The sequence below is a fragment of the Coenobita brevimanus genome, chromosome 2, assembly GCF_032717465.1.
Source record: "Coenobita brevimanus isolate Jiangsu-jjx chromosome 2, ASM3271746v2, whole genome shotgun sequence".
NCBI classification, from domain to species: domain Eukaryota; kingdom Metazoa; phylum Arthropoda; class Malacostraca; order Decapoda; family Coenobitidae; genus Coenobita; species Coenobita brevimanus.
The window spans coordinates 19,927,913-20,000,001 of record NC_136955.1 but is presented as its reverse complement, the minus strand read 5'-3'; positions in this window follow the sequence as shown (position 1 = coordinate 20,000,001).

The window sequence follows — 72,089 nt, the reverse complement described above, 5'->3', positions numbered from 1 at the left end:
CCTTTCTGCTTAAAGCAAAGAAAGGAAGAAAAAGACAGACAGGCAGAAAAGAACACCCATTTACGTCACCAGTTTCGTGGGGTTAACTCCAGTCCAATGATGCATATTTTGTTTTATTGTGATTTGCCACGAAGTAATTGAAATCAACTTAGGAAATGCTTTTTGTATCGAAACAGTTTAATGATGGCCATATCTATCCCCTCTAGCTTTAAATAAATCTCGCTTAAGCTGAATACAAAATTGAGTGATAATGATAACAAGAATAAACCTAAAAATGTTTCATTCGAGTGAAACTGTTTACCGAATATTTGTTTATCATGTTAACGTACCGCTGGAGGTGAGTAAGGGCCTGGACGAGAATGTCTGGTGTGAGAGGCTTGGTTGTGTTGAAGGTCAGAGCCATTATGGCCCTTCTAGTGCCGCGGAGACTGTACAAATAATCTATGTGAGCCTCTCTGCTCACGGGGAAGAAACCACTCCCGTCTTCTTCCTTGGCCAGTCTGAGTGAAAAGAAAACGCAAAGGCTTAAAATTATGCCTGTAAAAAGTAAGAAATTCATCAGGGAAGATAATCAGTTTTGCTAAATTCGCCATTATTTTCCGCTGGAATACGACATGCAACAAGCGATTTTACATCTGACTCCATTGCCACTGCTGGATGAACTGGGACAAGGAGGATACAGTCTTTGTCCTACAGTCTAACCAGCCCGTGTATCGAACCGAACTTTTTCCAGTTGCCAGCGGGATACCCTACTGCTGCTACATGAATTCCCCACAACAAGAGAACGTGGAGAGAGAAGAGCATAACATCATCGTTCATTATCATCATCTTATAATCTAAGTTCCATAACACATAGGATGGATGAGGGTATATTAACGTAAGAAAAAGGAAGTAATATTATTCAGTCAGAGGATACTAGTTTACATTCATTCTTGGTATCCCCTTGCGACCCGACTGAGCCTGGGGTAAAATATTTGAACCGGAGAGATCACATATAGCCTTCACTTACCCCTTCACTGCTCCAGTGATTTCCTAATTAAATCCCCCGATTACAGCAAGACGTTACAGGAAGTGATGAAATTTAAAATAACCTGTATTTTGAAATATTATGACAAAGAATTGCCAAATATTTCTTTCCTTCTCAGAATATCATGTAGGAGTTTCATTAATTCAGACCCAAAGGTAATAATTTATTGAAAATTTATCATGGCAGATTCCATAATTATTGAGTCATTCATCATCTAACTCTTTTCTGCCTCATCAGGAGCGAACGGGCCCACGGCTAGACTATTCAGTCTTAAAACTTAAAGCGAGAGTGACGCGCCATACTCTCCTCCATATGACCAAGAAAACCCAAACCTTCCACGGGTGTAAACTCTCGGGTTACATTCGCTTGGAGTTCCTTACCCAACTAGACTACCAGGCGACCAATTACATATAACAGGGAAAATTCCTAATGATATTTTTCAAGTGAAAAACTGTGCCTACGTATGAGGTATTTAATATTATTATTATTATTATTATTATTATTATTATTTAATATATCCTTGAACAACTGAAAAGCATTTCATGGGCATCGAATTTGGGGGACAGAAGACAAAGAGATGAAATCTCTTCTTCTCATAACACTGAGTTTATCCAATGCTACGTGTGTACTGTGCCATACTTTATTCACACTAAAATTAATTTCGAATAATTGATTGCAGTTACATTTTACAAAGCATGTTAAAAAAAAAAATCCTCCATAAATTACATTATCCACTTAACATATACAACCCTTATTTTTTAAATGGAGCACAAAAATGGGCAGGAGCATATTAGTCTTTTAATGTACTATGAGGTTTGATAAGTTTCCGTTACCACTTCCGAGCTCTTCTCCTGAGAAATCTTTTTCTCCTGAGAAAACTTTTGCCATTATACTTCTGTGAGCTGAGTTTACCACAGGAAAAGGAAGGGCATTTTGTAATTAATTCGACACTTTTCTAAATAACCTGGAGATTCACGTGAATTCTTGAAATAGCATGTAAACAGATAGTCTGAGCCACGGTCCGGTAAAACAGGTCACCAAGTTGGACTGTTCAAATAAGTCTCGCATGAGGTCACACACTCCACTGACTCTGGGGTCCGCCAACCTGTACTGTATTTCCACGGCACTTTATCTTTATATTTATTTTGTTTATTAGTTGTTAGGTCCGTTTCCTATATATTATTCCAAGCTGGATATTTTATTCACACCCAGTGAAAGATTTTCTTCCTTAAGGTGATTGGTTTCCTCTTCTAAGCTCTTTACAGTCATTACTGTAATCACATGTTGTGATACAGTTCTCTTCATTTCTGTTTGTTTTACCAGTGCTGTCATCTGTTCGGTATCAAAGCTGTTTAACATCTCTGGTAATGTTCTGATCAGTCCACCTTTATCTCCTCTTGCAAATCTCCCATTCAACTCCTGTGGTACCCTGGTCACTGAAACATTGACTAATGAAACATTACTCGTACACAACTTACAAAGCATGTTTATCCCTTTCCGTACGGTAAATAGTGATTTCCTTAGTCAGTATCATTTTATATCAACCAGATCATACCGTATCGCACAAATAATGCTATACCAACACACAGATTGCTGTACCTTCACGAATAATTCTGTGCCCGCACAAATAACGCAATTTCTGCACACATAATTCTGTTACCTTCACACCTAATGTTGCAGCCTCATTCACACAACTCTACTTCACAACACATTTCTGTACGCTCACATTACAGTACACACCTCTATTGCTGTACCTTCACAAATACAGTAGTGCCATACCCTGATACATAATGCTGTACCTTTATAAATAATGTGACACCTTCTCACGCACACAGCTCTGCCGCATTACATATTGATCTAAACATACACACACGTTCATTTCTGTACCTTCAAAACAATGCTTCATCCCCACGCACATAGCTCTGCCTCACTACATATTGCTCTACCCTCACATACAGTATACACACCTCTGTTGTTGTATCTTCAAAAATAAAATTGCTCCCTCACACACAGTTCTGTCTCACTACATATTGCTCTACCCTCACATACACACGCACTTCTACTGCTGTACCTTCACAAATAATGCTGCACCCTCACACACACACACAGTTCTGCCTCACTACATATTGCTCTGCTCTCACATACACACACCTCTCTACCACTACACATAGACGAAATCATTAAATACTGTAGAATAGTTGTATGCCAGTGAAACTAACCATCTGGCAAAAATGGAGATGAGACAGCTTCCTTCTTCAGTGTTCCTTGACTTATCGGCCTTTCAGTACCAAGTAATTGATATTTCATGGCATATTCTTATAATATTCAGTGAAGTGTATACAGCATAAGAGTTACTTGTTTACATTCACTTTCTGCACGACGACAAACGTTTACCACTTCTCTCTGTATGTTTTTTTTCTCTTGGAAAACTAAAATATTGTACTGAATTTCTCTGCCTTTTGTCTTGGGCTTGGTATTAAATCAACCATATGGAGAACAATTACTTGGTACTTGTGTTTTTTTGAATTACATGAACGTAAGACAAACGAAAAATTACAGAGTAGCCACATAGTTCTATGCCTGGATAAAACTGAGAGCGGGATACACTCAGCCAAGCGAGTGGCAAGCGTGACGTCATGACTTCCTCTATCTCCCTAGGGACCTGTGTATCGGCTAACGTGATTTACTGGGCCGTGGTCTGAGCCCACCCGCACTTGGGCGCTCATGACGACGACAGTTTTCAGCGATGGGTGAGGGATTTTAGGCGGTGGTTGAGATGTCAGATACTGTTCTGTGTGGGGACCTCGGGAGTTCTGGAGGTTGTTTTCAAGTGACAGAAACGTTGTTTACTTGTGAATTAAATGTTTTCTTTTTTTTATTTTTTCAGACAATATTCGTCATAAGCACTGGTGTAATAATCGATAGACAAGAGTTATCAGTTCAGACTTTAACTGCGAATGGCACATTCGGCACATCCACGGTATATGCTCTAACGTACTACTGCTCATCCCCTCATTTCATATACTACTAAGCCCACCTCCTTACTTCGGTCGAGGGCGTGCTGATCACCTCGCTTTCTCTACTACTCCAACATGGCCCACCCCTCCCTTCGGTCGGGATAACAATTTTACGTGCTGCTGTGAGCGGGTGGGATGATCTGGTGATTCTGGGTGCTGCTCAGGCAAAGATGGGAGTGAGGGTGTTTTAGTGATCAGGCGATTTTTGAAGGAAGGTATTGTGTGACACCGTCATGGAGAGCGCTGTGGTAAGTTATTAGATGATATTCGGTAAAGGGTGTGAGCCTAAGCCCAGGTAGTTAGGTGAGGAGAGTTTGTGGCGTTATGCTGCTGATCGTCGATGGACGGTGGTGGATCGTGTGTAATTGGATGATGTTATTTTTTTCGCCATTCGGTTCTGATTTAACTACAGGGTGTGAGAGGATGACAGCATAAGTACTCGTTTGTGCTGCAATATTGTTTTTGAGTTTCCTTTCATCATAATGTAGGTGACGACATTGTTAAGCTACTCTAACTGCCTACTAATATGAAACACGAAAAGCAGATATAATTTCTTTTATTCAGCTAGCATGATGGGACAGCCCTCTTTGTGGATAACGTGGTTAAAGTAATCGATTAGCGTTTTGTATGCCCTAGTGGTGATATTCTGTTCGAAACTGAGGTTTAGATCCATTTCAGGGTACCCCTCACTATTCAGGTAATCACTGGCGTAGGTGATATTACAGTGATTGAATGTAGCATATTATTGCTTCTGATCATCCTTCTTATTCGTTTGAAATCCTAGAATGACATACCTCGATTTCTCGGCTCCAACTCTGATATTTAACCTCCAGTTAAACTTTTTGTCCAGCACTGACCTCAGTGCTTTCACATCATCTGCTGTGGAAACGAACACCTATTACATCTTTATTTACGATGTCTCAGCTGACTCACATTCTTATTTGTTGACTGCACTTCTGGAATTCGCTAACTCCTTTTCGATAGAGTGATTTTCCAGTAGGAACTTGATATTTGCTGCTGTCCAGAACACCAGCTTTGACTAAGGCATCGTGATGGCTGCACTCTCTTCGTAGCGTTAAATGGTGTTTGATCCCACAGAACATCTTATCATAGTTTTCACAGAACCAGAAAAGGTGAATATGGGGAATGACAACTGAAATTCCCCTTTTTGATAGACATGTTTTATCAGATAGTTGTATGGCTCTGTAAATCCTCTGTTTTTACCATCTGTCAAACCCTCTAATCGTGTCAGTATATTATTTAGAAATGATTCCCTTGGCATACTCCTGTGGACAGGTTATGAGTGACATCAACGTGGCTTATTATCCAGGACAGGAATAGCCTTGAATGGTTTCGTTTCCTAATTTGTACTCGGTCCGGCTAAAGATGTACATAAGACCGTTATTGGTGAGGGAGATTTCACCATCATTAATACCAGCTTGCGTTCCATCTTCTTTCGTTAACTTACCTTCAGTATAGAGGTAACTCTCTGATGGGAGAAGATAAAGGTCATCGTTTTGGATAAGAACGTGAATGCCATCTGACTTATTCAAATCAACGCCCGTGCAGGGTTCATATTCTTGTTTTTTGAATTTTTGACTGAGTCGTCCACTTCCAGACCTTGACGCCAGTTGAGATACTCCATTTATTTAAGGGGAAAATGTCGAAGAGTAATATTTTCACTTCGAAGACTGAGAAGTTTGCCATTCTGATCCACTAAGTATACATGAATGAAGTTAAACATAGGAAGTGGAATAGGCAGGTAAATCGTGGAGACTGGTTTTTCATTTATTTCATGGCCAGGAGGGATATCGGGCAAGAAGCTGTTAAGAACATGATATAGCGATCCATTCATATAAGATCCCTCAATATCACAGATGATTAGGACGGAGTTTACAGGTAAGATGTCCACCAAGTTCTCTCCCTCAAGCCCACCAACGTTGTTGTGAACATAACCCCCAAGTCCAAGAGGGTGTCATAGTGAGCGGGGATGGTGAAAGAATATTCTGACATTGGGCTTTCTAATGTGAATCACATTTCAGGGTATTAATATTCACGATGATGTCAAATTCATCATGACCGTTTAATGAGAGTTGTTTTTGTACTGTGTCATTATAACTTGAATTTCGTAAGTCCCACTTGGAAAGGTGATGATAAACTCTTCATCACAGTATTATTAGAGCCATTACTTGTTGGAATTATCGATGTTCGGAACTGAGTGGTACAATATCTAGGTTGCGAAGTGCACTCTCATGTCTTCCAAAACCATCTTGGGGCAGGGTGGCTCAGTGGTAATGCGCCTGACTCAAGACTGAAGTGTCGAGAGTTGGCGCCCCACCCGGGTAACCGCCTTGCTAGGAGAGATAACACTTTCCCATCACCTAGCGGGGCGACATGAACAAGCAAGGTGTAGCTCGGAGAATTCATGTCTCCATTTTTTTCCCCACAACCATCGGAGTGTACGTATTGAAACAGGTCGGACTTAAAGTAACGAGTATTTGGTGATTGGTACTATACACTCGGATTCGACTCTCAATTATTACAAAGATGAAAGCCATAACTTAATACTTTAACTGAAGTTTAGTGACCTTAACCTAATGCATGCACTTTTCATTGAGGAGTTAGTTATCTTAAAACAGAGTTACTTATTCAGATTTTAGATTATAGTGACTGAGTGTCTTGATATTGTCGTTCAGAATGTGTCGCTTATTATCTTTCCCGCATAGTGCCACTTCAGCCTATTAATCTGAGTTATATAGATTCCGTGACGTTTATTCTGGGTTTCGCTCATCAAGCGGTTGAGCATCCCATCCTCAAGGAGGGCATTCTTGCTGTCCAATATGGTCAAATGCTGCTTAATTAACTTGCCTTCTCACTCCTTTTGCCTTCTTCACTTCCTCCTCACCCCCAAATTCTGAAAGGCATACAGGTTCACTCTTAAAAATCAATGAATTCTAAATGGTTTCCCAGCCGTCTTACCTTCCATTTTTCCCCAACGCCTAATTCACGTTCGAGAAGTTGTGTTCTGTGGGGTTGTTGGAAGTGACAGAGAGGCTAATTGCTTTTCCATGGCCTTGTACAGGTCACCCGTTTGTACGTGGTAACATAGGAAACCCGTATCAGTGATTGAGAGCTGTGCCATTTCACCCTAGCCATTTTTTTATGTGCCCATGGTAGAAATCATACATTAAGGTCTTGCCCAGCTCCAAGACGGATGTGCCTACATTAATTGGTTTACTGAACATCAGCTTCATCTTGTTCATATGGGTCATATGGATGGCTGTCAAGATCTCTGTGAATATTTGCTAACGAGCTATTTTGCTCCTTCCGGGCTTATCACCAACTCTACATCTACCCAGCCCCTCGCATTCTCCATGTTCTTACCAAAGACCGAGTTCTTTAAGAGTTTGTAAAAAGTCATTTTCGGACCCATTCTTAGCCTCATTTCACTTTTGCGTATTTGACTCCCTCTTCTGTCATTCCTTCCTTCATTCTATCCCCTTCCTTCTGCCTGTGGGTGACTCTGCACTGAGTGACAAGCCAAATGGTTTCCTGTACACCAGGAAACCATTTACTACGCTGGGTGGTAACCATATAACCAAATTTTGGCACCTGGTGGTTTAGTGTGTAATTATTGCGCTCCAATCGGATTGAGCCGGTGAAGATTTATATCCAAGGGGTGGTTGGGGTTGATTGCTCATGTAATGCCACTCGGGGATGAGTAAGGCTGGTCGCTCTCATCTTAAATGTCGGGACCAACTCCTAGCCCCGGGCTCCTACGCTCGTCATGGGGCAATGTAGGATTGGACAATAGATAGATAGACTCAGTCTAGGACTTCATCCAGGGACTCTGATCGAACTCTAAATTTGCTATATTCCCTAAGTACAAGTCCTAACTTCAGGCATTGCCTCAAAGAGCAATAATGTAGAACATACTTCTTGTCACATAGATATGGAACGAGCTTAATAACTTCATCCACCCCGATCTTCACTGCTGCTAGGGGATAGTCATTATGGTGACCGTGTAGGTTCTGGGGATACTGTAGGTCAGCCTCTAGGATGTAATCATTTTTCGAGTCACGGGTATATGCTTTTATTGTCTATCTCTTCCACCCACTAGAAGTTGCCTGTGGTAAGGAAATTAAGATATTGCCAGCCATAGAGATTACTTTCATCATAGTAGGCAATGAAGCTATTAGGTTTTGTTGAATCGTATTCATCCATAGCTGGATGATTATCCTTAGCATATCTGTGGATAATGGTATTAATGCCTCCTTGAATCCCTTTCTCCAGCAACAGTAGCATGCCAATCTTGATCAAGTCTAGTTCAATTCGTGTGTGTATGGGCAGGGCATTCCACGAAAACCCAGGTAAAATAAAGTAGTGCACAGGATCCAGCTCGTACGTCTTCATGCAAGTATCTCTGCAGTTCTCAAACACATCAGCGAGTAATGGAGTATCTGTTATAGAGTACAACATATGATAGTCTTTGAACAACTTTCACTAGAATGTTTTCCACAACCGCTGAGCCTGCTTGTAGTCTCCCTCGGGGTTATTTTCACTGTTGAGACTGGTATTTATTTTGATTTTTCAGAGGTAGGTGCTCATGAGGAAACTTCCATCACCCATTCAGCCACATGGGTATACACCCTTTTGTTCCAAGAGATTGAACTCTTCTTTTTTAAAGAATTTTCTCAGTGTCTTAAGATCTTTACCTTTGAGGTTGGAGATCAGCTTTGCAAGGGATGACATGAACCTCTATCAATGAATCTTAAATCCTTACCCCCAGCAGTCTTTTGGTTGAAGCTAAAGTAGGCCTCATCCACCGTCGGTATGGCTTTTTACTGCCCTTCCAGCTGTCCAAATTCCTTCATGAATAAATAAGCATCATTCCTAGAGAGGTTGTGTATGACTATAAGAATGAACTACAAGTTTCTAGCATTTAGACTGAAGTTGCTATGAGCATCACCTTTCTATTGTCCAATAAGATAATGCTGGTCTCTCACCTATCGTCATTCTCAAAGAATTCATCAGTGTAGACATAGCACTTGATCATTTCCCTGTGGCAGATCACCTATTTTTCGCATAAAGCCATCGGTGTATTCCTTTTAATTAATTCACAGATCCTCATACTCTGTCTGGTGAGGGAGCCCACGAATGTTTTGGGAGTATCAGGTTCATGATAGTGTTAAGTCCCCGTCCCATACTGCCACAGGCTCCAACAACAGTAGTACAGTATAGGAAGGACGTTGCCCAGTAAGCTGGGCAACGTCAGCCTTTCGGTGTACAGCACACAAGATCAGCTGAGGCGAAAATAGACACTGGCTTCTTAAGTTCAGTCTTTATTTTCCAGATACTTACACTTAATGCTTACCAGCTTCACTTCACTGTTTTCACAAGTACTGGAGATAATCTTCACTAACTGCAGTTACACTTAATGCTTGTCAACAACACTGTTTTCACAAGTACCAATGATATACAAGCTTCACTGCTCTAACACTGCACTACACTCAAACTGAAATGAAAACTGACTGAGACTGCTCTAGCCTCTTCCACATCTTTATGTATGTTTCCTGTATTCTAGAGTGTTCTACACTTCACAGTTCTAGTGTATTCCCGAGAGAACAATGGCTACAACAGTTACCAGCTTGGAGTCATCCAAAACATACCAGAGTTTTCATACACTACATAACACTCTAAATTATTTAGCATAGAAATTAAAATTCCATAATTTAACAATCACATCAATAAAACATTTTTGAGAAAAAGGGCGGAAACCTTAACGTACAACTTACAAAATATCAACTGGTACGGTCACAATAGCAGGCTAATTGGCAACGCTGACTTGTACCAGAACTACAGGAAACATTGAGAAACTTTCGGACTACTTAACTACCAAATCCCACTTCTCAACACTACCCCCTCCATAGTCCTTTGTCGTCCAGAAAAAACTACACAGTGTATACAAAAATAATCCTTTATCCAAACTAAACATTTAATTATACACAAAATAATCCTTCAGCTTCTCTGGCCTTCTTCTGTGCTGCTTCCGACGACCTCCCCCCCTCTTCCACACAGTGCACTCCTCCTGGAATGTCTAGGTCTTCTTCCTGATGTACTTCTGCTCTTGGGAAACTATCATCATCCTCTTGCACTTTAGCCCCTTGGTCCTCCTCAACATCCTCGACTATGGGTGAGCACGATTCCATGGAGACGTTGCAGCTGTATTGTCCTGGTCCATGGTACTGCCACAGATGATTCACGTGTACCACCTTTGGTAGAGATTTCCTGCCTCCCCATATCCAGTACATTATGTCTGACAGGCTGTCGAACACAGTGTAAGGCCCGTCCCACGGACTCTGCAGCTTCGGTGACTGTCCCTTCTTTCGCTAAGGATTGTGTAACCAAACTTGGTCATCATCCTTGAAGCTCACCTCACTTGCTTTGGCATCATACTTGCACTTCATCACCTGAAAACTTAAGGGCTCCTTGTACTCGTGCTGTACCTCAGCCAGCCTTTCCTGAAGATGTTTCACATATCTGGAGGTGTCTCTAGGCAGCTCTTCACCAGGTGTTCTTCCCATTAACAAGTCAATGGGTAAGCGTGACTCGTGGCCCAACATCAGTTCTGCAGGAGTGTAGCCAGTAGACTCATGAGATGCAGACCATTATGCCACCATCAACACAGGTAATTTCTGGTCCCATTCCATTTGTTCCTCTATGCAGTACTTGGCCAATTTTTGTCCCAAGGTCCTGTTGAATTTCTCCACCATCCCATCTGACTGTGACCTTAGTGGGGTCATCCTGGTCTTCTTGATTGCCAGTAACTTGCAGCACTCACACAACACAGCAGACTTGAAGTTTCGACCCTTGCCTGAATGTAGCTCTTGTGGCATTCCAAAACAACGGAAAAACTGGTCAACCAACACCTGAGCAATAGCTGCAGCCTCTTGATCAGGGATGGCGAAGGTTTCTGGACACTTTGTGAAACAGTCCATGGCAACACATTTGTACCGGTGTCCTCTTTCAGTGAGTAGCAAAGGTCAAGCAATGTCCACCGTAACTCCTTCCATCAGTGCACGCACTTGGTACAGCTGAAGAGGGTCGCAACCACGTTTCTTGGGTCCCTTCTTAGCACAACACACATCACATGCCCAACACCACTCTTCAACATCCTGACGCATGCCAATCTAGTAGAACCTCTGTCACAGCCGGCTTAGAGTTTTCTTCACTCCCTGGGGCCCACTAGTGATCTGGTTATGAGACTCATCCAAGATCCCAGACCTCATTTTCTTTGGAACCACCACTTACCAATACTTACTGAGGCCATCCAGTGTCCTCTACTGACACTCCACGCATTCTTTGTTTAAACAAGGAAGGTCCCACTGACTACAGCAGTTCCTGGTCGCAGGGCTTAACCTGGAAACTTCTTCCCAATATGGTCGCACTGTATTCCAGTGAGGCGACTCTAGCACTGGTTGTAAATCAGCATCCTCCATCTTCATCCTCTTCAGGTTTTCTTCATCTGATCCTGGCCCTGTCACTGCGGTACAGCTGCATTTCTTACAATGATCATTTTTACTACACTGCCGGCACTCTGGGTCTCAGTGCTGACAACTCAGGCTGTCAGCATTACCATGTACCCACCCAGGATGGTACTGAACCTCATAGTTGTGGTGATCTAGCTTCCTGAGCCAGAGTGCCAGTTGTTTCTCTGTATTCTTTAGCGTCTTCAGCCACTTAAGTGCTGTATGGTCCGTCCTGATGATGAAGTAGGACCAATACAAATAGGGACGGAAGAAATCAAGGCTCTTCATCACTGCCAAGAGCTCCTTATGAGTCACTGAGCTGTTCTGCTCTGGTGGGTTGAGCTTCTTGCTGTAATAAAGCACCACATACTCCTTGTCATCCTTCTTCTGCGACAGGACTCCACCAATACCATGATCACTAGCATCACAGTCCAGAATGAATGGCTGACTCTGATCTGGGTACAGCAATACTGGAGGGCTTGCCAATGCATGCTTGAGATCATCGAAGGCCTTCTGAGTCATTGCAGTCCATATAAACTTCTGCCTCTTCCCCAACAACTTGTGCTGAGGTGCAGCTATCACTGCAAAGTCCTTGACAAAACGCTGATAGTAGGTGCACAAGCCCAGGAAACTCCGTAACTCTTTCACACAAGTGGGAACTGGCCAGTTTTCCACAGCTGCCACCTTCTCTGGGTCAGTACAGATGCCGCCCTCACTGCAATGTGTCCCAAGCAGTTCACTTCTTTCTGAAACAGGTAGCACTTCTTGAGGTTCAGCTTGAGGTGCACTGCTCAGATCCTGTTGAACACCTCTGTCAACCTCTTCAGTTCCTTGTCGAAAGTCTGTCCAAACACAATTCCATCGTCCAGACAGATGAGAGCTGTCTGCCAGTGCAGGCCTTCAGGTACACGATCCATTAGATGCTCAAAAGTAGCTGGGGCATTGCATGGGTCAAATGGCATCACTTTAAAAAGCCATAAATCCCGCCCATATGACAGGATTGTTTTCTCCTTGTCCTTCCCTGCAACCTAAACCTGATGATATCCTGCCTTCTTGTCTAGAGTGGAGAACCATTCGGTACCTGACAAAGCATCCAGGGAGCCATCAGTTCTTGGCAAGCAGCATGAATCCTTCTCTGTCACATCATTCAGGGCTCGATAATCTACACAGCAACTTACTGAGCCATCCTTCTTCCTTACCAGAACCAATGCTGATGCCCAAGGACTGCTGGACGTTTCTATCACTCCTTGACTTTGGAGAGCAGTGATCCCCAGTGTATGTACAATGCTTCACCAGATCAGAGCACCCCAGGTATTGATCTCCAGTGGAATAGACATTGGCATTCATTAGGAGCTGTCTCAACTTCAGCACTTGTGAGCCATCCAAGCATTGACAACTCCTTGAAAATAGGTCTTGTAAGTGGTCTAGCAGATATCCACCTCCTTTGACTACATTCCTTTTACAGGCCTTCCTCTGATGCCACTCAGGGTCCACCGCCTGGCACAGTCCCACAATTTCTCCCTCGTTGATCTTCTGTGGCTCATGGGAGAAACTGGCCACCACAACCAGAACTTTACCTGCATCTTGTTCCACCAATGTTCTCCGCACCATCACTCTGGCCTTTGCCTTGAACCGTACATCAGGCTCCACTACCCCTGGACAAGTGTCAAAAGAGTCACTGACCTTGCACTGGAGCAACAGTTCTGATTTGGGAGTATAGCTGTAGTGCAGAACACCTTCACTTCACCACCAGAATTGGTACATCTCACAGCTATGACAGGAACCGACTCTCCTCGAACCTTCAGCTTCACTGAGCAGAAGTCCAGCTCAAATCCCATGGACATCTGATAGTCCAGGCCAAGAAGGCAAGGATCCTCCCTCTCAGCTACATAGACTGGAGGCGTAGCCTCTTGCCCTGCCATATCAGCCCGGACATCCAGGGGTCCCCTCGGTTCTGTGCAGTGCCCAGTTATGCCAGACAATTGTTCTGATGACTCAGACAGATACAGATGATGTAACACATCAGGCCTCACAAAAGTCTGCTCTGAGACTGAATCAATTACCAGGGAATACTTCTTTCTGTCTATTCTTCCGTCTAATCATACACTGTTGATAGCAGTTCTCTTGCAGTTTCTCGATGGTGGGGCTACTTGGGAATGCTGACTGGTGGTTGACCCTTAAAACCAGCCTTCACTAGTTTTCTGCTTCTTTCTGGTCTTCTACAGCCTTCTTATCCTCCTTTTTCTTCTACGAACACTTAGAACTGAAGTGTCCCACCTCACTAGATGTCCAATACACTTTTGCTACAGTTGAAGATTACCTTGCACTGCACTGTTCTTGCTTTTTCTTCCATTTGTAACAATCATCCTTCTTGTGTCCCGGCTTCCTGCAGAACCAGCAACCTCTTCCGATCACCTCCTGTTCCCTCTTCTACTTGTCGCAGTCCTCTTTTCTCTATTCTGGCTTTTCACAGTACCAGCAACTTCCTTCAAATTTTTCCACGTCATGTACCTGCCCCTTTCTTGCCTTGAAACCTGCAATATGACCTGCCTGAAAAGTGGACGTTCTGGACCTGACGTAGGACTCAAATTCTTGAGCCCTGGCAAATGCTTCTTGCATGCTTCTGGGTTGTACCTACTTCACTATCACTTTCAGTTCTGCACTATCAAGAGCATCAATCCCACGGTATGCCTTGTATTCCATAGTCACCAGGTCATGAGCAAGCTGCCGTAGGGATTCGCCTTGAGCTCATACACGGCTCTGGAATCTTGTTCAGTAAACCTCAGTCTGGTACGTGGCCCCTCATCTGTGCTGGAGCACAGATGAGGGACCATTAACATTTGGCCAAGAATCCCCATTGCAGCATCCTTGAGGCTTGTAGCAAGCTGCACTGCCTTCTGCCTATCATCCCAATTCTTTTGATCTGCAAGCAACTCAAACTGCACACAATAAGCTTCCCAAGCCATCAAATTCCTAAGGTTTCTTTTTAATTGGACTCCCATTATAGCCATGCATTTCACTGGTTTGGGGCCTAAAAACTGGGGCATCATAATTAAATCCAGGACTTAAAACTCTACCTTCTGTTTGTTCAACCCTGTAATGCTACCTATAGATGTTTGGGAGCCATCATGATTCACCATACTCTGTCCATTCTTTTTGTATGCTTCCTGTACACTAACCTGAGGCTCAGCGGTGCAATATTTCTCTACAGCCTCATTTTTCTCACTAATTATCTTCGCATGGTCGACTACATGCTTCAACTGGTTATCTACATGCTTTCAGCACTCCATCACTATTCCCTCATTAATCTTACTGGATTTCAGATAATTAGATGTGTGTGAAACCTATATGGTGATAAAATCTATAACACTTATCAACTGAAAGTGAAAATTCAGTGTTGATTCAGTAAATGTCCGCCGATTCGGTATTTCGTCGCACCCCTCTGAAGGTACTTTACTATCAGTTTCAGAGTCACTCATTGAAACAGTTATTTTAGAAAACTAATAATGAAGAGGTCAAATATTAAACATTCATGAGCATAATACCAACATAAACTCAAACAACTGATACTGTACGCCATACATTAAACACTTTCCACCTCATGAGGTAGGAGCACCACTCAGGAATGGTGTAGCTGTTAGCTACTTCTAGTCGATTTCACTGCAATTTACGTACTTAACAGGTACCACCCATTTACACCAAGAAAAGTATTCCTTCACAACATACCCTAAAGGGTAGTTTGGATCGAAGGTGGCTATGTCGGTAAATATCTTGACAACTATAATCGCTGTTACTGGTAAAGTCTTGTGTGATGGATTGGAGCGTCATCTGCAGTATGAATACTGTCATTGCCAATGTGGCAAAAGTTCTCTCCAGCCACAAAGAATTAAAGTTATCAGGTCTTGATCAGTGGAACTGATAAATTGAATTATAAGATACATATGCCATAAGCTCTGAAGTACATGGCAGAGTGCACTTGTCATGTTTACCCAGAACAAGCAACACATCTATTGTGAGTGGAGAAAGTGACTCTTCCACTCAAGAAAGTGACTGCCATAATGAGTGTCGATACCTATGATTGTGTGAGAAGGGTGGAGGATGTGACTCCCCCACTGTGCACCCATCGTTTCCCCGTGTACGTTCATTTGCTATTTCTGATGATGGGAATGGTTCAAAGGGTACTGCCGATCCTGGAGAGGAGGATATTGGCACGGATGAGGAGACGGAAGAGAAGGTAGGGCATGGAAAAAGGAAGGAGGTGGAGGAGGGTGAGAGAGAGGAGGGAGGAGGAAACGAGGTGCATCGAGCCTCGTGCCACCCCTCTGTCTTTTTACATGAATAATGGAAGTAGAAAGTTTGTTTAATGATGAAATCAGTGCTGATTTTTTATTGAAAGTTTTCTTGTGTGTATTTCTGTTATGATAAAAAAGTACAAATCACAAGGAAATAATAGTTATAGTGGAAAATGTAGTGGACTCGAGTAAGGAGGAAATGCGGTGCCTCACGCCACCACTCTGTCTATTTACGTGAGTAATGGAAGCAGAAAGTTTGTTTCATGATGAAATCACTGCCTTTTTTTTTTTATTGAAAGTATTCGTATGTGTATATTTATTATAATGAACAAGTCCAAATCATAGGAAAAACTTTGTTATAGTGGAAAATACACTATTTTCGATTATGGACAGTATGTGAGGTGGGGACACTCACCATCCACTCACTCAATGTAGTGCTGCTCTCGGGTGTCTGACCTGTCCCCTCCTCCATCCTTCATTCCTTCCATCTTCTTCTATCTTTCTTTCCTTCATTCTTTCCTCGTCCTTCTGCCTGTGGGTGACGCTACACTGAGTGACAAGCCAAATGGTTTCCTGTACACCAGGAAACCATTTACTACGCTGGGTGGTAACCATATAACTAAATTTTGGCACCTGGTGGTTTAGTGGGTAATTATTGTGCCCCAATCGGATTGAGCCGGTGAAGGTTTATATCCAAGGGATGGTTGGGGTTTATTGCTCAAGTAATGCCACTCAGGGATGAGTGAGGTTGGTTACTCTCATCTTAAATGTCAGGACCAACTGCCTAGCCCCGGGCTCCTACGCTCCTCATGGGGCAACGTAGGTTTGGATGATGGATGGATGGACAGTATGTGAATAACTATTTTGTTCACAGCATTTATTTTTAGGTCTGATGTAGTAGTATTTGTAGTAGTAGTAATAGCAGTGGTAGAATTTATAGTTGTAGTAGTAGTAGCGGTAATAATAGTAGTTGTTGTAGTAATGGTCGCATAGACCAGCGACTCCAATAGTTTAATGTCTTTATTTACACTGTAATATCAATATATATAAAATAAAATGATAATAGTAATAGTAGATGGTTGGTAACCACAGCCGTTGGCATGCTTGGGGCCAACGGATTGTAATATGAGGGTTAGTGTTAACCTTCACATTACAACTCCAAATGGTGGACTGTATTAGGAAGGTCGGTTTTGATCTTCACAATATAATTCCCCAATGGATGGAGGTGATTTAAAAAAAAAAAAGTAGTAGTAGTTGTTGTTGTTGTAGCAGTAGTAGCAATAATAATAATAATAATAGTAGTATCTGTAGTAGTTGTAATACCCAGGCTTCAAGTTGCACAACAGTGCCAGAATCGAGCGACAGTGCAGGCCAAACATACATTCCATGTGTGTGTGTGTGTGTGTGTGTGTGTGTGTGAGAGAGAGAGAGAGAGAGAGAGAGAGAGAGAGAGAGAGAGTGTGTGTGTCTGTCTGTAAGGCAGTGTGGTGGTGAGGCGAGCAGGCAGTCTGCCTCAAGGTCATTGCTATGGTTACCTGCCTCCGAGCAGCAAGTGCAGCTGATTATAGATATTTTTTCATGTAAATAGTGTTTCTGGTGGATTTTGGTCGTCTGAAAGAGTTATTGAAGTGTTATTTTTGTGGAGGGCTAATCTAAGCCTTAGCTGTGTCACCGAACCTCTGCACTGCATATGGACACCAGCAAAAATCAACAAAAATTACCTCTTTCCCCACTCACTCACTCTCTCTACATACATTTCACAGAGCATCTGATGCAATCAGCTAGAAGTCGAAGGATTGTTGACTATAATAATACTTTTTTTTTTTTGGGGGGGGGGGTTAAGTATTAACTGAGATATGAAGTTTTAAAAACAGACAATTTTCACGATTTTCACAAGAATGCCTGGCTGTGGGATGGGTTCGGGGGAATATGTGCCAGACGGGATGGGCTAATTGTCTTCAACTGGTTATCTACATGGTGTTTGCACTCCATCACATTATTGCTTACCTCATACCTCTCCTGCCATAGCTTAGCATATACTTCCTCCTTTAACTGTTCCTGTTTTTCCTTCATTTCCCCCTTGAAAGCATCTAGCCATCCTTGCATTCTCAGTTGTAACTCCCTCTGTTGCTCCTGTAATGCCTCTTGAAGCTGTTCCCTCTGTGCTATTGTTCTTTGATTTCTTCATTTTGTACCTGTAATTGTCCCTTAAGTTCTTTCTCTTCTTCACTGTGTGCCTGTAATAAATATTGTTCTTTGAGTTCTGTCTCCTTCATTCTGTGCCTGTAGTTTCACATTTTGTGACTGTAATAGCTTAATAATTGCTGCCAAAGACACTTCCTCCTCCTCCTGCTCAGCTCAGGCCCTTGTCTACACACTCCATTGCTCCATGTTGAAGATTTGTCTCACTACAGCACTCACTCCACATTCCAGACACCAGTTTTACGTCCCCATCCCACACTGCCACAGGCTTCAACAGCAGTAGTACAATATAGGAAGGACGTTGCCCAGTGAGTTGTTCATCCTATGGTAAGCCTTTCAGTGTACAGCAGACGAGATCAGCTGAGGCAAAAATAAACACTGGCTTCTTAAGGTCAGTCTTTATTTTCCAGATAATTACACTTAAAGCTTACCAACGTCACTTCGCTGTTTTCACAAGTACTGGAGATAATCATCACTAACTACAATTACACTTAATGCTTGCCAACAACACTTCACTGTTTTCACAAGTACCGATGATATACAAACTTCACTGCACTAACACTGCACTACACTCAAACTGAACTGAAAACTGACTGAGACTGCTCTAGTCTCTTCCCCATTCTTATATAAGTTTCTTGTATTCTAGAGTGTTCTACACTTCACAGATCTAGTGTATTCCCAAGAAAACAACAGTTAGCAACTCGGAGATATCCAAAACATGCCAGAGCTTTCTTACTCTGCATAACTCTCTAAATTATTTACCTTACAAACTTAATTTACGTAACAATCAAATATATAAAATATTATTGGGTAAAAGAGCACAAAATTAATGTACAACATACATAGTAACTACCGGTTCACTCACAATAGCAGGCTAACTGGCAAATCTGACTCGTACTGGAACTAAGAGAAACATTGAAAAACTTCTAGACTGCCTAACTACGAAATCCCGCTTCTCAACAATAGATTTCAAGTTTGGAATGTGCATCACTTCCATTGCATGTTGTATAACAGCATCAGCCATTCAGATCATGCAATTGCACATTCATGGTATAGGTCTTCTTTGGATCAGGCTGGACTGAGTGAATTTTTTAGGGTATGTTCAAAGTCAGCATTGATAATGAACAGATGGTGTATTTCTTTATGATGGTTTTGGAATTTTAAAAACCTTCAGCTAACCCCCAGCTTTTCAGGTGTATGGACCATACACTTTGATTTCTGCATCTCTAACCACTCTTGTTGTATAAACTGTATGCAACAGAAGCAAGGGGAAGTTCTGTCCTGATGGCTTTTATCAATGAATGGACTCAAATATTGCATAGAGATATAGTGTTATGTTTCATGGTTTGATATGAAAAGTAGATTCACGTGTGTATCCTTTTCAAGCCTAATGACTGAATGGGTACAACACTTCATGATCTTCCAAGTCTCTATGCAGTACACATTGACTGATACGTTGTTCTGACTCTTGACTCTATTGCTGTGCTTCATTTCAACTATGAAGGATATATCGGACCAATTGTACAGTCGAAGAAAAAAAGGCTGGCCGGGTAGATGGCCGGCCAGCCTTTTTCTCCTGATTAGGCACCATGCAGTAATGGTTAAGAAAAAAATGCCCCAGGGAAAATTGGCTACATGGCAACTTTCTGCCATCTCTCACTCATCACTCAGTGACTATAGATGATAGACATCGTGTTTCAGTGTCAATTAATACGCTACTGCGAGTGGATGGCCGCCCTCCCACAACCCGAGAATTTGTTGGTGTTTGCCTTGCAAAATCACGTGTGACACCCATACCTCACGAGTGGGAAGCCTCTCGATCGTGACACAAGGGTCAGGGTGATTCAGTGTCATGAATTAGGCCTTCAAACAAAGGATTTAATGAATGAAACTGGTGTGAGTGAGCGGAGTGTTCGTCGCTTGGTTGCAAAATTTCATGCATCTGGCAGCGCTGTTGTTCCTAAGCCTGCTAAGAGTACTGGGAGACCAACGAAAATAAGCAAAACTTCGCTCAGAGTTCTGAAGCGGAGCGTGGATGTCACTCCCACCCTTACGGCAAGGAAACTTAAGGAAGAAAACCCCCAGCTACTTGGTGATGTGACAGTTAGAACAGTGTCTGGTGCTCTGCACAGGCGTCTCGGTTACAGAAAAGTGGCGGCACGTCGTAAACCCGCTTTAAATGAACAGCAAAGGCAAGCTCGAAAGGCATTTGCTAAGAAATACTTGAAGTTGCCATTAGAAAAATGGCGTAGTGTCCTCTGGACTGATGAGTCACAGTTCCTTGTGAGTGACACAAAGGGAAAGAAGGTGTGGGTGAGGAAGGGTGTTAATAAGGATGACCCCAAGTATTGCGCCCTTACAGTAAAACACCCTATATCACATATGGTATGGGCTGCTTTTGGATATGGGGGTAAGGGGCCACTAGTGGTGCTTCAAAAGAATCTTATGGTAAACCAGCAAGTGTATCTTAAGATCTTGGAGGAATATTTGGGGGAGTGTTTCGCGAACAGTGGCGCCGAGATTCACCAGCACGACGGGGCTCCAGCACACAGAGCAAATTCAGTAAAAAACTGGCTTCAAGTTAATGAGGTCGAGTATATTTCCGACTGGCCAAGCAACAGCCCAGACCTCAACCCCATAGAGAACTTGTGGGGTATCTTGAAGAGGGAGCTGAGGGAAAGAGACACCTCTACGGTGGAGAAATTAGAGGCAGAGTTGCGTGCCGCCTGGGATAGGATTCCCGCCTCTACGCTTCATCACCTGGCCGACTCTGTTCCAACTCGTCTTAGCAATATCAAGAAGACTGGTTTATTTTCAAATAAGTCGCCAGATGTTGGTGAGTGTTCCATGATTGTGTTTTGATGTTGTCTATACAACTTTGTGAATCATCTGGGGAGTTGGGCAGGGAGGGAAGGTTTATGCGGTCATTGTAAGTTTAGGAAATGGCGACCCGGCCAGCTTTTTTTTCTTCAACTGTACTTCTCTGTCTCTTCCCATACCCTGTTTGAAATCCTTTGAGGGTTCTGATTTACACCCAATATGAGCAATGCACCATATAGAGTGTTCTTGATCCTTATTATGCAAGTTAATGAGTTTGTAGTCTATTCTGATACTTTGAGGGTGTGGGATGTATGACGAGGCTTTGAGTGAATCATACTTAGCAACTGTAATCTACTCCCATGGAATTACCCTACAATCCATCCTAACCCTTCTTGGATTAATCTTGCTAATTTTTCATCAGTTTTCTGGGTCATGCTTGTAACCACCTGATGTTCAAACTGTTTTCTATAATTCGTTTCTCGGCTTCTGGTGTCTTCTTACAGAACTAGATGTGGAGGCAGATGAAGAGCTTCAAGTTCATCCAACGTTGCTCTTTCACTCGATGGATAATCTCTCCCATGCTATCCCCATTGATGTTGTCATAGCAGTATGTCTTAAATGCGTCATCAATACCATGCCTCTTTTTTTTAAAAAACTTCATAGGCGAAGTTTCTTAGTTTTCTGAAACGACTTAATATTGTAGACACACTCTGCATAGCTTATATTCCTATTTGGACTTGTCCTTGTTAAAGTAGTAAGAACCAAGGGGAACCTAGTTCGTGTTCTTCCGGTGCTTTGCTGTTGTCTCATGAAATTTCATTTTCATGGTACCGTCTGAAACAAGGTACAACCTGCCATGGTGGTGTTAATTAACCTGTCGCGTCTGGCATATATTTCTGCCAACCCTTCTCCCAGCAGGGCATTTCTGAGAAAATAGCCTTTTTTTAATTCTTCATATCTCAGCTAATACTTAACCAAAAATACAAAAAACTAAATGTCATAATACTCATCAATCCTTCGGCTACAAGCTAATGGCCCCAGATTGTCCATGAAACAAGTATAGTCAGAGTGAGTGGGGAAAGGGGGCAATTTTAGTTGTTTTTTTGCCCATGTCCATAAGTGTGGTAGAGGTGCAGTGACGCAACTAAGGCTTAGACTAGCTTTCCACAATAATAACACTTCCAGAAGACTGCAGTCCACCACAAACACCATTTCCATGTAAGTTTTACAAGAACGTGGCGTGATTGCTGTTATGAGTCCGGTAACCATAGCAATGATCTTGAGGCAGGCTCCCTCAGGTACACGCCCGTGCACCTGCCCACCTCACCACCACTCCACCATTCCAAAACCACCGCCTAATAAACAAACACACACACACATGGAGATGTATGTCTGGCTTGCATTGTCGTTCGATTCTAGCACCGCTGTGCCTCTAGAAGTCGGGGTATTACAACTACTACAAATACTACTACAACTACAACTGCCACTACTATAACTAGCTACTACTACTACAACTACCACTACTACAACTACTACCATTACTACTACAAGTACTAGCACTACTACTACATCCACTACTAATACTACTATTACTACTGTACATAAAACCTAAAATAAAAAAAATATTGTGAATAAATTTTTTTTATGCAAGAAAGAAGGAACCAAAGGCCAGGAGCCCACAAACCGTTCCTTCCAAGCAATAAAAACAAAAAACAAAAGAGAGCCAAATTCAAGATCCATTCATTTCCAGATGCCTGGACACTGCGTTTGAAAGACTGGAGATCATAGGAAGTAGGAAACACAGACAGAGGGAGTTGACCTGTTGCATAAATGAAGGACTGGGAGTAACGGTTAACTCTTGCATTAGAGAGTTGGACAGAAAAGGGATGAGAGTTTCTTGCTAGACGGGTGCAGCTGTCATAGAGGTGGGGGGATGCAAGCAGACAGTTCAGAGGAGCAGTGACACCACTGAAATTGCGACAGAGAAGCGATAAAGATGGAACAATGCGGCGAAGGGACAGAGGTTGAAGGGAGCCAGTAAGAGGAGGAGAATAATATTGTTGAGATGAAAAGCTTTTGACTCCACCCAGTTGAGAAGAACTGAATGTTGGGAGCCTCCCCACACATGAGAGTTGTGATCTACACAGGGGCGAATAAAACCTGTGCATAAAGTCAATAACTGTGCTGGGGTAAAGAAGATATGGAGTTGACTTAGCACACTTAATCTCTTGGAAGCAGATTTTACAAGAGATGCAATATGATCTTTCCAAGATAAGTCCCGTGTGAATGAAACCCCAAACATGTTCAAGGATGATGCAGGACTGAGCTGGATATTATTAAACATTAGTTGTCGAGCTGATAGGTGTAAGAACTGAATCTCTGATGCATTAAAAACAAGATTACTTTCACCCCAGAAGGTTGTGACAGGAAAGATGCTGTAAAATTTTTCTATTAAGAATTGACCTGAAAACTTTTGAGATACAGGATGTTAAAACAATTGGACGATAGTTAGAGGGTTGGGAATGGTCACCCTTCTTTGGGACTGGCTGAATGAGAGCAAACTTCCAGCAAGAAGGAAAGGTACAAGTTGACAGACAAAGGCGAAAGAGCTCGCCTAGGCAGGGTGTAAGCACAGCAGCACAGTTCTTGAGAACAGCAGGAGGGACTCCATCAGGCCCATATGCCTTATTAGTATTGAGGCCAGCAATGACAGAAAATACATCAGCTGAAGAAATTTTAATGTCAGTGATGAGGAAGTCAGAGGGGGGAAATGATGGAGGAACAGCACTGGAATCGTCTAAGGTGGAATTGGAAGAGAAACTCTGAGCGAAGAGATCTGCTTTATCAGTAGAAGAAATAGCTACAGAGCCATCAGAATAGAAATGAGGAGGGAAGGATGATGAAGTAAAGTTGTTAGAAAGGTTTTTGGCAAGGTGCCAGAAGGAGCGGGAAGAATTCGAGTGAGAGCTGAGAGAATTTAGTACGGATGTAATTACTTTTACCAGAGTGAAGAACAGACTTAGCACGATTCACGTAGTTTTTTCACATAGTGTCCGTAATCGAAAATATATTCTACTATAACAGAATTTTTTTCCTGTGATAATAAATATACACACACGAAAACTTTCAATAAAAAATAAGGCACTTATTCCATCATGAAACAAACTTTCTGCTTCCACTATTCACTAAATAGACTCAGCGGAGGTGCGAGGCTTGTCCCATCGTGCTTCCTCCTCCCTTCCTCCTCCACCTCCTCCCTTTCTTCACTCAACCATACTTTCCACTATAACAGATTTTTTTCCCTTGTGATTTGTACTTTTTCATCATGACCCCCAAATTAGGCACTGATTTCATCATGAAACAAACTGTCTGCTTTCATTATTCACATAAATAGACAGTGGTGGTGCGAGGATTGCCCCTTCCTCCTCCACCTCCTCCCTTTCTCCACTCCCTTCCTCCTCCATCTCCTCCTTTTCTCCACTCCCATCTCCTCATCTGTGCCAATATCCCCCTCTCCAGAATTGTCAATACCCTCTGAACCATTCCCATCATCAGAAATCGCACAAGAACGTACAGACGGAAACATTGGGTGCACAGTGGACTCATGTGATGCACCCTCCTCACATGATGCATAAATATCGACACTCATCCTGGTGGTTGCTTTCCTCAGAGGAAGAGTCACTTTCTCCACTCACAACTGGCAATAACGTCACCTCCAGTTCTTTCCCTATTGCACTATCATTAAGGCCTTCTCTTTTCTGGCCTCTGGACTTCATTGGTGTTGAAGTTAGCAGCTGTGAGTGCTCAGCCAAGGATCTGGACACAGGAAAAACCTTTTGCACAGATCTATCCATCAGGGGGGTATGCAAGCAACTGGAGCGTGACTCGGATGCATGCAAGAGGGTTTCCAAGGGCTGCGTGTGGTGAAAATAACCCACAGAATATTCAAACAATGCTGTGAAACACTAGATCAAGTATACAAGCCACCCGGACATCCCCAGGTCATCATGTATACATGTCACCTGGATGCGATGGGTTAAAGGAAAGAAAATTTTATATGGATCACCTAAGTTTTTCCCTGAACAACTTTAGGGTTCCATCTACCGGTTATTAGAGGAAAAAAGTTTTCACTTTTAATTACGAATTTTACTCTTCTGAAAACACACCTAAGTTTGTCCCTGAACAACTTTGGGGTTCCATCTACTGGTTATTAGAGGAAAAAAGTTTTCACTTTTAATTACAAATTTTACTCTTCTGAAAACACAATTTTTTTTAACAGCCTAGAAAGTCAAGGACACATGGCAATATCGGATTCAGTATATTTTCATCTGACCATCGTTAACCCTCAGTTTGGAAAGCACCAATCTGACTAAACCTACGTAGCGTATCACCTGAAAAATTGATTTCAAAACAGGGTGCACTATTCAGAGACTGTGATTACCATTTCCTTTTTTTGACAGATTTTTACCCACAAACATTCAACCTCTTTCACCTTCATGGCATTGTATGGCATCTTAAAGTCACATATACTACAGTCAACACTACATAGTTGTGGCAGTTTAATTAGTTAATAATTTATATTAAGGGATTTCTTTTGATTGCTACCTTTCACTCTTATGTAAGCCCCTCAAACTGATTACTGAGGATATCGAGTCCCTTCACGTTATCCTATACAAGTATATTATTTATATATCTTTCCAATAACCTTAAATGAGTATATTTAGAGCAATAATTGTCTCCATCATAGGAACTAGGAAATCTGATGTGTTAAGTAGTGATGGTCCACCATTTTTCACCATTTTACGGAAGTAACAGACTTAACCCTCTCACACACCATAAGTTTCCATGCACAGAACCAAAATCTCGTTCAGGCCGTCTCCGCTTGCACGGCAAGGAAAAGAGTTCAATGGCCCATTTTACCCTTACAAAGTTCTTATATTGTTATAAATCACTTCCCTTCATCTTCGTTGGTGTTTATACTATCAGATAAGAAAAAAAACACATAACAGATGAATAAATGTACATAAATGAAGTCTGAATAAACCTTATTTATGTGAAAAGTAGCTTCTGATAACTTCCCAACATCACCATGAAATATTTTTCCCGCGACGCACAGCTGCAAAGGACATGTCTATATGCAGAATATCACGATCTTTCATCTGTGAAAGTTTCAAGTTGATAGGTCCAATAGTTTTCAAGTAAATAAAAATAAAAAACTATGAAAATTGCCTAAAAACGTCTGATTTGTTTTTTCGTATGTTGTTAGTGACACTGTAACAAACATAAATGTAAATTCTTTCCAGTTTTGTAGTTCAAACGTCAAGGAAGCCCATGATATAATTCATAGTGTTATAACCATTATTGTTATGGAGAAAATGAATTTTGAAAAGTTACAATGGGTTGCACGCGGTTTGTGCGCTGTGACAGCTCGTACGCTCAGGCCCATAGGCTGAGTATGTTCGTCTTTCATAACTTTTCCCCTTTTATTTTCACACATATGTTACTTTGCTTTAAAAAGTATGCATGGGAAATCATCAGCTTGATCAAGCTTTTTTCAGATTTTTGACGCGAGCTATACTTTACGAGTAAAGTGACTGAGTGAATAGCAATGAAATGCACCACATTTTCCCTATGAGAAATATATAGTACACACACAACTTATTCCTTACAATACAATAGTATAAAAACTAGACAAATAAGCTGGTTACTCACATCCTCTAGCAGTGTTGTAGTGTTTCTTGAGAGGATATGGAGTTGCAGAGAGGAGGACACGTATGATCACAGCCTGAGTGTGAGTGTGAGTATTTGTGATGTGTGAGTGTCTGTGTGTGTGAGTGAGTGTCTGTGTGTGTGTGTGTGTGTGTGTGTGTGTGTGTGTGTGTGTGTGTGTGTGTGTTTGCAATACGATTTACTGCTGTATGCTTTCATCAGTATGATATTGATGAAAGCACAGTCCTGTGCAGAGCAGCACATCGCAAACAGGACATATATAGCTGGTGTCCTTCCTCCTCTCGTTGAAGTAGCACAACACACAACACAGCCTTTTCTTGTCAGGGATTCTCTCCAGGGTGTGGTGCAGAGTGGAGTCCAAGCGTGTTCTATCATCGATATATCGACGGCACTTGGATGGCGGTGCTCCTCCATCTCCTCACCTCCATACTCCTACTGGAGGTGCAGTGGCAGCTGCTGGCCAAGTAACTCCTGATGGGCCAGCTACTGCGGGAGGTGGAGCAGTCGTGGCAGTAACTGGCGGAGTTACTCCAGACGGGCCAGTTACCGAAGGTGATGGAGCGATTGTTGCAGGAGATGGAGTGATTGTTGCAGGAGGTGGAGCGAGTGTTGCAGGAGGTGGAGTGATTGTTCCAGGAGGTGGAACGATTGTTGCAGGAGGTGGAGCAAATGTTGCAGAGGTGGAGCGAATGTTGCAGGAGGTGGAGCAGAGGCTGCAGTTGATGCTGTGGCTGCTGCAAGTACAGGTGGTCGTCGGCACAAGGGAAGGTCTGGGGGATGGTAAAGGGCATGACCCGATGTCGGCCTCTCCTCCTCCTGGAATGTCAGGATTTTTTTTTTTTTTTTATATGTCCGAATCTGGGCATAGGCTTCATAGCCTGCTCTCAAGGCCCAGTAGTCCTCCTGCATACCATACACCTGTATATGTCACCACTTCGGCGCTAACACCCACCATCCATATTGAATACATGTTAGGGCTCTCTCATATAGGACTGTTGTATCGGTATTAGCAGGTGTGTTTTTACGACATGTCAGCAGGTCTTCTGGTAGATCAGTGAAGTCTGATTTCAGGAAATTCAAATCCTTAAACTGTTCCATGCCCCAGTGGAGATTTGAACCTGGGTCCAGTAGGACTGCACGCCACCTCTCTACCGACTGAGCTACCACATATGTGCTCCTGGAATTCCAGGAGAGTCATAGGTCTCCGAGTGTTCTTCTTGTAGAGGGTGTAGGCATTGAATAGGTCCATGTGGATGAAGTAAAAGGCCTTTTCTTTGTCCACTTGACCGTCCTGCTTTGGGCAGGGTAGTTTTGGATCATCTAATAGAAATGATCCACCCCGTCCATATGCCGATTGTAGTCCCCCACCATGACAAGCTCGATCACTGTTTACAGAATGTGGTGGAATCTCCCATCTGGACCCTTGACCTTCCCATGCACCTGCTTAGGGACGGTGGTGTCACTGTGGAAGGTGGGCACCATACTTGCGATATGTTTGTCCTTCCACAACAACACCATTACATTGCCCTTGTGTCTAGCTTCCACTCCATCATCAGGAAGGCATTTAGCATTGCTGATGTCCTGTGGCTCCCTCGATGCTCCCCTTGCCAGTCATACTATGCCACACACATACATTCCCTCTGCAAAGAGGCGTTCGCACAGTGATACAGAGGTGTAATAATTGTCCATATACAACTTGTATCCTTTGCCCTTCAAAGGTTCAATGAGGCCCCACACTGTGTTCTCTAGAGACTTCTTCTCCCCCGTGTATACTTCCAAATTCCAAATGTAACCACTTCTTGCCTCAGCCAAGATGTATAGTTTTATGGCATACTTCTGGGGCTTCATATGGTTGCATACACGGAAGGAGAGCTGCCCCTTCCAACCCAGAGATCCCTCATCCAGGCTAAGATGTTCACCTGGGATATAAACCTCCTTGAACCTCTGAAGGAGTTGCAGTCATTACTCGTTTTACGATGATTCAGTTTACGATAATTCGCTACAACGATAATAGAAAAGTTCCACCCCAAAATTCGATTTACAATAAATTTCCCACTCTAGCGATTTTGCCATCGGAAAGTGCCAGGCACACGCAAGGTGACAGTCGCTTGTCTCAGGCAAGATGGCGGCCCCGGCGTGCAGCACATTGTTATGGTTCAGGTCCCGCCACCCCTTCAAGCCCTGTCTTTTCAACTTGTTCGTGTGAGCCCCCCCTGTTATCGTCACCTCTCAGCCAAACATTGTACTACAGTACTGTGGATTCGTGTGCCCAGTGGTAAAGTCAGTGCGAGTGTAGGCCCCAGTGCTATGGTTGGTGCAGGTATGGGTCCCAGTGCCAGGGTTGGTGCAGGTATGGGCCGGATTCCCCTCCCCCTAACCTGTTCCTGTCTGACTCAGAGGCTGACCGTTAGTGCCTGTAAGCACAGGCTGTCTCCCACCCTCGGAGGGACGACTTGGAGATGACTTGGACCAACACAGGAAGGGATGAAGGTGGGTTGTCATTTATGGTTCAGTCTTGGTTAGGTGACTTTGGGAAGTTGAGATGATGTAACCCCACTTTTATAATGGGTTTCAATCTCTCGATTAATGATAAAATTGGTATACTATAAGGTATGACCTGACATAACCCCATCATAAAACGAGTAATGACAGTACTCCATCATGTGCGAATCCTTATCAGCCGGTCCTGATTGCCGTAGGGTATAGTGAGACTATTGAAAGCATGAAAGTGCTTCAGGATGGCCCTGAAGCGCTTTTCACTTATAGCTCGCCGAAATATGGGGTAATCGTGAACCTCTGATAAATGCCAATAGTGTCTTATGGTTGGCAGTTCACAAATCCTCATAAGAAACTACAATCCAAGGAACCGAGCCATTTCCTCTTTGTTGCAGAGGTACCAAACATATAGCACAGTCCCAAGAAATGTGGCATATTTGTTTGTCTCGACTGTCAGGTAGGTAACTCCCTGGAAAAAAAAAACCCTGGAAGTATTGGAGTAGTGTGGTTGGTGTTGCCATTCTTAAACCTGAGGTTTCAGTGAAGGGTCCAGCACTGGGTGTAAATGACCCAAAACCCCAAGCTTCCTCCTGACGGTCATCACCTAGGGAAATGCTTGGCTGTGTACGCATGTGGCGTACATGACCCGAGACAAATGACTACCTTTTGGCCACCCACCACAACTCGCCTAGGCCCACGCCGCCCTCGTCTTGGTGGTTGGGAAGGAGATGGTGACGGTGATTGTGTTGATGATAGCTGGATGGATGAAGGTTCAGGTGGTCCTGGTAATGGAGATGGTTGTGGTGAGGGTTGTGATGAAGGTGGTTGTGGTGGTGATGGTTGTGATGAAGATGGTTGTAGTGAAGATGGTTGTAGTGAAGATGGTTGTGGTGGTGGTGGTGCTGCTGCTGATGATGCATGCTTATATTCAGGGGAAATGAAGTCTGAAGAGGACAGTGACTTTTCAGATTTAGCTGGGGAAGATGATACGGAAATATCTCGGACGGGTGGTGAGATGCAGGCGGGTTGAAGTGTGGTGAGAGTGTAGGGTGACTGTGGGGGGAAAGGGGTCAGTGTTAACGGTGAGTGGGTGGATGATAAGTGGCGATAATGTAGCTCAGTCTCCAGGGTCGGGATACTTTCAGTGGTGGCAAGAGTGGTGGCAGTGAAGGCATGGGTGTTGGGGAGGATGGGAATGATGGCAGGGATGGAGGTGGTCTCTGGGAAGGTGACAGATGTTGTCTGAGTGATGGCAGTAGGAGTGGTAGTAGCACCAGTCATGGCAGTGGTGAAAGGACCAGTGGTGCCAGTGGTGAAAGGAATTGTGGTAGTGATGGTGCTACTACCACTCTCTACGGTGCTTATCACAGCAGCCTTGACCGTGGGTTTGCCCTTCCTTATCACCCGTAGGGTCATATTTCACCCTTGCTTTCCTGTTCCTCACTCTCTTCTCATCATATTCACTTTCACTGCTTTCTTCACACTCACTTCCACTGAATAAGTATTTCAAATATTCTTCCTCCAACAGGCCCTTGTGAGATATTTTTCTGGTTTTTAGTGTTAAAAATGTAAGAACAGCAAGGGAACGGTAAAGTTGGTTTGAAATTTTCAAATCTGGCTTTCTTTGAAAATATATAAGAAACACTTATGAACGTTCTTCACAAGCACACTGCACTATATATAACACAATATCACTATACACACGTAAGGTATGGACGGAGCGGTAGTAGCCAAATGGGGGTTTAAATGCCCAGCTGCGCGCTCACACACCCTCCCAGCCAGACTGACGGGACAATACTGAGCTAAATATGGGCTGCTTACCCTTCAAATAAGCTCCCAGCTGTTGCCATACATTTCTCCCAGACCTGGCAGCCCTCAGCTTTGACTCAACCAAGTTTGACACAAATCCATCCACAGGAAAAGTTTCTACGATGATTTATAGGGAAGTTGCGTTATGTTGTGACATCAGTTACTCTTCAGATTGCAAGGATTATGACTTACATTGCGTCATTGTGTGCAAAGAGGTTAATCGTAAACCACTGAATTCCAGAAAGTCATGTGAACTAAACATTTATTTCAGGAAAAAAAAATCTTATAAGACCTTTTGTATAGGTATTATGGGTCACAAAAGTATCGGTGCACAATATGCATGAAAAATCTGTACCACAGAATGGTCACTGAAATATTAGTGTTCGACTTACCACAAGGTAGCCCTGATGTAGAGAGGTGTCATATATCGCCAACCACCAACATCCTTCTGCAAATATATGTATATATATATTTGTTTATATAAACAGACATTGCTCATACACAGTAAGACGTTTGTAAAGTCAGCAGTTGTTCGAGCGTTTTCGGTAGGCATCGGGCCCCCTTTGCACTGATACTTTTGTGACTCATTGTACCTCATTAAAACAGTCATTTTCTCTGGGGTACAACTATCATCATAATAGAAACCTCACCAGTCCAGGATTTTACTGGTTTGGCTTTGATTTTGATGACATCCAAGTGAAAGGTATACATTTAATGTCACAGAATTTTTTATGCCTTTATGGTTGCAGATATATATATATATATATATATATATATATATATATATATATATATATATATATATATAAATATATGTGTGTGTGTGTGTGTGTGTGTGCATTTATTACTATGGTGATTTATGTGTTAACAGGGTTTGTCAGTTACCTAGCCAATGATGTCATCTGCAGCCTACTTACTTCCACCGAATTAACTACCTTGTCTTGAGGTAAGGAGATTTGAAAGCAGAGATCCAACAAGATAAGCTACTTTGGGGGAATTTTATTACTGGTACATTTCTTTTCCTATACGAATAATAATGGCAAACATGTCATTAAATGGAACGATTCCAACAGCAGCTGACAAATCCACAATTTTCTAATGCCCTTCTCAAACTGTCATGCACCTCTAGTTGGCGAATCTGGGTGCGAGAAGATGAAGTTAACTCTGGCAATATTAATTCAACCAGACTGCTTAGATTGCACTGATTTACAAAAAAAAAAAAAAAAAAAAAATCTGAGGCAAGCATGTGAATAGGTGTTTTTGACTAATTTTGATATGCTTAATTCAAATTTCTGAACAGTTTTGCTCTGTCACCTCTAGTTTTTTTGCTTTCACATATCCCTTTTTTTTTTATTATAATGCATATATTTATAATACAATGAGTTTATTTCACATATTAAAATGGCATATTACAGAACGAAACAAAACAGACACAGAACACTGGCAGAACTAAATATTACCATTACTTGGATATAAGCATATATACACACCATAGTACTACAGACAGTCAGAAGTGAGTTTTTTTTTGGACGATCTGGTATACTTTGCCTCTGGGATGTTGCGCAGGAGCATCCAGCAGAAGTCCCCCATCATGCTGGGATTCCACTTGCTTTGGTAATTGCTCTCCATCTTAGTAATATCTTGGTGGAACCTTTCCCCATGTTAGTCACTTACTGCTCCGAAGTTCTGGGGGAAGAAGTTGAGGTGGGAGTGGAGAAAGTGAATCTTGAGACATTCGGCACCCCATATCCTGATAAGCCTGCAACAACTTCTCGACATGCTCTTGGTAATCTAGTGACCCGTGAATTACCAAGGAAGCCATGGCAGACTACCTTAAATGCTTCCCATACTCTCAATTCCTTCAAGGTGAGCTTCCCCTCGAATACCTCATCCTTCAGCACCTCCCGGATCTGAGGTCCGATGAAGATGCCCTCCTTGACCTTAGCAGAACTGAGAACTAGGAACAGAGTGCACTGGTGTTGGAAGGCAGCGCCATCCTTGTCCATGGCCTTCACGAAATTCTTCATACGGCCAAGTTTGATAAGAAGAGGGGGAAGAAGCATCTTGTTCATATCCACCAGAGGATTTTCTTGGGCACTGTGTTTCCCAGGCACGAAAGTGCTCCTAGACCCCCAGTCCTTCTGCGTGTAGTGCTTGACATGTTTGAGCTTGTTGTGGAACGTGTTTTAAACCAAGGTCCAAGAAAATGGGACGGTAAATGGATTTTTGGCGAATATTTTGGGTCTAGGCCTATATGTATACATGTACATTCATGTATACACATATATCTCAAAAACTAGAGGTGATGAGTGAAAACGGATTTCGAATCTGAAATCAGCACCCCAAAATTTGGTTAGAACACCTAATTTCATGCTTGCCTCAAATTTTTTGTAAACTAGTGTCATGAGAGCTTTTACGTCTTCGGCAAGTCATTACTGAGTACAAGCTCTTGCAAGCTGCATTTTACAAGGAATACGATAAGTCAGAGTTTCAACCTTTTCAAAACTAGAACGATTAGCTTGGACGAGCTTATAAAGACATTTCCAAAGAAAAATTCTCCATCAAAATATACAGTAGAGTTGTGTACAGTGAGAATTCCTTATTCGTTCCTGATTCGGGGCATACTAAAGCACACAAAATGAACCTGTTAATATTCAGCGATATTATGACTGGTTGCAACCAGGGTCGGTTACAACTGACTTTTTTGTTCTTTTGTTCGAAACGGAGATATAATGTGAGTTACTTACGTCAGTCAAAATCATTACAAGCTCCATCGTCAAACGAGACGATCTGATGTGAATATCATATACTTCCTGCCAAAGAGAGATCTACGAAACACTTGCTATGATTTTGTGGCAAACGATATGGAATTGTAGGAATTTCGAGAGTACTGTAGGACTGCCTGGAATACACCTTGCTGGTTTATCGAGATTAATAAACTCTTGCATCATTTTGAAAGAAATTATCAAGTAAACTTCATCCAGATATACATTCCCCATAGATCTGCTTTTTCACTTTAATAAATATACATATACAATACGAGCTGGAAATGGGTAAACAAACTCCATGCAAATAAAGTCCCTCAGTGACGTTAACTCCAGGAAATGAATATCTACGAAATTTAAATGGTGGGAAAAGGGGGAAGGGAGTTGCCAAAACCACACTGATGTGGCTCCCAGAAATGCACATGAGTGTGGCCCCTGATGTCCTTTCAGAAAAATGATCCCAATGGTTCCTTCATTAATACAGGCAAACATGAACTTTGCAGTCCGGGTACAAAGCTACAACGATTAATGGAAGGGTATCTGGGAGTGAACAGTTGAGATAAAGTTTGAAATCAGAACGATATTTTTTATTCTCAACATCTAAGAAATAAAGAGAGAAATAATGTCAAAGATATTCTAGCAAGATAGGCTAGTGAAATCATTTTCAATCCCAGCTAGCTTCACTTTGATAAAAATTACGCTTGACTTGTCATAGGTGTTACAGGGAGGATATCAGTTTTTGGATTTGGTATATAAAGAAAAAATGAACATAGACGGTCAGTTAAAGAAGATATATTGTAACCTTCGCAGGAGATACTGTGGAATTAATGATCTAACTCGAAAAAGTAAGCTTCCCTCAGGCACTGTGAAGGCGCGATTCCACCGGGGCAACACGGGCAACAAGTGGCATGCGACTCGCCTGGCTTTCAACATGTATGTTGAATGCGGCATTCAACCAGGAGACATGTTGACTGCGACATGTCAACACTGTTGTTTCATGTAGCATGCAACATGCCAATGTTTATGCTGAATGCCACAAAACCATTTCCACCGATTCGACAAAAACTGAGCAAGTTGTAAACACGATGTAACAGACAGACAGACAGATATGTAGATAGACAGAGCTTGACAAAAAAATCATACAAGTAGATACCGTGTAAAACACACACACACACACACACACACACACACACACACACACACACACACACACACACACACACACACACCGTTCGCTGGTGCAGTGGTAACGTTCTCGCTTGCCAACTGGTGGACGGGAGTTCAAGCCTCGCTCAGGTTGTGAAAAGTTTCACTGACGAAGTGGGTGGTTACTGTCCCCCTTAAGCAAGGGGACGGGTGTGTGCGTGTGTGAAGGTCACAGCCTTGCCCTTAGATCGGACTATATGAGCTCTCAGCTCCCTTCCGGGAGGGTAAAAGCTGACGATCACGACCATCAAGTGATCCTGACCGACCCGGTGAATTACACACACACACACACACACACACACACACACACACACACACACACACACACTGCCGAATAATTTATAAAAAGATTTGAATGTATAGAAAGACGAGTGCTGAGTGCCTGCCGTCAAGAAGAAGACACGAATGCAAAAATTTTCTGAAGTACCGTACCTTAGCTTAATAAGAGACAGGATAGAGAAAATAATTTAACAGATGAAAGATTTGCTAGTGTTGGCACAGTATTAGGACTGGCGGAGGGAGAGAAAGAGGGGAGGGGGGACGGAGAGAAGAAAAGTAGGGAAGAGTGAGAAGCTACGTACAAGACAAAAGTCGAGAGAGAGAGAGAGAGAGAGAGAGAGAGTGTGTGTGTGTGTGTGTGTGTGTGTGTGTGTGTGTGTGTGTGTGTGTGTGTGTGTGTGTGTGTGTGTGCGTGTGTGTGTGTGTGTGTGTGTGTGTGTGTGTGTGTGTGTGTGTGTGTGTGTGTGTGTGTGTGTGTGTGTGTGTGTGTGTGTGTGTTTGGCTAATCCCCGCAATGCATCTAGTTTAGCCTGGTTATTCTTGTATTGTTCCAAGTGTATATCCCACAGAACAAGTTCTCTATATTCTTCTATAAATTCTTCGTTTTTTTCTTGAGACCAATTCATATTGTTGCTTTCAACATCGAATCCTTCCCGCGACTGGTGGGAAGGCCGGCAACACTAGGCAACAGACTAAATCTTGTCGCATGCGTCACGTTCTACGGGCAACTTGTTGCCACCTGTTGCATGGCACACAGTCGCATGCTACATGTTGCCTTGTGTTGAACTAGTTGGAACACACCTGGCCTATGCGACAATGCAGCATGCCACATGTTGCCGAAATGTTGCCTCGGTGGAATCGCGCCTTGAAGGATTGTTTGAGTCGACAAAATGTTTACATGCGACGTAAGCCCATTAGACATAGATTCAAAATGAGAAGGATCTTAGTGTCCGACACTTGTAGTCAATGGCAAGCAAACTTGATAGATATGCGAAAATATAAAACCCATAATAACAATACGAATAATACTCGTATTCTAATCGTTTTTGGTATCTTTAGCAAATATGCCTGGGTTACACCCATGAAGAAAGAAACAGGGGTGATGATTACGAATGCTTTTCAGCGATTCTTTAGGAAAAGTCCCCACAAAATTATAAACAGATAAAGGGTTAGAATTTATCAATAACGCAACTCAAAACCTACTGAAAAAACACAAAGCTCACCGATTTGCACCTGAAAATGAAACAAAATCTCAAGTCGTAGAACGTTTCAAAAGAACCTTAAAGATAATATGTGGAAGTACTCTGCCCACAAGAAAACGATGAGGCGCATTAATATCCTTCCTGCCTTAATTAAAAACTATAACTCAAGCTCTCACAGGAGTATTGGGATGACGCAACTCGAAGGCTCATGTTCCATTAACCCACTGGCGCTCAGCGTCCTCAATATAGGACGGAACTGGGCATTTTCAATTTTAATAAAGAAGGGAACCGTGGGGTAGGGACCTATGAACTTCGCGACTATGAGCCAACAGGCGGAAGGCGGTATGCCTAGTACCCTTCCGGCAGAATCCCTCGCACAGGAAATTTGGGAGCCAGTGGGTTAATACAAAGCATGTCTACGAAACTATTTTCCTCCGTCAGAGGCTGCAGTCAGAGTTTTAGACTGGAGGCAATGTTAGGATCAGTAGAATGTGGAAAGCTTTTAAGAAAGGCTATCTTTCTAACTTTACGATCCAACTGTTTGTCGTATCAGACGATTTAAAAGACGAACCCACTAACATACAGATTAAGAGATAAGGACGAAGAAGTTGTTGGGAGTATTTATTGACAGGGAATGAAATATCCATTAACATGGCTAGAGGACTGTTGGTTGCGCAATAAGCATCGAAGGTTGCTGCAATCAGGATTTGTGGTCGTGCAATCAGAGTTGATGGTACCAGCAATCAAGATTGGTTATCTTTTTTCTACTCAAAATAAATTTCATATGTTGATAGTTAAAAAAATTACCTCGTTAGTTTCAGAGAAAAATTTAGAATGCGGCTTCGAAATATGAAATTAGATGAGAAAGGCATGGACAAAGAAAATGCTAATCTTCTCAAACCAGTGACTGAGCTGATTTTAAAAACAGTATCAGCCATTCAAACGTGACAACCTCAACTTCCTGCTATTCAGCCTCAATTCCCAACAGTACCTTAACGGTACTCATGTTATCACTCAGCTAAAGTTTTAAAGTTGGGACGGATAATGCAACAGCACTTAAAAATAATCTGAGTACTCCTAAAGAATTGTGATCATGCATATGGTATAAAACCTAGTGAGGGCAGTTTAGAATTTACACTTGGCGGAAGTGACATAGATTTTGAAGAAAACAATGTCATTACTGATAACACAACGTATCAAGTGACCAAGGAATGTGGAATTTCCTGACCTTAAAAGAATCTGGACAGGTATCAGATAAGGTCATAATACTTGTAGGAAAATTATGCAGAAAACAAATTCATCTTCAATACAAGACAGCAACATCAAACCAAACAGAGCAAGTAAATGGGCAGACATTACAAAATCGATATATGATATCTACCTTAATCGTCAAATACGTCCAAGTAGCTTACTGTACCTACCTGTGGTAGGTGGGGGCGCTCATCATCCACCCACTTAGTGTAGTGGTACTCTGTTTTTAGGGTAGCTTTACACTGAGTGACAAGTTAAATAATTTCCTGTAAACCAAGAAAGCATTTACAACGCTGGGTGGCAACCTTATCACCAACCAACACGTGTTCCCTGCGTGACAACAAGTGGGTTGGCGGAGGGTTAGTGCCCCTTCCCGGAAAACAACTAACTAAAAATACAAACAAGAAGCCTCGGACCAGGACTGACCAAAAGGTAACGACTAAGGACCAAACAAAGGACATGGTACGAATAGCTACATGGAATGTAGCAAATGATGAGGTGAAAGAAAGATTGTCCAGGTGCTTGCGGGTGCGAAAGTGGATTCATGTGGATTAACTGAATGGAGAGGTGAGACTGTGAGAGAAGGGAGTATGGATGGGGTATATGCACGAGAGTAGGTGAGATGAGAGGGCAAAAGAGGGAGTGTCTATTGTTGGTACAAGCGGAAGGAGACTATAAGAGTATGGATCAGTTGGCTAAAGGATTGTGTGGGTAAGATTCAAAGTTGGACTACAAATGTGGGCGATTGTGTGCGTGTATGCGTCAACGCAAGATCATGCAAGCAAAAGTGACAGAAAAGTTCTGGACAAATGTGGAAGAGTGCATGGAAAAGTTTGAAAGGAATGAGAGAGTTTTTTTGACTGGAGATATGAATGGAAACGTTGGGAGTGTGAAGATGGATGGAGTAGTTGATGAGTAGGGTGTGCAGGCAGAGATGGATGATGGCAGTGCTTTAGTGGACATTTGTGCCGAGAGGGGGTTGGTGATAGCTAATACCCTCTTCAGGAACAAAATGATCCATACGTATATGTGGCGAGTGATGAGAAGGGTGGGTGGTGAACTGAATGAATGGAAGGCAATGATTGATTATGTGTGTGTGGAAGAAAGGATGAGAAGGTGTGTAATGGATGTAAGAGCATACAGAGGTTGGGGGAGTGGACTTTCTGACCACCACCAAGTGGTGGTCAGAATGAGAGTCCAAATAAAATGGAGAAACAGAAGTAGGGAAGGACAGGAGGAAGTAGTTCATAGTAGGAGTGTGGAAAAATTACAAGAGGATGGAAAAAATGCATAATATAAGACGGAAGTGGAGGAGTGATTCGGTAGATATGGATTGGACCACATGGGGGATGTGGAAGGTGTGTGCAGGATATTCACAGAGGAAATCTATGCAGCATGTGAGGTGGTGTATGGGGTGAAGAGAAGACGAAATGGGGTGCAGGGAACAGCATGGTAGAAATGAAGAGGTGAGAGAGGCTGTGACACAAAAGAAGAAAGCATATAGTGAGTGGATTCTCATCCAAGGGCGTGGAAGAAGTTGAGTGACGGAAGAGAGTTATAGGTAAAGTAGATAGGAAGAGAGAAATGAAAAGATTAGTAAGAGAGAGTAAGATGAGAGTGGATGAGGAATATGGAGGAACTTGAGTGTAACGTGGAGGGAATGTAAGAAAATGTTCTGGAAAGACGTACAGAGAGTTAGACAGGGTGCCAAAGAAGTTAGGTGGGGAGTGAAAGATAAAAATGGTAGATTGCTAGTAGAGAAGGGAGAAAAAGTGAGCAGATGGAGAGAACAGTTTAACCCGTGGATTGCCAGCCACAGCTCAGGCTGGGTAGCATTGCATTGCGAGCCACAGCTCAGGCTGTGTTGGTTGTTCATCACCGAGAACAACTCGACCCCCCACGCAAACTTACGCACGACAGTATGCAAAGACGGAGAGAGAGAGATTTTTTTCTTTTCACCAGATGATGCCCTGGATGTTTATCTTCAAGTTTATAATAAACAAAAACTTTGTTTTTCATTTTTTTCACTACCGTACGTAAACTTACTCATGGCCATATGCAAAGACGGAGAAAGATTTTTTGTTTCACTAGATGATGCCCTGGATGTTTATCTTCAACTTTTAGATAAACAAAAACTAAAGAAAAAACTTTTTTCCTTCAATTCTTGCGCACCACGGGGTTGGAAAAAAAAAAAAAAAAAAGGTAATTGCGCAATGCACGGGTTAAGGAATTGTTGAACATAGAGAATGAAAGTGTTGCAAGTATAGGTGGCTGGGGAAGGGCTGAGAGAAGGAGGGATGTGAGAAGTGAGGAAGAAATCAGTAGGATGGAAGTTGTGGAAGCAATGGAGAAAGTTAAAATGGGGAATGTCCCAGGAATTGATGGAATGTGTGGTGAAATGATGAAGCATGGGGAAGAGATTGTAGCAAAATGGATGTGGAAGATGTGCAGATTGGCCTGGGAGGAAGGTAGCATCCCAGAGGATTAGAAGTCAGTATAATTGTTCCCATGTACAAAGGAAAATGGGGAAAAGAAGCGTGTGGTAATCAAAGGGGCATTTGTCTTCTTAGTGTAAAAGGAAAAGTATATTGTAGGATACTTATTGACAGAGTTAGGGAAATAACAGAGGAATTAGTTGGAGAAGAACAGGGAGGTTGTAGGAAGGGAAGAGGCTGTGTAGATTAGATATTCATTCTTAGATCTCTAGTGGAAAAGTTTCTAGAGAAAGGAAAGAAGTTGTATGCGGCCTTCATGGATTTGGAAAAAGCATATGACAGGGTGGATACACAAGGATTGTGGAAAATATTAAGAATATATGGAGTAACAGGGAAATTGTTCAATACTGAGAAGAGTATGTACGAGGGTGCTAAGGCTGCAGTACGTGTGGAAAGTGAACTGAGTGAATTTTTCTATTTGAAGGTTGGATTGAAACAAGGATGTCATGTCCCCATGGTTGTTCAATCTGTATATAGATGAGGTTATAAAAGAGATACAAGGTAGGGCAGTGGATGCTGGAATGGCCCTAGTGAGAGATGGCAGTGTTTGGAAACTTCCTGCACTGTTGTCTGCAGATACTGTGTTGTTAAGTGAAGACGAAGGGGAGCTGCAAGGCTTGGTGGATAAGTCTGGGAGACTGTGTAAGAAACGGAATCTAATGGTGAATGTAGGGAAAGGTAAAGTTATGGTCTTCGAGAGAAGTGAAGTCAGTGAATGTACAGTGAGGTTGGATGAGAAGGAAATGGAGAATGTGCGTACTCTTAAGAACTTGGGTAGTGTGATGAGTAAGGATGGAAGTTTAGAGGGTGAAGTGCTTGAAAGGGTAAAACAGGGAAGAAAGGTTGCTGGTTCCTTGAAAGCAGTGATAAGAAACAGGGAAGTGAGCATGGAAGTGAAAAAATTGCAAGGGTAAAACACGGCAGAAAGGTTGCTGGTTCCTTGAAAGCAGTGGTAAGAAACAGGGAAGTGAGCATGGAAGTGAAAAAGTTACAATATGACAGTATTGGATATCATCTCTAACGTATGGACGTGAAGCTTGGACTTTGATGGGGGGACAGAAGTCAAGAGTGAGAGCAGTGGAAATGTGTTACTTGAGAGGAGCATGCGGAGTCACATGGAGAGGTAGACTGACAAATGAAGAAGTGAATGAGCATTGTGGTGTGGATGTGGATGTGATAGGAAGCGTTAAGAGAAACATGCTGAGGTAGTTTGGCCATGTGAAGAGGATGGAGAGTGAAAGACTGACGAGGAGAGTGTATATGACTTAGGTGGAGGGAAGAGGGAGAAGGGGAGGCCAAGGATGAGATGGAGGGATGGAGTGGAGAGGTACATGAGAGAGGGGGGTGTGAGCTGGGAGCAGGGCAATGAAATGGCAGGGGACAGGGCGACACGGAGGCGATTTGTTTGTGGCCACCCCTTACGGGATTGAGGCGTCTAGCAATAGACAGATAGCTTATCTGACATCAATTAATAATTTACGACCTGTGAAGGATGTAGAACCTCTTTTAGTCTTCCATTGGATCGAAATGTCCTTCTTGACGTACTGTACATCTTCTAGTATTCCTGAAGATGCAGGCTGGCAACATGAATGTCGTCACTGAAGAACAAGCTGTTAACGACAAGCTTCTGCGATTGGGAATGTTCGATGAAAATAAAACAAGAAATATTGACCCTTTATAATAAATGGGGCTCAAAATACAGTTGTTCACAAGGACAAGCAGAAAAAACGAATTATGCCGTTAATCATCACCTACCTGTATCCCTCAGGATTGATCCGTGAGACTTGAAACATCTGTCTGCTGACACATACAGAAATGGATAAACTTAAAAAAACAAGCTCCCTTTATCCTAAAACTAAGTAGGACACAAGTTACCCAGTTATCTAAGCATGGCAGTTTCCTCTTTTCCTTACCCACTTTACTGGCAGCAGCGGTACCCTCAGTTCTTACGCTGATGATGCTTGCCTCGTTGCTAAAGCCGTGAAAAAAAAAAATAATAATAATAATAAAATAAAAGCAGATGACAGAGAGCTAAAGAATTGCAGAGATACAGGAGGAAGGGAAGGGTCTATCTTAACCCGTGGATTGCAAACCATAGCTCAGGCTGTAGCGTCACGTTGCGAGCCACTGTTCAGGCTGTGCTGGCTGTGCCTCACCGTAAACAACTGGACCTCTACGCAAACTTACGCATGGTGCTACGCAAAGACAGAGAGGGAGAAATTTTTTTCTTTTCATCAGATGATGCCCTGGATGTTTATCTTCAATTTTATCATAGACAAAATTATTTTATTTTTTACTGTTTTCATTTTTTCACTACTCCCTTACGTAAACTTATGCATGGCCCTACGCAAAGACGGAGAGAGAGAGAGATTTTTTTCATTTCACCAGATGATGCCCTGGATGTTTATCTTCAAGTTTATCATAAACAAAAACTTAATAAAAAAAAAATCCTTCGTTTTTTGACCACCACGGGGCTGGATAAAAAAAAAAAAGGAATTGCGCAATCCACGGGTTAACCTCTCCGTGGCTGCCAGTGTCGAATGACGTTTAGCCGATAAATGGCCGCAGGCATCGTTTACACGCGGCCTTTAAAAACGCGAAATTTTTTGGGAAGTGAACGAACGTTCTGAACGTCTTCAGACTGACCTACACTACACTCCCATACACACCATCAAGCAGGAGCCTGTTGCTATGAGTGGATTTTCGATTTTTTCGCTCCTGGCCATCCCTAAACAAGCACAACTTCACCCATTATCTCGACCCAGACAGAAAATATCTTTATCCTCTCTTGCAAAACACACACAACCACCTGTTTACGATTATGAAGTAATACAGGCACAAACAAAAAAGACATGATAATAAGAGAAAAATACATTTTTGTCTTCGTATCTTTACCTATTTGCTCAGGTTTGTCGTAATGGTTTGGATCATTCGATGCAGTGCGATTTGTGGAAAACAATGAAAACTTTCGGGAAGTGAACGAACATCTGGGACCTGAGACTGACCTTCACTTCACGTTCTCACACCACATTTGTCAGCAGTGGTGGGCGATACCAGCTATTTCATATCCATACAATACCATTTACTTTTTTTACTAGTATGGGCGGTATCGATTACTGATACCGATACCTTGACCTTTGCCTAAAATGATATATATATATATATATATATATATATATATATATATATATATATATATATATAGATAGATAGATAGATAGATAGATATAGATAGATAGATAGATAGATATTCATATATATGGGGCCTCTGTGGTATAGTATGTATTTTCGTACACTGAAGAACGAGGGTTCGCGCCCCGCCAGGGTAATAAACTTTGGGAGCTTTCTTCAGGCCATGTACTGCATTGGCGGACACAATGGGTGCTGTGGTTGAACCAGTGTCGCATACTATAAAGTATGCTTGCACCCAGTCGGCTTGCACGGGCTGATTACACTTGGTTTACAGACTACACACACATCCAAAGCCACTCCAACACTACACTTACAAGCACTTCTCACCCTACATACGGTCTCTGCTGGACAGCCTAAGCCACTTGGTAGAGATACATTGGCTGTATCGTCCCAACTTCGGTCGGGATAGGCCGGTCCTGCAGTGGACACACAAACGTCTAATATATATATATATATATATATATATATATATATATATATATATATATACATATATATATATATACAGTATATATATATATATATATATATATATATATATATATATATATATATATATATATATATTACAGACTAGGGGTTCCAGCAGTGTGACAATGGTCTCCGGTCAAGGTCAGTGGTGTGACTGATATAGACACGATCGGTACGGTCACATGTCCGGTGACGTGGGACGAAAGGAGACAAAAACAACGGGCTACCAGACGCAAAAATATTATCCCTGCCTTTCAGTGTACTAAATAATTATTTCTCTGCATACTTAAATCACTTAATTTCTCCTTTAAAATTGCCAAATTGGAACATTTTTCCTTAGTAATCGAAATATCGACACCTAGGCATTAAGATTAGGTAGCTGGTATCGAAAGTATCGAAATTTGGGTACCGATACGCCCAGTAGTTCACCAGCTGCTACCGTGACGAGTGGATGTACGATTTTTTTCGCTCGTGGCCATGCCTAAACACGCATAGTTACACCCATTATCTCGACCCAAACAGAAAGTATCATCTTTCTCCTCCCTTGCAAACACTCCCACCCTCCCTCCTTACGATTAAAAATAAACACAGGCATAATAAAAAAAAAAAAAAACTGAAAATTGAAGAAAAATTAATTTTTGTTTTAGCCTTTGTGGTACATTGGTAGAGTGTGCGTTTCGCACGCTGGTGAGCACAGGTTCACCTCTAGCTAGAGTTGTAAAAACTCTGGGGAGTGTTCACCAAGCCACTTGCTACTTTGGCGGACACAAGGGGTGCTGTGGTTGGACCAGTTCCGCATACTTGTACGCTTGCACTCAGTCGGCTTAAGGCAGGCCGATTACACTTGGTTTACAGACTACATACACATCCAAAGCCACTACAACACTACAATCACACTCACAAGCACTTCTCACCCTACATACAGTCTCTACCAGACAGCCTAAGCCACTGGGTAGAGATACAGTGGCTGTATCGTCCCTGCTTCGGTAGGGACAGGCCGGTCCTCCAGTGGACCTCAACGGCTGATGATGATGATGATGATGATGATGATGATGATGATCTTTACCTATTTGCTCAGGTTTGTTGCACTGTTTTGAATCATTTCACATATTCTTTGTCTTTTACAAGCATAACAGGAAAGTTTTCTGTGATCATGTGATGCTTTCGTGGGTGGAAAGAACTTCCCTTCCTGCTAATCAGCTCTTGCGAGGTGCGAATGGCAGGTTGTCCCGCATTTTAACCCTCACTATCCAGCTTGTACACTCAAGGGATGACGTTTATCTCGCTTAGGTCTGAAAACATACACTCACCTCCCTTTTCCAACAAACTCCATCACCCAGACTACAAAAATAAGTCGATCTATCAGAAATACAATAAAACACCAAAAAATGCAAATTAATGCATAAGAGACTGACAAAGAGAGTGTATGTGAGTGAGGTGGAGGGTGGAAGAGGGAGGGGGAGACCGAGGATGAGATGGAGGGATGGGGTGGAGAGGTATATGAGAGAGGGGGGTGTGAGTTGGGAGCAGGGCAGTGAAATGGCGGGGGACAGGGCGACTTGGAGGCGATTTGTTTGTGGCCACCCCAAACGGGATTGAGGCGTCAGGCAATAGATAGATAGATAGATAGATAATTTTCTACATTCAAACCTCGCATATTATGTACTGAAAAACTTCAAAATACACATATATAGTTATTTCAGACCTTTTCAGCATCATTGACAATGTTCTTTGGGTAAAAAAAAAAAAAGTGCAATGTTGCATCACTGCAATACCTATGTGTGACTAGTATCAACTGCCTAAATATACGCAACTTCTGCGTTTGATTGCATGCCACAGGTTGGGTCGAGGAAGCTGAAATTTGCACTGCCAGGTGCGTTGGAACTTCCTCTTCAATATGACAAGGAAAAAAAATCAATTTTTGAAATTTCAGAAAATGGCCCCAGCCTCGGCCAGGGATGCAAGTAAAATTCCGGACCCACAGCCACAGAGGGGTAAAAACTTCAGTCAAGAAAAAAAAAGTGGTTCCTGGCACAACAATCCTCACCCAACAGCAGTTATTTTATTTTCAACCACGCTTAAGTTATAGCCCTGTGAAAATCCTTGATCTTGCATTTGACCTTTCAAGAGATCACTCAAGGTCAAAGGTCATGTTGCAAAATGAAAGGCCATATGAGACTTTCTATATCTCGATAATGGTAAATTATCTCTATCTTCAGCCAGTTTCTATAGTAGGACTCGCGCACGTTTGCGGCTGTGGTGTGGCCCGCACCTGTGTACAGTGTTGCCACGTTTTCTATACCGTTTCTCTCTCTCTCTCTCTCTCTCTCTCTCTCTCTCTCTCTCTCTCCTGGCGGGAAATGTGAGCCACCCTGAGTACTTTTGATTCTTTTATAAGTTATTTATAAATGTGCTTTCATTTGTTGATTTGGTTTTGTCATATTTAGTAGTAGATGGAGTGTCAAAGTTACTGTCTGCTGAGAGGTTTGTTACGTTACTGATTCATACACCCCGACGTAGTGGGGTGTGGGTGTAGGTGTGGGTGGGAGTGTGGATGTGGGTTTGTTGGGGTGGTGGTCCAGGGGGGAGGGGAAGTGTGAAGGGGGATTTGACCTGAGACACCCAGGAGGGATTAAGAAGGGAGGAGAGGGGAAGGGGGGGCTGGATTCACCAACCACGTGGTCAGTATTAGAAGAGAGAGAGAGAGAGAGAGAGAAATTACGTGTATAGATATATGTGCATCAATAGGAACAATGTATATCAGTGTGTGCAGTATGTACAAAGGAACAAATGAATACAAAGAAGGCAGTGACAGACCTCTCTCTCTCTCTCTCTCTCTCTCCTGGCGGGAAATGTGAGCCACCCTGAGTACTTTTGATTCTTTTATAAGTTATTTATAATTGTGCTTTCATTTGTTAATTTGGTTTTGTTATATTTAGTGATGCCGACAATGCATTCAGTGCATGCCTCTCTCTCTCTCTCTCTCTCTCTCTCTCTTTTATTATTATGGGTGTGTAAGTGTTGCCACTCACAAGAATTTTACATGAATTATTTCTTTTACTTTGGATATTGGCATATTTCTTCTTTTTTCAGGCTCATTATCTTATATCCATAACTGTGATATTATTACCCACCCTAAAACTACGCTAAAAACCATTAAAAGTGACTACAATATCTTTTAGCAACACTGTACAATATGTATGCCATGTTTCTGTGTTACTGTATAAATATTTTATGCATAATAAGATTACTGTTGATTCATCCATCAAAATACACAAGTGTAAGTTTTATTCATCTGAATTTATCGAATTTGTGATGCCTTGTACATAAATAGCTTCCGTTTCACATCGCAAGTTGGGGAAACGTGGCACCATTGTCCACAGGTGCGGGCCACACCTCAACCACAAACGGGCGGGAATCTGACTATAGTTATAGCCCCCTGAATATCGGTGACCTTGAGTCTGAACTTTCAAGGCCACTTAACCCCTCTGTGGCCATGGGTCTGGAATTTTACATACATCCCAGGCCCTCGCCGGGTGCTTAATTTTTTTTTCTTGCCATATTGAAGAGAAAGCTCAGACGCACCTAAAAGTGCAAATCCCAGCTTCCTAGACCCATTCTGTGGCTTGCAATGGAGCACAAAAGTTGCAGAAATATCGGCAACCGATATCCGATGCCACGAGATGTGCAGCACTGCAACATTGCACATGTTGTTATAATTTTTTTTTACCCCCCCAAACAATTTGAGTGGTGCTGAAATGTTGCGCATATATTATGATATCGAAGATTTCTGTACATAATATATTAAGATTGGCTAAAAAAAAAAAAATATATGAATATTTTTTCACCTTTTTGATATAAAATATGTTTATGGTAGTGTCAAGTTATTGTTTACATTATCGTTGTGCCCATGCTTGGAAAAGGGAGTGAAAGAGTTGAATTTTCAGTCATAAATGAGAAAATTGCCCATCCCCGAGGCTAGGCTCTGCCACGGGGGATGAAAGTGGAGGGTCAGGTGGATTAGCACCTGGTCAGATCCGATTAGGAATAGGGGAGTGAAGTCACAGTTTGCCATTCCCATACCACGTGCATGGCTAAAAATAGAATCGCAATGCAGTTTCAAAACTACGAATAAGTCTAATTATTACAAACAGAGAGAAAGCAGAAGTAAATACGCTTACAGATGTGGGAAAACGTATTCGTTCCATAATAACATGTTCACCTTTCTCTATCATTTTGCCTCGTTATTTTCGCAGTATATGATGCTGTTTGTCTGCTGTGAGTGTGGGAAAGTATATTTTCTGCCTGGGTAAGTAAAAAAGGTAAAGCTGGATGTTTCCCAACACTTTACACGGTCAGAATACGATAAACTCGGAGTATCGCACGTTAACTCTGTGTGATATCATACTCACGTCCTATGCATACTTATATTGCTTTCAGCGTGGTTCTGTAATGATTGCGAATAGTTCAGAGTTATAAACAGGAAAAAAAAATACGTGGATAACAATACAGGAACATAATATTACTTTCAACGTGGTTCTGTAATGATTGCGAGTAGTTCAAAGTTATAAACAGGAAAAACAAAAAACGTGGATAACAATACAGGAACATACATTGATACTGGCAGGGCTGGCAGGGTAGGGTGGAAGGGGCTAGATGTTTGTTGGGGCTAACTTCACACGGTCAAAATATGATAAAAGAGGCATATCTCACGGTTGCCTTGTAAGACAGCATTTTCCATACCCTATGCCCATTCAGTTACAGTAGAATCAGAAACTGCAATCATTACCACTTTATCTAGGGCAAAAAGGCTGTAATAATCATATAAGGAAATATAACGGGGCTGGCATCTGAGAAATAAATACAAAGCAGAATAATTACTCACCTCAAGTGCATGGTGCGATTAAAGGAGTCAGTGCAGGCGAACTTTTACCTATCTCTGCCCTCCCCTAGCAGGTCAAAGGTCAATAGAAATAAGGCAGTCTGAGGAACACAGTCTTTGTACAAAAGTCACTTACTAAACATAATCTACTTTTCACAGTACCACTATCTTACACTTCTGTCTTACTTCGTAACACTACACTAAGTACTAAACACTATAAACACTGCACTCATCCAAACAGTCAGTACTTTGCAATGGAATGATGTTCGGGGAAGCAGGGGGAGCAGAGAGGCACCTAGCATGAGTGACACCGCCAGGAGGTCAACTTCCGCTGCCGTGGTGGCCTTTCTGTGGTGGCGCAGACGCGGCAGCGCACCTGTGCACTCTTGCCGCCTCTGGTGACACTTTGGCCTTCAGGGGGTGGTGGTAACTTCTCAAGGTAGTGCTGTGAAGCCCACTCGCAGCAAACCTGTCACGTGCGTCCAGCACAGTACTTGTATGCCCCCGTGGCATTGATGACTGCAGACCGTATTCCTGTAGAAGTTCATAGCGCTCGTCTTTCCTGATACCTGGCAGTAGTAGTGATGGGCATTCAGCATGGACATCTCCATCAAAGAGAAGAGTTTCTTATATCACTAGATAGGACAACGAATGCACTCCACATTACCAATCTGCATGTCACTTTTATCAACCATGCAGATGTTTCAATTGGAGTTCGTTTGGCTTACAAATAGACTCACCTGTCACACTGTCTCGTTTCCTGTTGTGGACGAGAGCACCTGTGTGTACAGTTGATAACACGTGCACATCATGCTTGTCTCGCCAACGCAGGACAAGGAGATCCGTGCTACACTGCAACACAGCTGTGCCTCTTTCCTGAACATCGCCAAACTTTGGCATGCTGTGCTGTTGTTACATACAGTGCCACAGCAACCAATCCTATGTGAAAGTAGGTGCACTGCCAATTCAGGAGAGGTGTACCAATTATCCGTGTAGAGGATGTACCGTCTACTCACGTAATTTTCCATCATTTGCTTCACAACTGCACCAGAAATCCCAAGACGATCCTTATGTAGAATATCGGTCGTTGCACCTGTGTAAATAATCATGTCATGCACAACACCCATATAACAATCACACAGTACAAAGATCTTTATGCCAAAATGATGCCGTTTTGATGGGATGTACTGCCTGAACGAGATACGTCCCCAGAACAACATCAACGACCAAAACGTTGAAATTTGCCTTTGAGGTTTTCCAACTGTCTGTTGGGTCCGAGGTTGTATTGTTGCTGAAATAAAGGAACCTGAGGATGTTCTGGTATGTGTTCGGTGACATGTACTTGGTGAATACATCGACCTGAGTCAACACATAGATAGTGCAGTAGCTGACATGCACATGTTTTTTCACTAAGGGCATCAACATCGTCAATGCCATGAACACATACATGGTGGGTACCATCACGTCGATCCAGTGTCATGTTCTGTAGGTTTCCTTATGTGCAAGGTCAGCTGTCGTTTGTGCAAAAAATCTATTTTCTCATCACAACTGATCGTCATGAGATGCAGGTCAAAAAATGCCGGAAAATAGCTCATTATCAAGCTCGTTGCTGTCAGTCCAGTCGTGTCCCTGACTCCGGAGTTTCTCTCATCAAAGTCAAATGACCTGGGTTGAAAGTCCGTCATCTCTTCCCACCTGTAGGCTACACGTGAAGGGAAGTGTTGCACTATTCTCTGCTGCCTTCTACACAGCGAGGCAGTCTTGTGCACCTTTCGTCCTCGCTGCTGAACACACCTGACCCCTGGTTCCGAGGAGGAGGTCCCCAGGGCAAGGTGTGGTGGTGAAGGGGCACGGGAGGTGTTGGGCAGTGGTGAGGGAGCACAGGCGGTGCTGGCAGTGGTAAGGGGACACAGGAGGTGCTGGGCGGTGGTGTGGGGCCACAGGATGCTGAGTGCACCTGCACTCCAGGCTTCCCTTCCTCTCCTCCTCTCCCTCGGTGAAGAGCCACTTCACCACTGTCCGTCTCCTCTTCGTTGGTGGTGGAGCTGTACAGTGAGATGGTGGTGGCTTCTGATCACTGTCCAAGGAGATGTTGCTGTCATCCTCCTCAGTAGTGGGAGAGTGATACCACTCATCACCACTCTCCTCACGACTCCCCACCATTCTCCCCACCTCCAGATCAGACCTAGTTCGGTCCTCATCGCTCTCCCTCCCATGGGGAAACACCTCCAACCCTCTCTAGGGGCTGGTGCGGGTAGGGGCCGGGAGAGAGGCGGAACTTGGACATCTACTCATCACGGAAGTGCACGGTGTACTGATGTGTGGGGTGTATGGGAGTGTAGAGTAGGTCAGTCTGAAGATGTTCAGAATGTTCATTCACTTCCCCCAAATTTTCCCCATTTCTTATAGGTCACGCTCAAATGACACCAGTGGCCATTTATCGGCTAAATGTCTTTCGACGTCGGCGGCTACGGAGGGGTTAAGGTCAAAGGTCATAGTACTGATTAAAAATACATATAGGACTTCCTGTATGTATGTTTCCAGTTGTAGCTCCCTGAATAACCGCGACCTTGAGTTTGACCTTTCACGGTCACTTAAGGGCAAAGGTCATAGTACCAATTAAAAGCCCATCTGGGACTTCACATATAATGATAATGGTAAATATCTACCTGCAACCAGGTTTGAGTTATAATCCCCTGAATATCCATGACCTGAGTTTGACCTTCCAGTGTCACTTAAGGTCTTGGTGCCAGATGAAAGCCCAGATGTGAATTCCTGTACGTTGATAATAGTAAATATCTCCATCTTCACCCTGTTTCAAATTATACCCCTCTGAATATCCGTAACCTTGATACTGACCATTCAGGGTCACTCACCTCCAAAGTTTAATCACTTTTTGGGGGGACCAGTGCCCACATATCCTGAAAGTTTCATGTAATTTTATTAAACCGTTTTTCCATAATGTTGCTAACAAACAAAGAAACTGAGAAACTCAACCAAAAACAATACCTCGGTGGACTCTGTCCGGCCGAAAAAAAAAAAAAAAAAAAAGCCAGAGATCATTTCTTAAAACCTAAAGAAATTTGGCAAAGGCTTTGTTTTAAGACCATACAATGATTACACATTCTGTATAAAGCACTAAGTTATTATAATTTCATAAGATTCGCAAAAAAGTATAACATTCATCTTTTTCTGATGATACACATTGATATATACTGTATATGTCTCTGTAGCAACGAAAATGCGATATACTGAATCACGATTCAGTACCGGGTCCTGGAACTCATTGGACCTGCTGCCATAAACCATCAACGACACAGTGCTATTACTTCAACTCTTAGAGTTACTCCTTCCCTCGAATTCAGGCTCTAAATGACGTGTAACTTCCCTACTCAACCTACAGCATCCAACAACTAAATAATGTAATCTGCTGAGTCGTACTGTGAAGAAATCGTACTGTGAAGAAATTAGACTTTCCCAGCATTATGCAGAGGTTGTTTTTTCCATCTGAAATATATGAACGTTAACATCTTCGGTATCAGACCTGGAAGTTCGAATGCATCAGCAGCAATGAGGGTAGTGACGTCCTCCTGCAGTGGGGTTTACCATTCTTCATGATGAGGTAACTTTAATGATACCCGTAAGATACTGGCTCACGTTGCTTATCCTCCAGAACCCAATGATGCTGGTTACTAAAACTTACATCAATTGTGAGGTCTCTGCAACAACCGAACGTTACAAGACAAAGACCCATGGTCTGCAGATGGAGCTTATGAGTGCCGTAGAACACCTTCATGAAACCACACACACCACAAAGCCAGCAAGGAGATGGGACGTGTGTGCTGGGCAATCCCCAGGTCCTATCCTTCCACCTTTCTATTTTTTAACCAGCCCATATCCCGCTGACTAGGCTAATGTATGGCCCGGCATGCACTAAATGTGCAGGAAATCTTTAAACGAACAAACGAACTTCATGAAGCCCTGACGCAAATGAACGAACTTACTATTAATTAGCGTATCAGGGATGATGCCATGGTTGACGATACCATTAAAGGAGAAATTGGGAGCAAAATAGCTCGTTAACAACAGGCAGCAAGAGTTGCACAGGGTTAGTAAACACTGTCTGTCCAAAACTGATGGGCTCAAACAGTTTGTCAACAACAAATATGAGGTTATAGATGCTGAACTGAGAAGTGAGTGTGATATAGCACAAGATATTGCTGAATACAATATATCTGAGCCTGAACCCATTGAAAATTTCCAGACAACTCTGGACACCATCAATATTATATGCACTCTTGACAATCATATAAAGAGTGGTCAAGAGCTATGACTTCTAACATCTGCAATGCCTAGTGATTCTAAGTCTTTCATAGAAGAGAATCCTATAATGGATAATCTGACTGAGTAGGCTAATGAGCACTTCCACTTTGTGTTTAGAAGTTTTTCGACTCTTACAATTAATAATGAATCGGCAACAGTTAGTAAATGTGTTTGCCAAGCCTTAGTGTCTCGTGAGGAGGATCTGGAGTCAAGTGACTCAAGGAAAGCTGTGTGATGTCCAGGCAGTTAAACGGCGCAAAACTGCATACGGTCCTTCCCTGCTTTGTTCCCTGGTAGCTGATGGCGAGCGATTTCAAGTCTGTTTATGCCAGTGGTTGACCAATTGTTTGACCCAAGGTTACCCCAAAGTTATTGACAATAGTCGCGATTTTAAACTTACCATAGACTCAAAGACTGAAGCTAGCATGCCTGTCAGTAACCTCACCTGATCCAACGTCGTCCATCGTTGCTCAGCAGCATAACGTTATAAACCCTCCTCACCTTACCATCTGGGCTTAGGCTCACAGTCTTTACAGAATATAATCTAATAACTAACCAAAGCACTCTCCATAACGGCGTTATACAATACTTTCCTTCAAAAATCGCCAGATCACTAAAACTCCCTCACTCTTACCTTTCCTTGAGCAGAACCCCAAATCACCGGATCATCCCATCCGCTCAGAGCAGCACATAAAACTGGCATCCTGACCAAAGGGAGGAGTGTGCCATATTAAAGTAGCAGAAAAACTGAGGTGATCAGCATGCCCTCGACCAAATGGAAGAGGTGGTGGGCTAAGTTGTATGTAAAATGAGGGGCTGTAAGTTAGAGCATATTATACCGTGGATGTGCCAAATGTGCCCATCTCAGTTATAGTCTGACTCAAACTCTTGTTCGATTCATGGACACTAGTGGTTATAAGGAAATATTGTACGACTTATTAAAAAAAAAAAAAAACTTTATTCACTAGAAAACATCAGTTTGTTCAGTAGTAAACAATATTTTTGTTACTCGGAAACAACCCCCAGAACTCGCGAGGTCCCCACCCAGGACAGTATCTGACACCTCAGTCACCTTTTCAAAACCCTCCTCCACCGTCCAAAAACTCATGTCGCTCTGCGTTTGCACATCCAGATGGGCTCAGACCATTTTTTCATATGCTACTTCAAGAATTAAAGAACTAAAATCGATCAGTATGTGTTGTTTTTACTGTGTTTGTTGGGGGAAAAGTTTCCTTTCCGTTAATTTGTCATCAGAGAATGCTCCTGAATCACAAGAACCGACTCCAAAACCAGTTATGCCAACAATACAACAATACAGGCTGTCCAGTGTGATGCAGCAACAGGTTGAGGGTACCTAGCATTGAACCTCAAATAGATTTTACAAATTCAGTTTCTAATATTCTCACAAAAATAATATCTAAGTTATTATTTTTTTTTTTTTAGCTCTGGACCATTTTACTGATATTAGGAAGCACTTCTTCCATCCAAGGAGATAATGAAGGGTATATTCAAAATATACATTCCAGGAAGTATACTGTAATCTGAATAAATTAGCTGGGAGACTGCACGAATATACTAACAAAATGCATTATCAGATTCAGGAGGTTATGAGAGAGAGAGAGAGAGAGAGAGAGAGAGAGAGAGAGAGAGAGAGAGAGAGAGAGAGAGAGAGAGAGAGAGAGAGAGAGCATTATTATTGATATTACTCACTTTATATGCTGTGTGTGGAAGGAGGAAGAAGGCAGTAGGAATCCAGCTGTACTGGGAAATCTGCTGCATGCCGACAGACGGCGTGGCACCATCCTTCCCATCACATAGGCACTTCTCCACATCTAACATTACAATGAAGAAAAAAATGCACAGTCATAAAGATGTAAGTAGACGTAGCCAAGGAGTGTAATTATATTGAGAAGGTTGTCTGGTTGTATCGTCGATGGGAGTGGCACTAGGAGAGAAAGTAATGCTTAGCCGTTGTAGTTGTCAGGGTAGAACTTCTCTGTTCCGTTATTCTCTTCGTATTTTAAGTGAGATGATGAAGTATGCAGATTTTGGTCGATGGAGTTTATTGTGAGACAGTTATATGAATAAATGTTCAGAGCTTGGCATGACCGGTGTAGCCTATGGTTTTGTAGCTGTCTGTGCTAGCTGCAGTCCTCCTACATTACTCTCACTCTCCTACTCCCTATCACTCCCTGGGGATCTCTCCCGCTGTCTAATGATCTCTCTCTTGTTCTCTCCTTCTCAAACTAACCTTCCTGCATGTGATATTGGACTTACATCCACCTCTAGCTTCCAGCTAAAGTGTTCGGGCATACATGTACATATGTTTGTGCTTGTGTGTGTGTGTGTGTGTGTGTGTGTGTGTGTTGGTCATGTTTCCGGCACATGATCAAAGGTGTTTCGCATTCTTGATTAGTCTCGGCAAGGGGGATATGTAGTCATCTCTTCCCAAAGAACTAAGACATAAGTACCTGTTTTACATATTGTTACCTGTAGCTATATAGTTACATACTGTAGTTACATATGGTATTGTATTATAACATAGTATGCCTACATATCGCTTGGTCACGCCCACCATCGTACCAACGACAGTAAATATTGTCATAATATATTAATGCGTACTTATACACATTACAATTAACTTGCAAGTTAATTAAGTGAAATACATAATATTGTAAAAGTTACATAATTGTGATAATGTAGTGAATATAAGTGTAGTCACCGTAGTAATATAATTGTAACATAATAAAATGGTACATGTATAATAGTAGTATTAAAATAATACAGTGGCAAGTCTACTGTAGTCAGTTATACAATATATATGAGAAGGACTTGCTGTATATCTTCATAGATAAATGAGACATAGTAGTATAATTTAAGTAAGCCTATATTATGTGTAACCCATATTTTATTATATATATATATATATATATATATATATATATATATATATATATATATATATATAGATATATATATACACACACACACACACACACACAATATTTACACACTTTGTCTCACTTGTACAGAACAAACAGAACAGTTCTTAAACACTGATTCCAGGTTAGCAACCCTTGCTTCCATTCTGTGCATGGCCAAAAGTAATATAGCAAATATGATGGAGACAATTACGGAGATGACTGGAGCTGGGCTGTATATATAATATGGGTTGAATATAAACCTACTGTATTCTTCCCAAGGTTGTATTGTCTGATTTATTAGGTGCATGGTTTCATATTTAGGTGAAGTCAACTTAAAGTGTGCACTTATATTTAAGTTCTCCTTGGTAATGGCTGGAAGTACTTGTGTGTGAGGTTGAGAATGGAGTAATGGTTTTTAGTGGCCACGTCAACTTAATGTGTGCTCTTATATTTAAGTTCATCCTTGGTAATGGCTGGAAGTACTTGTGTATGTGGTTGAGAATGGAGTAATGGTTTCTAGTGGGCAAAGTGGATAGTGTTGGTGTCAGAACTGCACAGTAATCAGGTAAGATGTATAAACCAGATGCTGATGTATGGGCTGGAGGTGTTGGGCAAGTCACAAAAACTTATGTATTTTGAGTGAAGTAGAAGTGTGAATATCCAATGCATTGATGATGGATGAGTTTATCTGGAGCGAATGTGAAGTTGCAATGATGAGGGATGTCATGACCTTTTATGATATCCATTTCACAAGGGACTGTGTCAGCTGGCAGAAACGTGAAGATGTAAGCAGGACAAAGATGAAATGCATGTAATGATATGCGACATTTGTGTTCAGTTGTTGTTTCACTAGTGAAAGTGACAGTGTCCTGTTTCTGGAAATCATGTTGACTTCTGTTTTGATGTTGATGGTGACTAATGAGTTATCTTTCTTAGAAGGAAAAGGGTATATTAATTCTGATAGACTGAAAGAAAAAATCATTTGTTACTAACGGTACGGTACATGAACTGCTATGGATGTTGTCGTGAGTGTTGCTTCCAAATATGGATAATGTAACATCTGATTTCTTTCCTCACACAAATGTTTCAAACCATGCTTATGAATGCCTTGACTAAGTATTTGATGGAGATTGTGAATGGGTAGTAGATTAATGGTGATCCTTCCGTTACCAACATTAGCAATTCTTTTCATGAAAGACTGGTAATGAGCTCTAGTATTGTCTAACCGTAGTATTATTACGTCAATATGTTCCATGATCACTGAGAGGTGTTGGAATAGTGTATTGTTTCCTTCTAGAGCATTTACTTTCTCCACAGTTCCTAGAGCTGATCCTTCTGCCTTCCTTACTGTAGGTTCTGTACAATCGTCGGCATTAAGGTGTGCTGGGTATCAGCCAACTTATGTTGATATGAGAGAATTTGTGCAGTTTTGTTAATTTTTTTATCTATTTCCTCTAGATCATTTTCTGTAGCCTATCCAAAAATGCTGCCTATAATTGCTCCACCTAAGCCGAACAAACCACGTCTGTTACGTGTATTTGTGATGCCATTTCCTGCCCTAAGTGTGTTACTCCCAGCTGATGGGATGTCCTGGATCATGGTGATCATTATGTGCTTGGCTTTTTGTACCTTCCAGTCTGTTAACTTCATTAATTCAGGCATTTCCTGCGCGCGATGAACCCGTGAGGAAGGGTGTGTTAATTCCGTTTCCAGAGTTCTAAGTGGTCCTGATAGTTTCTGTAACATTAATGGTAGGTCTTGCAGTACGTCCAAACTAATTTCAGTACTTATTATGTCCTGTACAATTGCCGTTGAAGCTGCTGGGGCAATTAGGCACCCTTCTATAACTACATGATGAGGATATAAGTGAGGTGATCCTCTCGATATCAACAGAAACATGATCCATGGAATAATATGCCTCATCTTTACCTACCGAAAGAACAATACTATTAGATATCTAATCCACTGTTGTTAGCAAGTTATGCTAAGGTTGATGATAGTGATGATGAATACTAGTTATCTCATTCATCCATCCATCATGCATTCCTATATTGCCCCATGAGGAACGTAAAAGCCTGGAGCTAGGCAAGTTGATCTTGACATTTAAGATGAGAGTGACCAGCCTTACTCATCCTTGAGTGGCATTACGTGAACAATAAACCCCAACCACCCCTTGGAAATAAATCTACACAGGCTGACTCCAATTGGAGTGCCTTAATTACCCACTAACCCACCAGGCGCCATAATTAGATTATATGGTTACCAGCCAGGACGGCAAATGGTTTCCTGATGTAAGCCTGCAGGAAACCATTTGGCTTTTCACTCAGTGCAGAGTCACTCATTGGCAGAGGGAAGAGGAAAGAATGAAGGAAAGAAGGACGGACGAGGAAAGAAGGAAGAGAGGCAAGGGTAGACAACCAAAGCAGCACTACATCAAGTGAGTGGATGGTGAGCGTCCCCACCTACCACCAACTACTGTAGTTATCTCGACTTGTTTAATCTTATTACTTATAAATGAAGTCTAAATCGATTCCTGTCTTGTAAATGCCTTGTTATAGTGAGAGCTGTATTGGTTGCACCTATGTTTGTCTGTTTGGTATGCGACCGCAGTTTATTCCGATGTGTTCATAATTGCTTCCGGCTGTTTAGTGGTAGGTGGTGGCGACCATCATCCACTCACTTGATATAGTGCTGCCTACTTCTTCCTTAGCCTTTATCATTCTTTTTATGTGCCTGCCCTCCTCTCTTCCTATTTCTCCCATCTTTCCTGTCACTTCTTATTGCTTTTCTTTCCTTTACAGGTGGCTTTACATTGAGTGACAAGCCAAATGGTTTCCTGTAAGCCAAGAAACCATTTACAACGCTTGGTAGTAACCATATAACCAAGCCATACGTACTCCCTACGTGTCAACAAATGGGTTGGTGGAGGGTTAGTGCCCCTACCCGTAAAACAAATAACTCAAAGTCAAGTGGCCACCCTTTACGGGATTACGGCGTCTGGCAATAGATAGAGAGATAGACAGATTATTTTCACCGCGTGTACTAGGCTTTTCGGTTGTCTCCGGTGTTTTTTAGTTGCAAGCTAAATTTCTTGAGACCTTTTTTAAGTGATGAATATGTATTTCTTTTTCATTGTCACTCGATAGTGACTTAATCACTACCTTATTGGCTTTTCTCTTAATGACTCTGTATGGGCCTTCAAATTTCGGTGACAGTTTATTGTCTCTAGTGTGAATGATGCCATAGACAATATAACCTATGCTGATGTTTGATTCTTTTTCCTTCTTATTATATAATTTTGTCATTTCTTCCTTGGACATCATTAACTGTTTCTTTACCTTTGTGTGTATTTCTTGAAATTCATATAAGCGAAGTTTAGGATAATCATCATAATTATATACGGGCATTTGTTCGTCTTCTAACGTCTCGTAAGGGAGACGTTTGTCTGACCCATTAATGATGAAATGATGTGTATCTCCTATGGCTTTGTTAATTGCACAATTGAGTAATACTTCAGCTCTGGGGATCCAGTCATTCCAGTTAGCATAATTTTCATTGAAAATGTGCCGTCGTACATCTAATACTTTTTTATTTTGTCTTTCCACCAATCCATTGGAAGCTGGATGGTAGGCCAATACAATAAACTTCTTTATATTGTTTTGTTTACATATTTCTTGCAAAATTTCAGAGTTAAGTTCACCACTAATATCACTTATTAGCAATTTCGGTGTGGTGAACCTGCAGATCACACTATCAATGAATACCCGTGCGACCGTTTCTACTGTTTTATCCTTAATTGGAACCAAGATCACATATCGTGAAAAATGATCAGTAGCAACAAAAAGATATTGATTGTGATTCGTAGTCAAGGGTAATTTAAGTAAATCAACCGCGACAATATCCCATGGCTGTTTAGGTACAGGATATTTCCCTATAGGTGCAGGTGATAATGTGTAACCTTTGTGTCTTGCACATGACTCACATTTCTCTATGTGTTTATGTATGTCTTTGCGTAACGTTGGCCAATAATACGACATCCGGACCTGCCTGACTGTCCTGTCCTTGCCAGGATGCCCTGCATGTGGACTATCGTGTATTATCTTTAAAATGTGAGGTATCATTTTACTAGGCATGACTAACTGCCTAGTAATTTTTCTCTGATTTGGTTGTCCTGGATTTTTACCCTATAAGGCATTGTTTACCATTGTGAATTGTTTAAGCGATACATGTAACTTGGGTAATGGTATATCATCACCTGACTCGATATATTACTTTACACCATACTGGGTCTTGTCTCTGTACCTGTGAGATTTCTTGATTTGTAGGGATCTTTTCACCATTGTTGGAGAGTGATTCACGTGGACTTATTGTAGCGACATTGGCTAATGGATTTCTCAATAACCCAGCAAGCATGATTTGTTGGATCAGAGCTGTACCAATGCTGGCTTGCGATGGCACGTGGTGTTGGAATGGTACAGGCAAGCCAGATGACCTGAGTCGTCCCAGTGCAAGTGCCGACAACCGTTTGCACATAGATCCAGATTCGGTTCTGTCCTGGCCCAACATCATGTCTGTATCAGAAGCCAGTAATCAAATCTGAATCCGGTGCAAGTAATCGGGCCACTTTACAAGTGTGTCTGGATAGCGAGAAAGTAACATATCTTGAAATTTACTTTTTCTTCCTTTGAGGGAATAATATTGTAAACTTTTATCCTTTAAATGCTTCTAAAAAAAAAAGGGGGGATTCGAACTTTTGTCCTCTGAATGCCTAACGCACAGTCCACAACACCTGACAGCTGATTTACTGAGTGGAGTCTCTCTTACCCAAGGTATATACATTTATGACTATACACTATGTTGCCAGCTCAGTATCTCCGTCTGTCCCAAATAGATCTTTTCCACGTGACATCACGAGTCATGTGACTTTTGTTTACGGCGCCATATTGGACGGCAAATTGTCGGACGTCGAGAGAGAGAGAGAATTGCAGAATCCACAATGATATTCCACTGTTGTGCCTTCGGCTGTAAGGCAAAGTAGAAAACTGGAAGTGGGGTACACTTCTACTGGTTTCTAGCCAATGAGGAAAGGTGACAGAAGTGGATAGCTGCCATGAAGAGGGAGAATTGGCAGCCGACGGCCTACTCCTGCCTCTGTAGCAAGCATTTCATATCAGATGAGGCGATGATTTGTGAGTAGATACGGGCATATTTACCATTCTTTGCAGTTGTAGGTGTCATAGGATATCCTAATTATGTTAATGTCACAGAGCAAAAGACCCACACGGCCATGTGTGTGCGTGGGAAATGAGGGGGAGGTCCATGTCACAGGCCTTGTTTTGATTTTGTTCCAGAGTTTCACCCAAACCAAATCGGACATACCAGTGATGGTCAAGAATGTTAGATGCATAAGTAAAACTTATTAAATTACAGGTTAGGTCATACTTAAAGTTAGGTTAGGTTAGGTTAAGTTAGGTTAGGTTAGGTTAAAGCTTATATTTTTATATTTTCAATGTTTTTCAGTGTGATTCATTTAAAATTGATATTTGTTCATGGTGGATGATTTTAGTAATAGTGCAGTACAGAACATTGTTCAACATTTCAGTATGAAACTTATATACCACTGTGAGCCTGTGTGTTAAACAGTGTTTCAATTACAACTGAAGCATAATTACTAGTACTACTATTTATAATTTTCTATTTTGATTAGAAATGAATGTTGCTCCACAGAAAGGAAAACTGTCAATATATACATGCTCCAATTAAATGTACATTTTTCACTTAGTACAAAAATAGTTACAAATAAGAGGATAAAATTTACTTACCGTATATCAACAGCCCCCTATATTTATCTTTTATCAGGTATGTAGCTACTAAGATTCTTTTGTTAATGTAAAATGTGAAATCATTAAAACTATATTGTTGAAGTCTTTTAGTTTTATGTTGTGCTAGCCTACTCATCAGCAGGAAATAAAGTACCTTAATTTAAATCTGTGCCAATGTCATGTTTCAGTTGTAATGCAAAAATTTACTTCAAGAGTAATTTTGACAGTTTTGGCATATACTATCAATTAAGCATTTTATGTAAAACTACTTTAAACATATAGTACCATATATAGGCTGTGTGTATGTATCTAGGCCTATAATTACTGAAATGTCCAAAATAAGTATATTTTTGGTAAATTTACAAAATTACACCCAACTCAACCTGAAGCTTAAAATTTTCATTTTTTCATGTTTTATAGTGTGATTAATTTGAATCTGATATTTATTTCTGTCGGAAATCACTTTTTTAACATTCCAAACCAGGCTAACCCAAGCATCCTAACCTAACCTAACTTAGGACCTACCCTGAAGATTAATAAGAGAGGATAACTGCAGTAGGCCAATAGGCCCATGCTAGACAGCTCCCATAAGTGTGTGACTAATTTACCCTGCCTACAATAGCCCATACAGGCCCATGCTAGGCAGGTCTCACAGGACTGTGACTACAAGAATGACAAATTTTGTATGCATCCCATACCTGTCATACGCCTACCTAGCCTATGCATAAAACTTTCTAAGTAGGGGGCAGCAACTAGGGTACCTTACTGGGAAACCTATTCATTAATTACTCGATTAGTCAATGTATACAGTTCCTCCCCCAATGGCCCCACGTCAATAATTTACTGATTACCAAGACGATTTACAAGTACCATATGTCAGTTCCAGCTATCTAATTTGTGCATATACAATATGACATGTCTGTTTACCTTGAAGAATACCCCAGTGAACTTTGATGGAGTGTTTACCAAATAGCGATAGAGATCGCCATATCAGAGATCTGGTTTCGGTCCCCAGTCCTTGAAACTGGTGAATTTCTCCCGAGAAATGGTGTAAGGATCTAGCCCCAAACACTTTATGTTGTTCTTGTACAGATCTTAGTGGCGTTGATTCAGATTTCTGCATATATCTGACAGTTTCATCTCTGACAGCACTGTCTGGACAGCCATTACTGTGAGGAGTTTGCCGTCCAATATGGAGTCGTAAACAAAATCACGTAACTTCTGTGACGTCACTGTAAAAGATCTATTGCTGCCAAGGGATGGAATTTCTTAAATGAAACAAATTAAATTAACTGCCTGGTGTGGGACTCGAACATGTGCTTCCAACTCAAATACCTGCATCTTACCAATGGGCCACAGACGACTGTCATTGTCACAGTACAAATCTGACCATTTTATAGACCGAATTGCATATATTTTGTGCATATACCAATGCCGATTTTACATTAATATTATCAATTATGATCTAGTAAGCTGAAAAGTTCAGTTCCACAAAAACATTACCAAAAATAAGACATTCATTTTATAAAAAGACACTCGCCTGTGGAAAACTCCCATCTCTGTCGAAATTCTGTATTATATAAAATATATTTCTGTTATCCAATATATGAAAATGATCTGTGATGGATGATGTATATCACTCAGTTGATAGCTGCTTGATTGGCGTTATCAGCAATACATAGATTGGGCCAACATTTAATTACAATTCTTGACCCAGTTTTCGAAAAAAGTTATATTGATTTATCCGTCCAACGGTCCAATATATGTTTTACACCAATAGGCCCATTATATATATATATATATATATATATATATATATATATATATATATATATATATTGTATATATATATATATATATATATATATATATATATATATATATATATATATATATATATATATATAACCATTACTGCCAGGAATCGGTCCAATGTATGGTTGCCATTTCAGCCCGGTGTCGAAAAAAAAAGTTTTATTTATATATCGGCCCAACACAAGTTTTTACATCATTTGGCCTGCTGATATAGACAGAATATTATGGCCAGGAATTGGTCCAGTGCATGGTTGCCGTTTTCCCTTAGTTCCGTTATCTGCCAGTGCTGGCCTGCCATTTCAGTGTTTGCTGGGTACGTGTCAATTCATGTAAATATGTACTGCAGTATCAGACCTATTCATAACCATTACAAAATCATCTCAGCCAGCATTGGTTATTTATCATACCATTAAAAGTAAAAACTACATATCCGTTTTTCTTCTCTTTTACAAGTTGAGAGGCCACCTTTGAATTACCTTGAAATGAGCTGAACATCGTTCATGTCTTTGTTGAATAGAATAGTGATATTCAGCACAGTACAAGGTGAATTAAAGGTGGTTTTGCAGCTTGAAAAACGTCTGGTATATACTGCACACATATTTCTACTGGACAGACTGCCAGACCTGTATAGGAACCAAATAGTTTGAAATAATAATAATAATAAACAGGTTTAGCATTGGAAAGGGGAAAAAGTACAAACTACACAAAATCAATATTTACTTTACCACAGTAATAACGACTAAGAAAACACGGAGTTTTGCTAAGTCAAATTTGGTGTAAAGAGTGTAATTTGCCCTGCAAATATCGGAAAGATAGACATAAGTGGTACTGCGGGCGGTGGAAGAAAAGTCGGAAAAGTAAGGGGAAAATCCTGTGCAAATTCACTGTTTTGAATAATAATAATAATAATAATAATAATAATAATAATAACAATAAATAACCAATTGTTATTTAGAAAAGTTATAGTACAATGCATAATTTTCTAATTTTCTAATAAAAATAGAATATTTAAGATAATCGATTGACTAGCCATTTTTTGTTTCAGTGTTCTCTACCTAAAATTAAGTCAACATAAAAATTGCAAAATTTTTATATAGGCAAACATTAAACAAACAGCTGGAAACGGCATGATAAGGGTTTCACTATATAGACTTAATTCAGGTATATGCTAGCATTGGCAACAATATTCTGTTTCATTTCTGGTTTGCCAGAATTGGAATGGAAGAGTACTTTGTGTATTAAGCCAATGCAGGTCACATGCGATTTGCCGCAAGCAGGCGGTACCAATCCTAATCTAGAATGAGCCGATATTGACCCAGTAACCCCATGTTATCAGGGAAGGCATCTGCTGCCAGATTTACTTTACCTTTTATGTTGTGAATGGTTACATTGTAACTCTGGATTTTACAATTCCATCGTGCTCTCCTCCCAGAGAGGAGTTTTTCTTGGAACATGCCCATGAGAGGCTTGTGGTATGTGTATAGGTGAATTTCGTATCCGTACACGAGGTTGTGAAATTTCTGTAGGGCAAATACTACCACTAGGGCTTCTAAGTCTGTTGTACAGTAATTTTTCTCTGCTCCTTTTATCTGTCTACTGGAAAAAGCAGTGGGTTGATATTTACTTCTTTTACCGTCTTGCATCAATACAGCACCTAAACTTTTGAGGGAAGCATCTGTGCAAATTATGAAGGTTTTTGTGAAATTAGGATAGGCCAAGCAAGGTGCACATGTAAGTTTATCTTTTAATTAATTAAATGCTATTTTTTGTTCCTCTATCCATTGACATACCACTTGATTTTTCAGTAGGAGAAATAAGGGTTCTGCTATGTGAGAGTTTTATAAACTCTCTGTAGTACCCAGCGAACCCTAAAAATTGTCTTACTTCATCCCGTTTGTGGGTTCAGGGAAATCTCTTACTGCTTGTACTTTGTCCCCAGAGCTGTGGATCCCCTCTGCGTCTAGTCTGTGGCCTATGAATTTTATTTCCTTAACCCACCCCATCCCGACGTTTTCTGGGCAGTGGTACGCCCCAGTCCCGACTTTTTTGGACCTTTTTTTTTTTTTTGGCTCAAACATCCGCTTTTGGCGAGAAACATCGAAAATTCATAGAGAAATCGCTCACCTGAGGTTTAAAATACTCGCTCCAAGTAGAAGTACGTCCTTACCTTACAGGGTTTTCTATCAGGCTGGCTGCAAAGAAAACTAGTTCAATGGGAGGATAACTCTTCTACACCACTCATAAACGGTATTTATTTATTCATTTGGTACGAATTTATATGTAGTACGAGAGTATATTGGTTTTCAAACGGTAATATAGGCATTATAAGCATTGTTTCACTCACTAAATCATCACCATTCCTGACCTTTTTTTGCCACATTACCTGATCATCATTTCTGACTGCAATGTTTGTCCTCCACATTGTCATCGATTGGGGAATCACTCTGGCCCTGAATTTCGTACTGTGGCATGACATGGCTTTACTGGCCAGGTCACTGATAACAGGTGAAATGCTGAGAAAAGGTCATGCAGGGGGGGAAGGAGGTCATGCTGGGTAAGGCATTGTCCCTGCCTGGCATCTTGTAGAGGAAGGTGTCCTGTGTATACGTGCCAAAAATCACTCGCGAAAATTGAAAATTGTGCAAATTAGGGACCTTGCAATGTCCTTGCAATGTTGCCGCATTAATTTACGTCTCCGGGATATGAGTGCACATCATGTGAGGACGTGAACTCACGTCTCCGGGACGCGGTGGGTTAAAGCAAAATTTACATTTAGACAGCTAAATTTTAAAAACCTGCATTGGCTATCTTGTGTGGGAGCTGGTCTAAGGCTAGGCGCACACTCAGACACAGGCGACGCAGCACAGAACGGGGCAGAAATCCGCAGATGGTGATGAAAAATGAGAGCACACATATTGGGATGCAGGGCAGCACAGCACATGTGTAAGTATGTGTCCAGGAGGAAGGTGGTAAAATGTGTGAACTGCAGCATAGTGCCCCCGGGTACTACCCGACACCCCCACCAGGACCCCACAGAGGAACTGCAGCCGAACTGTGAGACTCAGTGCAACAACGGCACAAGTCAGCCCGAGCCGTGCACCCGACACACAGCCACCTCACCGTCGCCTTAGCGGGAATCCAACACTACCTTCACGGAGAGGTACCGCTGGATCAGATCGGGGTGGAGCTGCCTATCCAGCTCCAAACAGCGCCCCTCAGGAGATGGCTGATAGCCGCTCCTGTCTTCAACAGGAGTGTACCTATAGCCTCTCTGAAGGTGTCTTCTCCTTTGGGACGGCCAATAGCCGCACGCCCCTTGTAAGGGAATCAGTGTCTCACTGACCTGAGGGTAATCAGGAGATGGCCGATAGCATCTCCCACCTTCATCAGAGGGTGTTCTTCCAGGGACGGCCAATAGCCGCCCTACACCCCCTCCTGCAGGAGATGGCCGATAGCTGCTCCTCCCTCCGGCAGAAGGAGATGGCCTGTGGCGGCTCCCACCTTCGTAAGACGGCCAATAGCCGCTCCGAAGGTACTGCCCTCGAGTCGGCCGATAGCCGCTCCTCCCTCCGGCAGAAGGAGACGGCATGTGGCCGCTCCTGCCTTCGTCAGACGGCCGATAGCCACTCCGAAGGTGCTGCCCCCGAGTCGGTCTATAGCCGTTCCTCCTCCCTCCTGCAGGAGACGGCCTGGAGCCGCTCCCACCTTCGTTAGACGGCCAATAGCTGCTCCGAAGGTGTCCAGAGGCACGCTGATTCCCCCACTCAGGCCACGGCCAATAGCCGGGCCTTGGCGCCTCATAGTCGTGCCCTTGGGCATCCACGGCCAATAGCTGGGCCCCACGGCCCGAGAGAGATGAGAGCAGTGTTACCGCCCCAACGTGAGACGAGTGCCCAGACTCCCAATGCAGAAGGATCCCAGAGAGGCCTTACAGCCTCCCCCGGCCTTTGCTCCCTACGCGTGGCCCTGGAGACCTGGAGAGGACCCACCTGACGGACCCTGATTCAGGTCGGTGCCGCAGCCCCTCCCTGATGGCGCCCCTTGACTCTGGGGGCCACAGTCCTAGGGTACTTCAGGCCCTCCCCAGGACTCCCGGGTGAGATCTCCCCACGCCCTGATTGCGGAAGACCTCCACCTCCGGCTGAGACTGAGCCAGAGATTTCTGGACCTGTTTGGCCCCAGCCCTGAGGGCCACACCCCTGTACCCAGCCCAGAGAATACGGGCCCCTTCGCCACCTGCAGCCCTGGAGGAGAGAAGACGCCCCTGCGAGTTGTCCCGTACCCCTGTTCCAGCAGAATTGTCTCCGGCATGTCTCCCCGCCGCCCCCACTGTATAAGTGACTTATGTTAAGTGTGTGATGTTGCCCCAAAGTTAGTGTAACAGTGATAGTATATGTCGAATAACAGGGCAAGTGTTCAGGAGAAGATAGCAGGAGAATATGCGATATCACGGGGTGGATTAATAAGGACGAATGTAGAGACTAAGTTCTGGTGAATCAGACTCACGAGTGACCCCCTGGTGTAAAATCAGTAAGACCCCCAACACGAGAGATTCTCTCTAGTAAAATATCCAAACGTCCTTTGCTACCAGGAAATAGTGAAGAGAAAGTGTTAATACTACCCTCCCACTTGTATTACCATAAACATAATGAGACTCTCAGTGCCTTCCACCCTCCCTTAATAAATCTCCTCTCAGCAGTCAGTGCATATGTAAAAACCTGGACTAGCAATATAATCAATTATCAAAATCCCCCTGCTACCAGAAAATACCAAGTCAGAATCTGTAACATCAATTCCCACCTAATATTAGTATAACTATAATCAGACCCTCCGCACGTCACCCCTCGCTCACCCCCCCATGTGAGACCCACTCCTACTCTCCCACGTGCACCACGACCCTGTGTTCCAGGTAGACCTGTGCGCTAAATTTAGAGTGTTAGCTTCAATGTCTGTTAAGCTAGTATCCTGTAAGATACTGATTATCTAGTTAAGGTTTTATTATCCACCATATATTGTGTTGTACTATCTGCTGTTTTTGTCCTGTGTCTGATTGTGGTAATATACGTGTAAAGGTTATTGCCTGGAGTTTTTGTGTCCTACCTCTCTTTATTGCACTAAGCCCCGGTCTCGAAAGAGGACCCCGCTACACATTAGGTGTTCCAGGACCGAGGAGTTGGGCCTTTTTCACCTAGCATTACACTGGTGGACAGCGGTGGTTCTTGACCCGGGCATAAAAGAGAGGTAGTGAAGAAATATTTGGCAAAGTGGCAACAAAACCACAAGTGCAATTACCTAAGTTTGACCCCGACCAGTACGATATACACACGTATCTGGCGATCATTAAACCCTTACTGGATATTGGCTTTGATAATGACCAGCAAAAAGTCGCACTATTGGGCAAAGCGGTGGCGAACATAGCACCGAGTCGTCCCGGAGCTCACCTTGCAGAACTTCACAAAGTTCGTCATTCAGACCGTCACCCCATCTGTAAGGAAGGTGGTGGCACTATCCCAACTGGATAGTCTAAAATTTGACGGGAATCTAGATGATACCCTAACTCAGGCAAGACGCCGAGTCACCGCTGCCTACCCAGAGGCAGATGAAGAGACCCGGGAACAACTCACGTTTCATACACTCTTCAGGATTCTCCTCGGTTTCATTAAAGAACATTTCATAATACATGAACCGACAGGAGACCTGGATAAAGATATCAATATAATGAGGCGCCTTCTAGTCGTCCACGCCACCCCTCAACTTATCGGCGAAATAAATCAATTCCCCATTAATCTCATCACCGTCAACCCGTGGGAATTTTCTCCGTGCTGCCACGAGTGCCCGATCCACGACATCCGTGAGCAGCTAAAAGCTGCCCGGCGCAGCCAAATGACACAAGGACGTCTACAAATCTCCCCACTATACGCCGATTGCCCCGAGCCTCAGGGAAAGAAAATACCTAGGAGAAAGCCCAAAAGGCACCCCCCCCCACTGCCCCCGCATCCCATCGTAATGATGGGGTCCACCTCACATCTCCCCCAGTCTACGACAGGGGGAAACGTCATCTTTCCTTTTCCTCTCCTCTCACTATCTCTTCTGTTCTACCTTCCCCTATTCCAACCCTATTCCTAACCTTCCCACCCCACACACCACTATACCCCCTCAACACAAAGCCTGCCTCCCCCTTCACAGGCCTCCTAGGACCCTTATCTCATCTTCCCCTAACCTACGTCCTAAAACCACCTCCCCCTGTCTACTGCCTTCCACCTACCACCCTGCACCACCCACCACCATCACTTCACCACCACTCGCCTTCCCCGCCAACATGGTCAACTCATTCACCTTCCCTATCACACCCTCCTCCTCCTCATCCTCACCCAGCTTGTTTTCCTCGCTCACCTCCCCTACCCCACCTTCAACCTCACCATCCCCACTGACCCCCAGCTCGTCCCCAATAACCTCACCAGATGCCTCGCCACCCACCACACCCCGCACCCCACCACTCATCACTATTTCACGAGCTCAGCCCCCTGCAACCACCTGCACCGCCCCATCCCTGAACATTCAGACAACACCACGAGGCCACATCTCCCCACCACCACTGGCTCCTTCTCCCCCCACACCTCACCCCACCTTTCCTCGCCTCTAATGACACACACCACCTGCCACACCCGACTCCTCAGCCCCTGCCAAGCAACCACGGTTTCAGCACCACCTGTCCGCCAGCACCCCCACACCCGCACCATCCCCTGGCTTCGCACCCACTGCCCACCCCACACCACGAGCACAGAACCCTCCTACCGTACAAACCACCCCACCACCAAATACCGGGATGGAGCCACAAGACCGCACTCCCTCCTCGCCACCTACACTACAAGCCACCTCACCTGCCACCTCACCACCACTACTGACCCCCAGTGCCAGATCACCCTCACACCCCCACACCACCCACCTCAAGACCCACCGCCTCGCCCATGCCCACCATTGGAGTGCCGCCCAAAACTACCCTGCCCTGGCACACCACTTTCGCCGCCATGCCGCATCACACCTCACCTGACATCTCACCTGCACCACCAACACCCGGCCGCTCCTCCACCTCCTCACCACCCGCCACCTCCTCTCCCACGCCCTGCGCCACGTGTCCCACCCATACCCACGCACCACGTCCACCCAACACACCCTCACCCCAGCCGTCACCCACCACTGCCACCGCAACTCCCAGCCCACCGTCAGCACACCCCCCATCCCCACCTGCACTGCTCACAACCCCACAACACCACTACCCACTCACCCCACACCCCGCTCCCCACGCAGTGCTGCCCACACCCTTGCCACCCCATGGCCGCCCTTGCGTGTCCCATGCACCACACACACACCAACCCCGCACACCCATATCACCACACCCACCCACCCTCAAAGCATCCATCACAACTTCCAGCCACCTCTCCCGACCACCCGCCTTTGCCAGTTTCCAGCATTCAACATCACACCATACCAGCAGTGACAACCACCAAGATGAAAGTGCGATGGGCATTATAGGCACCTACCCTCAGCAGAAACTGCCTGCTCCAAGGGCCACACCACCTACTCCACCTCCTCCACTCCTCCCCCACCATCTCCACGCTCCTCCTCACCTGTGACGTGGAGCAAGAGATGAACCACACCACCACTGCCTGGCAGGCCCTTCTCAAGAACCTCCAGTCAGTTTACGCCACCCATGACACTCACGTTTATCACCTCCAGTCACAGGGACGTGACTTTTTCCAGGAGGAAGGTGGTAAAATGCGTGAACTGCAGCATAGTGCCCCCGGAAACTGCCTGACACCCCCACCAGGACCCCACAGAGGAGCTGCAGCCGAACTGTGAGACTCAATGCAACAACGGCACAAGTCAGCCCGGGCCGTGCGCCCCTATGACATGCAGCCGCCTCACCGTCGCCTTAGCGGGAATCCAACACTACCTTCAGGTACAGGTACCACCAGATCAGATCGGGGTGGAGCTGCCTATCCAGCTCCAAGCAGCGCCCCTCAGGAGACGGCTGATAGTCGCTCCCACCTTCAACAGGAGTGTGCCTATAGCCTCTCTGAAGGTATCTTCTCATTTGGGACAGCTGATAGCCGCCCGCCTCTCATAAGGGAATTGGTGTCTCGCCGAACTGAGGGTAATCAGGAGACGGCCGATAGCCACTCCTGCCTTCGTCAGAAGGTGTTCTTCCAGGGATGGCCAATAGCCGCCCTACACCCCCTCCTGCAGGAGATGGCCAATAGCCACTCCTCCCTCTGGCAGGAGACGGCCTGTGGCTGCTCCTGCCTTCATCAGACGGCCAATAGCCGCTCCGAAGGTGCTGCCCCCAAGTCAGCCTATAGCCGCTCCTCCCTCCGGCAGAAGGAGACGGCCTGTGGCCGCTCCCGCCTTCATCAGACGGCTGATAGCCGCTCCGAAGGTGCTGCCCCCAAGTCGGCCTATAGTCGCTCCCCCTCCCTCCTGCAGGAGATGGCCTGGAGCCGCTCCCACTTTCGTTAGACGGCTGATAGCCGCTCTGAAGG